General features: G+C 38.5%; 1 protein-coding gene, 1 long non-coding RNA gene and 1 other non-coding gene across 5 annotated transcripts; 2 read left to right on the top strand and 1 right to left on the bottom strand.

The window, feature by feature from the left end:
• Window positions 1-11,670: 11,670 nt before the first annotated feature.
• On the top strand, window positions 11,671-11,777 carry LOC148791049 (small nucleolar RNA R71). The gene has a single exon (XR_016078075.1). It is a non-coding gene; the product is annotated as a small nucleolar RNA R71 (small nucleolar RNA).
• A 16,991-nt stretch (window positions 11,778-28,768) lies between these two features.
• Window positions 28,769-46,054, bottom strand: LOC104588000 (polyamine-modulated factor 1-binding protein). 3 transcript variants are annotated; one of them, XM_010245786.3, is made up of 3 exons: window positions 45,899-46,054; window positions 42,213-43,098; window positions 28,769-29,175 (listed from the first exon to the last, which is right to left on the bottom strand). In XM_010245786.3, exons 2-3 carry the CDS (start codon window positions 43,076-43,078, stop codon window positions 28,998-29,000), a joined length of 1,044 nt encoding a protein of 347 aa, XP_010244088.1. In that variant the 5' UTR covers window positions 43,079-43,098; window positions 45,899-46,054; the 3' UTR covers window positions 28,769-28,997. The 3 variants fall into 3 exon arrangements, with proteins under 3 accessions (XP_010244088.1, XP_010244089.1, XP_010244090.1); XM_010245787.3 differs by having other exon boundaries at window positions 42,213-43,116; window positions 45,899-46,053; XM_010245788.3 differs by having other exon boundaries at window positions 42,213-43,140; window positions 45,899-46,046.
• A 510-nt stretch (window positions 46,055-46,564) lies between these two features.
• Window positions 46,565-70,699, top strand: LOC104588001 (uncharacterized). The gene is made up of 2 exons (XR_733697.3): window positions 46,565-47,072; window positions 47,719-70,699. It is a non-coding gene; the product is annotated as an uncharacterized LOC104588001 (long non-coding RNA).
• Window positions 70,700-72,089: the final 1,390 nt, after the last annotated feature.

Raw genomic sequence — 72,089 nt, 5'->3', positions numbered from 1 at the left:
TTGAAATAAGAATAATGGAATAACAAATTGGAAGAAAAATAGGAATTTTATTTCATTTAAATTTGAATGGTACAAATTAGTGAATTGCAAATACAATGATTGGATCATTGCATACTTGGATGAATGAAATATAAAAATGGAATAAATTAATAAAATATAAAAAAATACAATATGGTTACAAATTGAAAATAAAAAATTACATTGTTAAAAAAATAAAAAATATATCAAATAAATTAAATAAAATTTAAAAATTTTACAATAATTTGAAAAAATGAAAAATTCTACAAGTAGTCAAATTCATGAATCATCATTCATGACTTTCATCATCTGCTTTGGGTGAAATGTCCGGTGTTGTATCATGTCCTCCCTTGTCTTGTAATCTATCTTCTGCGTCTAACCAATCCTTGAAGCAGATGCACATCTCTATGCTCTCATCATTCATGTAGCTTCTTTTGTCATCTAGCACCCTGGTACCTGCACTAATACAAGACTCCGATTGAACTGTAGACACCGGAGGGGTTAGTAGATCACGTGCCATGGCAGCGAGAACTGGATAATTTTTCGAGTGTTCACTCCACCAGGCTAAAATATCAAAATTAAGCCACTAGATTTTAATCTACGTTCCATTTCCATTTATTCATCTCTGAGATTTCCCATAATGATCATACACTACCCGACAAGAGAGGACATCTCCCTCGGCTGCAAGGAACAGTGTTGCACTCTCTACTTATGGATCCTGGGAATTAAAACCTTTTGCAAATCATTTTGAAACCATAACATGTATATATATAAATATATTTTGCAAAACTAAATCTCAACAATTGAAATCGGCTGTCGGCAGTCTTGGTTTCCATCAGTGAGAGTGCATCCCCGATCATTACCTTTGTCCGACAAAGGGGCTGATCCTGTCACTATGATCACCCACTCAGATGAATTCTCAGACTATCCCAACATACCCAGGTTTTTACCCACGCTAAGGATCTCACTGATTGGTATATCAAAGACAGCCCAATCCGACACTTAGTGAAGTATCATAATCGAGTGTAGGGGTCGGGTGTAACTTTTCAGTTTTGCCCATCAATCTCCAAGGTCCAGGGCAATACTGAAAATTTGGTCCAGTTCAAAGATTCAATTAATCCTACACTGTTTGTGCCTAGGGTCTCACCCTGGCAGCTGAGACAAGCCACCCCAACCGTCTTGGTGGCCCCACACTGTCAGCCATGTCAGGATAGGTCTCCCCAGATCGACCCACTGGTTGTGAACATTCTAAACTAACACGAGTCTCATTAAGTGTCTAGTTTAAGGGTATTACACAGAAACATACCAAGGGAACATGAATCAAATATGTACTTTTATTCATTTACAATAAACTCATAAAGTACATCATTCTGATTGAAGCTAAGGGCATACAAAACTATCTAATAGAAACAAGGTAATTTTGAATCCTTTGTCATAGAAACCAATTTGTTGGTGACTTCTGCTTCCTGGTGTATTGACTCTGGGGCTTCAACTCATGCGTGTAACTCACTATAGGGGTTCAGGACAAGTAGAAGACTGAGTAACGGAGAGGAGATTCTTTACTTGGGGACTTCTGCAAGTGTTGTAGCTACAGCCATAGGGACTGGAGAATTGTATTTCAAAGAAAGATTAATTACATTAAAAGATTGTCTTTATGTACCCACTTTGAGATGAAATTTGATTTATGTTTCAAAATTGTGTGCAGGTGGATATTATGTTCTCTTTAGTAATATAATTACTATTAAAAGAAATAACAAATTCCTCGCATACGGAGAACTTGATAATGGTCTCTATGTTCTTCATCCTTCTCTAGAAACAAATATAACTGAAACTACGTCAGATGATATCCCCAAGAAAAGAACCCATGATACAGTCAATCTCACGTGTCTGTGGCATTACTGACTTGGCCATATTAGCATAGATCGTATCACAAGGTTGGTAAAGGATGATCCTTTGGATTTTCTAACTCTAGAAGATCTTCCAACCTGTGAACCTTGCCTTCAGGGTAAGATGACGAAACAACCATTTAATGGTAAGCTTGAAAGATTGACAGGCACACTTGACCTTATACATACTGATGTATGTGGTCCCATGAATGTTAGGACATGCAACCAACACGTTACTTCATAACATTTACCGATGATTACTCACGGTATGGTTACGTGTACCTAATGAGACACAAGTCTGAATCTTTTGAAAAGTTCAAAGAATTCAGACAAGTGGTCGAGAAACAGTTAGGGAGAGAAATTAAGACCCTTCGATCAGATCGAGGTGGCAAGTATCTCTCTGACGAATTCAAGGACTACTTAAATGTCAATGGGATAGTATCAAAACTAGCTCCTCCTGCTACACCATAGCTAAACGGTGTGTTAGAGAGGAGGAACCAGACTTTATTGGATATGATCCGATCACTTCTCGTACACTCAGAATTACCCACATCCTTTTGGTGTTACGCATTAGAAACTACGATATACGTGCTGAACAGGGTTCCAACCAAATCAGTTCCGAAGACTCCCTATGAGCTTTGGACTGGTAAGAAACCAACTGTAAGACATTTGAAGATTTGGGGTTGTCTGGCACACGTTAAAAGAATGAGTGCGGACAAATTGGAATCCAAGACCAGTCGTTGCCTTTTCATAGGCTATACTAAAGGCTTTGTGGGTTACTTATTCTATGACCTAGGAGAACAGAAGGTGTTCTGTAGTCGAAATGCCCATTTCTTGGAAGATGCCCATTTCTATGAGGAGAGCTCAGGAGTTGTGGGAGATGTCCCACAAGTTCCACTTAATGACCAACCTAGGGTTTCAAGCCTCCAATTCGTTTCGGCTATGACCAAGAAAGTTACTTGGTGGAAGCCACGACCAGTGAGGAGGATCCCGTGACTTATACGAAAGCTATGTTGGACATAGATTCCTTGAAATGGGTAGATGCCATGAGAACTGATATGAACTCAATGGAGTCTAATGGAGTCTAGACTCTAGTAGATCCACCCCTGGGGTAAAAGCAATTGGTTGCAAATGGATTTATAAGAGGAAGAAGGGCCCCGATAGTAAGGTTGAGACCTACAAGGCTCGTCTTGTGGAAAAATGGCACACTAAGAAAGAAAGAATCGATTATGAGGAAACCTTTTCACTATTGGCCATGCTTAAATCCATTAGGATAGCAGCGTACCATGATTATGAGATTTAGCAAATGGATGTCAAAACTGCATTCCTGAATGGAGATCTTAGTGAAGATATCTATATAGCAGCAACCACAAGGTTTCATAGCTGCGGGTCAAGAACACATGGTATGTAAACTAAATCGATCCATATATGGAATTAAGCAAGTTTCTAGGAGCTGAAACATCTGGTTTGACTTTACTGTCAAACAGTTTGACTTTGAGCAAAATCTGGATAAGCCCTATGTCTACAGGAAAACCAGTGGTGATAAGGTTATGTTCTTAGTTCTGTATGTAGATAACATTCTACTCATTGGGAATGATGTAGGAATGTTGACTACGGTGAAAGTGTGGCTTTCACAACAATTCTCCATGAAAGATCTTGGAGAAGCCTCCTGCATACTAGGTCTTCGGCTCTATAGTGATAGATCGAAGAGGATAATAGGATTATCCCAATCTGCTTACATTGACAAAATAGTCAAGAGATACAGCATGGAAAACTCTAAGAAAGGAAATGTTTCTTTCAGGCATGGAGTCACTCTCTCCAAGGGTAAGTCTCCCAAGACTCCCGAAGAGATTGAGGGCATGAAAGTCGTTCCCTATGCCTCAGCCGTAGGGAGCATCATGTATGCCATGTTGTGCACTCGTCCTGACATCTCTTAGGCAGTGAATGTGGTAAGCAGATTCCAATCAAACCCAAGGTAGGAGCATTGGACCGCTGTGAAAAACATACTAAAATACCTTCGAAGGACAAAAGAGTTTTGTCTGGTATTCGATGGTAGTTCACTACAAATCCAGGAGTATACTGATGTCAATTTCCAGTCAGATCCAGATGAAAGAAAGTCTACAACCCAAGTAGTAAGAATAACAGTCCACAACCCAAGCCGAACACATTGCCATAAGTGAAGCTGCCTAATGAATGAAGGTGTTCATTCTGGAATTTGGAATTCATCACATCACCCATTTAACTATTGTGTAACAACACTGGATCTACGGGAGATTGATGTTAAAACATAGTATCAACGGAGAATGTGGCAGACCCATTGACTAAGCCACTGACATAGAAAGTGTTTGATAAACACGTGGAAAGTCTGGGACTCCGGTTTGTACCCGATTGGACCTAAGTGCAAGTGGGAGCTGTTAGACAGTGTATGCCCTTAGCTCCAATCAGAATGATGTACATTATGACATTTAATGTAAATGAATAAAGTACATATTTGATTCATGTTATTATGGTGTGTTTCTGTGTAATACCCTTAAGACACATATGAGACTCGTATTATTTTAGAATTTTCACAGTCGTTGGATAGATCTTGGGAGATTTATCCTGCCAAGGCGGACACTGATGTGCCACCAAGTTAGTTGGGGTGGCTTGTCTCAGCTGCCAGGGTGAGACCTGAGGTACATTCAGAGTGGGTTTTCTTGAAACCCTGAACCAGACAAGAATTCCATTATTGCTCTAGACCTTGAGATAGATGGGCAAAATTGGAATGTTACACCTGACCCCTAGACTCGATTATGATACTGCACTTGGTGTAGGATTGGGATGTCTTTGATATGCCAATCAGTGAGATCCTTAGAGGGGTCAAAACCTAAGTATGTTGGGACAGTCCGAGAATTCTTCTGAGTGGGTGATCAGAGTGACAAGATCAGCCCCTTTGTCGAAGAAAGTGAATGATCGGGGATGCACTCTCTCTGATGGAAACCAAAACTGCCGGCAGTCGATTTCAACCGTTGAAATTTGTTTTGCAAAATATATTTATATAGAGATATACATATATATATTATGGTTTCAAAATGTTTGCAAAAGGTTTTAATTCCCGGGATCCATGTGAGTAGAGAGTGTAGCACTAATCATGCACCTACCCATAGTCCCTGGGTTTTTATAAGGTGGCTGGACCCAAGGACCATTTAGTGTAAATGTTGGGCCCATTAAGAGCCCATGGTGATGGACTCAGTGGTTCATTGTTTTCTATAGTGAATTCGGTCAGGCCTTATAACAGTGGTTGGGTTGAACCCATGTGGCTGATGTGTAGATCAATGTTTGGGTCCCACGCCATACAAGGATATCCAACTGGGCAGCAGTTTGGAGGGTAAGTGAGTAGATAGACTTAATAGGCCTAAAGCCCAATTTGAACTGGCTTAATGAGATTAATTAAAAATGGGCGGTTCTGGGATTTAGATCAGCGGATAGTATAAGGGATTATCCCTATCCACTTAGAGAGTCCAGATTCAAATAAAGATTTGGATCAGGAAACTCCTAATTAGATTAGGAGGGTTGATCTTTATCTGCAGAAAGGATAAGGGATTATCCTTATCTCTTAAAGAGTGTCTAGATCCAAATACAAGATTTGGATTAGGAAACTCCTAATGGGATTAGGAGAACCTCTCTTTAAGGCTATAAATAGGAGATCAGGGCGAACCCTCAGGACACAACAAAAATCATTTGAGTGACTGCTGATTCCCAGAGAGAGACAACACAATTAGACTACATTGTCTCCTTCTCTCCTGATCTTGCCACTATACCAGTTCGATCTCCACCTGTGGGAATGATCTAGAAGGGTTCTTGATATTACCTTTTGTTAAGGAAAGGTAATCTGAAGCCGTGCTCACTAGCCCTCTATCAGATTCTTGCTGAAGAATTCAGTTCTTGTTGAAGAACCTTCCTACTGATTTTGCTTCATCCTGCACCGTGTCATCTTCGGTGGAAGCAGTCTTTGGATCTTTCCTTGGGCGTGAACACCTTCATTGGAGGTTATTACTACTTCGTATTTGGTATATCCCTCCACTCCCTTTTTGGTTTCAGATATGGTCTGGTTTAGGTTCAAGATTGATCCTTGAAAATGCAGTTTTCTAAAATAGGGAATGCGATTCCCACATGAGAGGGAGAGAAATTTTTGAAATTTCGCCCAACCTTCCTGTAGGGTTTGGCCATCTATATGATGGATCTCTCATCCCTTCATTTACAAATGTTGAGGGGTATTTCTATAAACCATCCCCCCCCCCCTCACAAAAAAGTTGAAACTAGCCCTCTTTTGAGGCTAGGCTAGGCAGGCACAAACCACCCAAACCTGCATGTCAACTCAACACAACCCACACATTACACCTTTAGCCTAATTTCCTTAAATTTAGGAGAGTGGAATACCCAATTAATCTCCAATTTGTTTCAATAGGTAGAAGTTGAGAAGATTCACAGAACGCACATTTTCCATAGAGAGAGGGACAGAGTAATCTAGACTGGCTCTGCTAATAGATAATTTTTTGCAAAAAAAAAGTTGTACCAAATTGAGGAATTAAGAGATCTGAATATGCGAGATCCTCTAATTGGCCAAAGATTAAGGAAAATCTAGAAACTAAAAGTTCCCCCAAGGATTAAATTGTTTTTATATAGAGTTGTTAAGGGTTTTATCTTAGCCACCCTGGGTTTGTTTATTCAATGAAGTTACCTAGGATACAAGTTATTCTATACTTTTATTTGTCAAGAAGATACTGAATCTCCTTTTCACCTTCTGATGGGTTGCCCTTTAGCTAGCGCTATCTGTTTTTCTAGTGTCTAGTCTAGTATGTTTAGGAAGGCTTTGCAATTTTCCACTTTAGATCCTTTCCTTGATTTCTTGTTTCCTAGTGAACTAAGGGAATCTCTTTTGAACTATTAGTTTAGTTATCTATGGTCTAGTATTTTCTCTAGCAAGGAGGAAATGAGAAATTTTTTAATAGAAAAAACTAAGGATCTACACAAGTAGATGGGTAGCTCTTCCCCAAGAGTAAAAAACCAAATTTGTCTAAGGTCCTGCGAGATACAATCTAAACAAATAGGCCTACCAAAGAGAGTGTTATGAGCAAGCCAGTGTATCGCTTGATTTGCTTCATGAAATGCATGCTGGAAGATGACGTTTGTGCGTACATGACGATAAGATAAGGCACTCACTGATGATGCTAACCAATCTCCATGGAGTCTTCACTTTCCTTCTGAGACAATCTACCACAAGCTTTGAGTTGCCTTTTAATACGACTGGGAGTCCTTAAAATTTAGCACTAAGGTAATAGCTTCCCAAGTAGCCTACGTGGAGCGCCCGGTATGCGTCGTCAAACACCCGAGACACCAATTTAATAAATTATATTTTCCCAATCCTCAAAACAAAATAAAGAACGTAGTTTAGTGCGGAGGAAGGGGTCGAATCCTCACGAAAGCAAGGTTAAAAATTATTATTTTGTTTCGAACAAATAAGAAAATAAGAAAATAAAATTTATTAAAGCTGAAATTAAATATTCAAAATTGAAAAGACAAGAAATAAAATTCAGAACTTAAATAAAACTGAAATTAACAAGAAAATAATTAAAAATATGCTGAAATTCGGATCCAGTGGCGGTAGCTTTTCGGGAAGACAAACTACAAGTCATTCCTCGTTCGTTTAGCCCTCGAACCCCTCAAGACACCTTAGCCTTGAACTGGGCAAATTCAAATCTGCAAAAGACAAAGAAAAACAACAATTAAATCAAACCAAAATCAAAAATTGTAGAACTTAAATTGCTAGAAAAACTGAAAAATAAAAAGAAAGATAATAAAACAAAATAAAAATGGTGGACCAGCTCCAGTGGCGGCAATTGCAGGTTGGACAAACTGCTTGTAGGAAACCCTGTTGACAAGAACTGGGAGTCCTCCTTCCTGTAACCCTTGAACCCCTCAAGAAGCCTTGGCCTTGTTAGCTGGGCTCACTAACCCCTTCTCTAGGGCCGTTGGGGTCCTTTTATAGAGAAGAGTGGACAAAACTGGGATTAGAGAGAAAGAGAGGGACAACTAGTGGGTTTATGCAAAAAATGGGCGCCTAGGGTTTAGGAATGGAGGGTTAGGATTAAACTAGAGGGATCCTACTGGTAGAGTGAAAAGGAGAGGGCGCCTATAAGTATGGAGGGCTGGGATTTAAGCTCCTAAGATTGAATGGTGAGGATTAGGAGTTAGGTGGCGCCCCAGGGTTTGAATGCTAAAGAGATGGTGCCCTAGAATGGAGGGTGGAGATTGCAAGGTGAAGATCTAAGGGTATAAGAGGTTGTTAAGCCTTAGATAGTTGAGATTAGATGTTAGGGAGGAGTGAAAGATGAAGATTTAGTAGTTAGGGGCGACTAGGGTTTGTTAGAGGTGAAAAGAATGAGTGGGAGGCGCCCTAGGGTTTGCTAAGGAGAGGGGAGTATGCTAATACAATAGGAGGGACACCTTTCTGGGTTTAGCAGATATGAAGTGCCCTCCTGTGCTCAGTTTTTCATAGAAACACCCTCTCTCTCAATTGGAATTCTCACCAGCTTCCCAAAATCTACAGAAAACTTCGTAAATTTCCTACTTTTTACCCAGAATTTGCACAAGAACCCTTAGAGGTCACAACATTGAATTTAACCAGAAAAATGGTACAGATTAGTCAGTCTAAGGTCTAAAATACCCCTAAAATGATACCCTTAAGGCGTCAAAATACAGAGTTATCACACCCTCAACTTAACCATTTCTAGTCCCTTAGCAATGTAGCCTTAAAGTTGTACTGAGTAAAGAGATCATTCCCATTGCAAGGTCATCCCTGACAAAATTAACCAAGTATCCTGATTCTAGAATTCTCAAACTTTGTATAGATCAATATTTGGTTTAAGGGGTAAAATCGTCCTGCTTTGAACATTACAGAAACCTGCCTTAAAAATCTTATATACCCTTCCATTTGTAGACTGTCCCAATAAACTGAGATTGATTTTTAAAATCAAGCGGGTATTCTTCTTATCATTTCTAATAGTGGATTTCCACCCCTGAACTTGATATGCACAGACATTTTTATTGCTACCTTCCACCATTTGATGCGAATTTCGACACTTGACTTAGGTGAAGAGACCCGGTTATTAAGTCTTAGGTAGGTGTCTTTGCCATTCCCTTTCCTGTTTGACACGAATCGCAACACTTAACTTAAGAGAAGAGACCCGGTTACTAAGTCTAGGGTGTCCCTTGACCTTTTATTCCTTTTTTTTTGTAGGTAAAGTTCAGCACTATTCAGGGTAGTCCACTATCTCTATTAATTTGAAGAATTTTTTGTCTGATTTCTCAATCTTTCTCTTCTTATCTTTACAGGGGCAGACTTGGGAGTATTTTCAATTTCTAAAAGATTTCGACAACATTCAAACAAGACCAATTTAACTCCTGTCATTTGCTACCAATCTCTACAAAATTCAACATTCTTTTATCAGTTTCCTCAACTTTTTTGGTTCGGGAATCTCTTTTAATGAAAAAAAAATTAAATTTTTCAGTGAAATTTTAATTCTACATATTTAAAGGCTTAGCTTCTCAAATTTTTTTAAATTTTTCTCTCAAATTTTCAAAATTTTCTATCTTTCCTCACCCCCTAACTTAAATGCCATTGGGGACAATGGCATGACTAGAATGACGCAAAAGGCACTTGGGCCAAAGGGAACAATCAAGAGGTAAGGATTCAACAGGGGTTCAAGATTTGCCAACTGAATTCTGAAACTTATTCAAAAGAAAAGACAAATTCTAATAGGACAACTAAAATAAAACTTCATTGGGTTACCTCCCAACTAGCGCTAAGTTTAACATCTTCAGCCAGACGCATTCACTCATTTCTCACATCTACACTTTCAGAATCACTTTCTTCTTTACAAAGACAGGGCTCAAAATCAGGTAATCAAAGGGTAGACAGGGCATCTACAAGGTCGTCCACTACATCTACCTTGAACTCATCTTCCCCTAGGTTTGGATACTTAGTGGCACTAAATACATTTAATCGGACTTTCTGCTCCCCAAATGAAATGTCCATTTCTCCCGATTTACAGTTGATGTTTGCATTGGTAGTTGCTAGAAGCGGACGTCCTAAGATTATCAGGTTAAGGTTTAATGCCTCGGTTGGGGTCATGTCTAGGATGATAAAAACCACTGGGAAGTAACAATCCTCTACTCTGATAATGACGTACTCAATAACACCTCGAGGAGTCTTGGCTAACCAACCAGCGAGTTATAGAATTAGCGGGGTAGGTTTTAACTCGCCGATCCTGAACCTTTCATAAATTATAAAGGGGAGCAGATTTAAACTGGCCCCAAGATCCAATAGGGGCCGATCGAAAGTGATTCCAGAGATGACACAAATTATTAGAGGAGCACCAGGGTCTTTCATTTTCAGGGGAGTTGGTTTAGGAGAATCGCACTAACATTTGCCGAGAGCATCACTTTTTGTGGGGCCGATCATGGCTCCCTCTTTTGAGTACACAGCTCTTTCAAGAACTTGGTGTAGGCCGAGACATGTTGTATCGTGTTGAGGAAAGGGATGTTAATATGGACTTGCTTGAAAAACTCCCTGATCTCATTGTGAATCTCTTTCATCTTTCACAACGGCCCGGCTGTGAGTGCAGTTGGAAAGGGAACTACAATTCGGATCACTATAGGTTCTTCTTCTAAATTTTCCTTTCGTTTTTCTTCCCCCCCCAACTTATGGTCTTCTTGCTCATTTTCTTCTTCACTAATGTTTTCAAATTTCTTTTTCTCATACTGGTCCTCTAAAATCCTTCCACTCCTTAAGGTCATAATACCCATGGCATTTTCAAACTGATGGTTCTTAGGAGGTGGTTGAATCTGCTGTAGAGGAAAACCTAGTGGCTGATTTCTAGAATTCGCAACCGGTTGACTCGGTAGTTATCCTACTTCTCTCCTCACATTAGCTTCAGCTAGCTGTCTTATTTGGCTCTCTAATCTAACGATGAACTACTGCTGAGTTAGAATCAATTGTTGAAGCTGCATGAATTTGTCATCAACTATACTGGTTTGAGGAGGTTGTGGGTAAACCTGATAAGGTTAGACTGGTTGGTTTCTAGGGTAAGTCTACTGAAATTGGCTCTGCACTTGTGGCCTCTGAAATTGCTGGGCCACGGAGTTAGATGGATAGTACTGTTAGGACTGTGTGTTAGGTTGATGTGTCCTCCAAGAAAAGTTAGGGTGATTTCTCCACCCAGGGTTGTAAGTATTTGAAAATGGATCATTATTAGTCCTCGAGAAACTTTGGGCTGCCTGAACCTGTTCTTGGATAAACGACACAAACTGAGCCACTGTTGGACAATCAACAACTTGGTGGGCCGGACTGGCACAAATGGAATAAACTTTAGGATAAGGTGTAGATGGGCCCGATTGCTGGTTATAGGTGAAGAATTGATCAAGCTTTTGGGATAGAAGATCTACCTTGTCCAATTTTCTAGAGACTGCATTCAGGTCCATTCTTGCCTCGGGCTCTATACTGTTCCTGACTTCATAGAGTCCTGCCCTCTTTGAGGGTCCCACCGACCTCTCATAGGAATATAATGATGCATTGTTGATGGAATTTTCACTCAATGTTTCAAAAAGAGCATACGCTTCATCCTCACTTTTACTCATAAATGCCCCCCCACAGGATGCATCTACCATTTGCCTGTATTCATCAGTCAAACCTTCATAGAAGGCTTGGACAATTTGCCACTTGGCCAGGCCATGGTGTGGGCACTTTCTCAACAACTCTTTCAATCTCTCCCAAGACTCGTGAATTTGTTCACCTGTTGTTTGGGTGAATCCAGTGATGGCTCTTCTCATGGTGTTGGTTCGTCCTATAGGGTAGAACTTTCTAAGGAATTCTTGCTGCATTTCTGCCCAAGTTCTAATAGGTCTCCCTATAGTTCCCAACCAATGCTTGGCCTTGTCTTTCAATGAGAAGGGGAAAAGAGTTAATCTAAGGGCATCATATTAAAGTTTTGGATCCTTACAGTGGAACAGATTTCTAGAAACTCATCTATGTGATTGTATGGGTCGTCACTCGGGTTCCTGTAGAAAGAGGGGAGCATCTGGATTGTGCTTGATTTAATCTCATAGTGCAAGGCTTGGGTATCTGGCAACTATATTCAGGATGAAGGGTTATACTGGGTCAGAGTGAAATACTCCTTCATCTTTCTGGGTTGTTCTTCATCGATCTTGACCATTTGGTTGTGTTGTTGGTGATGGAGGTATCTCTCTATCTTAGGTATGGGTTCTACTATTTCTCCCCTCAGAGATCTCCTTCCCAATGTATAACTTAGAAGTCCATTTTTCTTCTTTTTTGAAATTTGAATTTTAAATTTTTTATTTTCTCTTCTTTTATTTGAAATTCGAAATTTAAATTCAAATTTAGATTTTGAAATTTAAATTCCTGAAATTTAAATTCAAATTTGAAATTTTAAAATTTAAAAAAATGTAAGCATTTCACATACAGCTTAAGGGCTGACCTAAGGTTTCCTAAACTCGTGGTCCAACCAATGTGAATCCTCTTAGGTTTAATTGGAATTACACCACTTCCTTTGGTTAGCTAGGTAAGAGGTGGGGATGTGGAAGGCTCCCCTTGCTCTCACAAGAACCTAATTAAGTAACCACAAAACCCGCTTAGGTTAGCCGGTTAACCTCTTTCCTCAAACACTAACCACCGGTTATGGAAAGTAATTATAAGCTTCCCTAAAATTCAGCACACTTTTGAACCAAATGTGTGGGGCCTCCTAAAGGATCTTGCTATCCAAATTTTAAATTAAGGTTTAGGGTGAACCGCACGTGAAAGGGTGGTGGTTTTTGGGCCTAGGGTGATGAAATCCCCACCTTATTTTATTTAAATTGGATTGCCCTTAAATGGATTAACGGAAAAACACAACAAACAAAATAAATGCAACTAATTACAATGCATGAACAGTTATCACTAATATGCAATTCAGGAATAAAATAATAAAACAAATTAATTCAGCAAAGAGAGCAATTAAAAAAACGAAAAACCCTAACACATTAACAACAAACAAGATGATTTCAGCAATTAAATAATCCTATATGATGCATGCTCTAGAACATATCAAACCCTAAATGTTGGAATGCAAATGCAAAAAAAAAATTAAAATATTAATTTTTTTTTAAATTTCAAATTTTGAAACTTAAATTTTAAAATTTAAATTCAAATTCAAATATTGATATTTAAACTCGAATTCAAATTTTTGAATAATTTCCTAATTAACAATTAATTACTCAATTAAATAACTAATTAGATTTAAAGACGAACAAAAAGAAAAAAATTCCTAAAAAAATATAGTTGAATCTATTAAGAAATAAAAATAAAAATAAATAACCAAATATTCAAAAACACTAATCTACCAAGATAAATTCGAAAATAAAAAGAAAAATCATGAATAAGTTGGGACGACCACACCTAAGTCGCTACCCAATATTTTTCTTTTTTTTTCTGTGCGCAATTCGTCAGCGTTTCGACACCCTGCCTTCAGATGCTACATCTTGTGAAAACAAAGAAGAATTATGAGAGTTTTATTTCCGAAGATCAGAAAACTAGTGAAATAAAAAAAAATAATGTAAACGGATCCAAAACAAAGAAAAAAATTTTTTCAATCCGTTGCGTTCCTCACAACGGCACCAAAAACATGGTGCGCCCGGGATGTGTCGTCAAACACCTGGGACACCAGTTTAATAATTTATATTTTTCCAATCCTCAAAACTATATAAAGAACGTAGTTTAGTGGTGAGGAAGTGGCTGAATCCTCAGGGAATCAAGGTTAAAAATTATTATTTTGTTCCGAACAAATAAGAAAAAGAAAACAGACTTGGGATTTGCAAAAAGTAAGAAAATAAAAATTATTAAAGCTGAAATTAAATATTCAAAATTGAAAAAGACAAGAAATTAAATTCAAAAATTAAATAAAATTGAAATTAACAAGAAAATAAACAAAAATATGCTGAAATTCGGATCTAGTGGCGGTAACTTTCTGGGAAGACAAACTACAAGTTGTTCCTCCTTCATTCAGCCCTCGAACCCCTCCAGACACCTTAGCCTTGAACTGGGCGAATTTAGATCTGCAAAAGACAAAGAAAAACAGAAATTAAATTAAACCAAAATCGAAAATTATAGAAATTAAATTGCTAGAAAAACTAAATAACAGAAAGAAAGAAAATAAAACAAAATAAAAATGGTGGATCAACTCCAGTGGCGGTAGTTGCAGGTTGGACGAACTACTTACAGGAACCCCTCCTGACAAGAACTGGGTGTCCTCCTTCCTGTAACCCTTGAACCCCTCAAGAAGCCTTGGCCTTGTGAACTAGGCTCACCAACCCCTTCTCTAGGGCCCTTGGGGTCCGTTTTAAAGAGAATGGTGGACAAAACTGGGATTAGAGAGAAAGAGAGGGGCGGCTAGTGGGTTTATGCAGTAAATGTGCACCTAGGGTTTAGGAGTGGAGGGTTAGGATTAAACTAGAGGGATCCTACAGCTAGAGTGAAAAGGAGAGGGTGCCTATAAGTATAGAGGGCTGAAATTTAAGCTCCTAGGATTGAATGGTGGGGATTAGGAGTTAGGTGGCACCGTAGGGTTAGAATGCTAAAGAGATGGCGCCCTATAATGGAGGGTGGAGATTGCAAGGTGGAGATCTAAGGGTATGAGAGGTTGCTAAGGCTTGGATGGTTGAGATTAGATGTTAGGGAGGAGTGGAAGGTGAAGAATTAGCAGTTAGGGGCAAATAGGGTTTGTTAGAGGTTAAAGGAATGAGTGGGAAGGCGCCCTAGTGTTTGCTAAGGAGAGGAGAGTATGCTAATATAGTAGGAGGGGCGCCTTTCTGCGTTTAGCAGATAGGAGGCGCCCTCCTGTGCTCAGTTTTTCACAGAAACACCCCCTCTCTCAACTAGAATTCTCACCAACTTTCCAAAATATGTAGAAAACTCTGTAAATTTCCCAATTTTTACCTAGAATTTGCATAGGGACACTCAGAGGTCACAACATTGAATTTAACTGGAAAAATGGTACATGTTAGTCAGTCTAAGGTCTAAAATACCCCTAAAATGATGCCCTTAAGGCCTTAAAATATAGAGTTATCAGGCTTCGGCAAGGTTAACAGAAGAGAAACCAATAATATAAGACCTGAGGTCTAAAACTGAACCCAGATTGTTCCTAGCAATACACCCAATTGAACACCAGCCTTCCGAATTACGTGACGCATTAATGGTCCTAGGTCTTGGGCTATACCACCAATAGCCTTCCAATCTTTTGTAATCTCCAAGGGGTCACTAAAATTACTGACCCTTAACTCTTCCCAATAAGTTAGAGCTCTATCCACAATAATCTGGGGCTGAAAAGATTTATTGTTAAAGCATTTATCATTTCTATTCTTCCAAACCGCATCAAGACCGCAAGTTTTTCTGTAAAAAATCGATCAGAGAAACCACTAACTCTTAGATATTTTGGACCACTAGTGGTTGGTCGAGAGATCACCACCACTAGGTATAGGGAGAAAAGATCTTACTAACTGCCATATACTCTCAGTCATAGAGCATTTAAGAAACAAGTGGTCTGAGTTCTCTTCCTCACCACAAAGCCATAGCTGGGATTTAAGTTAATACACTGAGCTCTAAGCTTAAATTTTGTAGGGAGTTTGCCATTAAAGAGAAGGAAGAGGAACACCTTAATTTTTTGAGGGATTTTGTGACTTCAAAAGTTTTTGTGAGAGTCAGAATAATATCCCACATCCCTATTAATAAGGCACTTGATGTAGACGCATATGGAAGGCTTAGGATGGCAACATGTGGCATTGTCCGGCTGGCATCCTGGTCGTCCATTGCTAACACACTCCAGGCAGGTTTAAGTATAAATTAGTGGCGTCACTCCCTAGTTAATCTATCTTGCTTCTACTGCTCTAAGCTTTCCAGCTCTCTAGTGACCTCATCTGAGCTATCTCTCTCAGGCCTCGCCCGCCCCCTTTGTTACGCACTTGCTAACTTGACCATCGGAGTTTCCGCCCTTGGGATAACACCCGGGGCCTCTAACGTGCTTCCTCCTCTAAAGGTTGGACTTAAAGGCCCTTGGCTTCATCAGCCCTCGAATAAGGAAGTGAAATTACATTGTTTCCCTCGACTCATCCTTGGCAACAACAATTGGCACTGTGTATGGGAATGACTACTAAGACTTCACCTAAGTGAACACTTACTCAAAAAACTACTAAGCTTCCAACACTATGGCTGATAACCAAGACAACAATCAGAACGCTCAGAACCTAGTCACCATGGACCAATTCAGGATGGTCCTCAACCGGCTCAACAACATCACTCAGAGACTAGATGAGGTGGGGCACATGGCAAGAGGCCGCCCATAGGGTAGCCACCCCGTTGGGAGCCTAGGGCAACACACTAGACACTCTTCCCAAGCTCCATTGATCCAGCACCGCGTCGGACCTAAAAGAGCCAACCCCCCCTCCCCGCATCTAGTAGCAGCCAATGCGCCAATCAGCCACCGAAGACTTCCTCTCTCCCTAGTCGAGGGGGTGACCTAGTCAAATCCTACGATAACCGCAAGGACCACGACCTTTACTATCAAGTGGAGAGCCCTTGGGACGTTGGCGCGAGTTCTGGCAACTACAGTCCTCCTCCAAGGGCTGGAGGCCGATGTCATGCCTCTCTCTCTCATGTCTCAGACCTCCGTGAACTCCTCAAAGACCAAGGGGTTCAAAGGAACCAGGATGTGCCCATGTTAGAATACTCTGGGAACCAGTTTGACCTGTTCCACATCCAAGAGGTCTAGGATGAGGCCCAAGCCCCCATTGACAAAAGAATTGGCGACTTCCAGGCGTAGATCAACACCATGCAAGACAAACTTTGGCAAGTGAAGGAGGGCCGAGGTGATGCCTCCACCAATCAGAACCCCTCATCCAATAGAATGGACGCCTTCACCAACTCCATCACCTTAGAGGCCCCACATTGGATATGTATGATGGAACCACTGACCCTGACGACCACCTGGAAAGCTTCCGAGCACTCATGCTCCTATACGAATATTCTGACACCTTGACATGCTAAGATTTCTAGGCAACCTTCAAGGGGGCAACATGTCGATGGTTCTCAGGGCTCCCACCTCACTCCATCAGCTCATGGGAGCAATTCGCCAACCTTTTCCTCTCCCACTTCATTAGTAGCCGACGGTGCCAGAAGACCATCGTCTCTCTCATGTCCATCTGACAAAAGCGTGGTGAGAGTCTATGGTCTTACATCGACTGCTTCAAGAAAAAAGAGCTCGAGGTCTGAGACTTCGACCCCTTGGTTTTGATGCATGCAATAATCAACGGCCTCTTGTCCGGGCCCTTCAAGTGATTCGTCGCCATGGCACCACCCAAGACCAAGGCAGAATATTTGAAGAAGGCACTGAAGTATATCGCTGCCGAGGAGGCCTCAGCCGGCGAGCGCCAGGAAGGTAAGGCCAACCCAGCCGAGGGGGTTCAGAAAAGAAGAGGAAGAATGGAGATGGTCATGGCAACAACAACAACAACAACAACAACAAAGATGGCAACAAGAAGCCATCGGCCTTGACCTACAAAAAATACATGGCACTTAACTCCACTCGAATGCAAATCCTCATGCAAGTAGGGAAAGAGGAGTACATGAAATGGCTAGAGAAGATGAAGAGGAACCCCAAGAGGGGTAATCCAAAAATATACTACAAGTACCACCGCGGCACCGACCATGATATCGAGGACTGCTACAACTTGAAAAATGAGATCAAGTCCCTCATCTGTCGCGGTCACTTGATAGAATCTGTGGGAGGTGACGGCGCCTCATCCTCATAGCAGCAACAGCACAACAACAACAACCTGGCCAGTGTCATCGATGTCATAGTGGGGGACATGGCCTCGGGTGGTGCCTCGGCCTCGGCCCAAAAGGCCTACGCCAAGCAACTCAACATCCAAGGGCCGGCTCCCAAGAAGCCAAAGAAATATGAGGTCATCTCCTTCTCAGACAATGACCTGAAGGGGGTCTCAGTGCCCCATGATGATGCATTGGTGGTGACGATGACCATCACCAACTTCATGGTCAAGAGGATTCTCATCGACAGTGGATCATCGGTCGATATCCTCTTCCATGATACTTTTGAAAAGATGATGCTAACCCCAGAGCGGTTGTAGCCGGCCGACATGCCACTTGTTGACTTCTCCGGGAACATTATCAAACTGAAGGGAAGAACCACCCTACCAATCACGGTAGGAGAAGAGCCTCGGCAGGTGACGAGGATGACTAAGCTCCTGGTGGTGAAGATCGGCTCCCCCTACAATGCCATCATCGAGATGCCGACCCTTCACGCACTAAAAGTGGCCATCTCCTCTTACCACCTCGCCATGATGTTTCCAACCTTGCACGGTGTCGGAGTCGTTCGATGGAACCAACAAGCAACCAGACAATGCTATGTGGCGGCACTCAAAGGCAAGAATAAAGAAACCTTACCATTGGAGGGGCTCGACCTCAAGGACAAACCAGCGAGCCGAGGCCAACTAGCCGAGGACCATGTCTCGGTTCTCCTAGATGAGAACAAGCTTGAAAAGGCGGTACGCATCAAGTCCAACCTTTCTCCAAACATCCTTTCTGAACTGGTAAGCTTCCTTAAAACAAATGTCAACATCTTTGCTTGGTCTGCCACTGACATGCCCAGAATTGACCATTCAATCATTACTCATAGGTTGAACGTGGACCCAAGTTGTAGGCTAGTTCGGTAAAAAAAGTGAAACTTTGCACCGGAGCATTGGAAAGCCACCGGAGTGGAGGTTGACAAGCTACTTGATATCGGCTTCATCCGAGAGGTACACTATCCTAACTGTTTGTCCAATGTGGACATGGTTAAGAAGGCTAACGGTAAATTGTAGATCTGTATTGATTTCACAAAGCTAAACCGAGCATGCCCCAAAGAAAGCTTTCCTTGGACAAGGATCAACCACCTCGTCGATGCCACCACAAGGTACGAGCTACTAAGTTTCATGGATGCACCCCAAGGATGAGGAGAAGAGCTCGTTCATCACTAAGCATGGCACCTACTGTTACAAGGTCATGTCCTTTAGCTTGAAGAATGCCATCGCTATCTACCAGTGGCTTGTGAACAAAGTCTTCAAAAGCTAAATGGTAAGAAATGTTGAAGCCTATGTGGATGATATGGTGGTGAAAAGACTGAAGGCCGACCAGCACACCTCGGACCTAGCCGAGACCTTCGCCGCTTTGCACAGGTACAACATGAAGCTTAATCCCAGCAAGTGTTTCTTTGGCATCACCTCGAGCAAATTCTTGGGCTTCATCGTCACACAACGGGATATTGAAGCCAACCCAGAGAAGATTCAGGCCATACTAAACATGGTACCACCCCGGTCTATCAAGGAAACGTAGAGGCTCACCGGCAATGGCTACCCTTAACCGATTCATATTAAAATCGGTCGACTGCTGCCTACCATTCTTCTGAGCCATCAAGAAACTGAAAGACTTCTAGTGGATCAAAGAATGCCAACAAGCCTTTGATGAGCTGGAGTCTTACCTCGCCTCTCCCCCTTTGCTCACTCGGCCGCTTCCAAGAGACACACTGTTCTTGTACCTCTCGGTCAGGGACGAGGCTGTCAGTTCTATTCTGGTGAGAGAAGGAGCGTAGAGACCCATCTACTATGTCAGCAAGGTCCTCTTTGGCGCTGAGACTAGATACCCCAAAGTGGAGAAGTTGGCCTTCACCTTGGTGGTCTCAGCCAGGAAACTCAGACCCTACTTTTAGGCCCACAACATCACAGTCTTAACCAACCAACCCCTCAAATCCATCCTCTCCAAACCTAAGACCTCGGGTCAGCTGACCAAATGGTCTATTGAGTTGTCTAGTTTTGACCTATAATACCAGCCAAGGTCCGCAATCAAAGCGCAAGCCTTGGCTTATTTCTTGGTGAAGTCCACCTTCAACCAAGCTCTCAGCCAGGCTCTTGTAGATGATGATGGACCTTGTCCGACTTGGAAATTGTTCATGGATGGATCTTCTAATGCTAAAAGAAGTGGAGCAGGCCTCATATTCCTTACCCCAAATGACAATGAGGTGGAGTATGCATTGAAATTTGACTTCTTGACCTCCAACAGCGGAGCTGAGTACGAGGCCCTACTTGTCGGATTGCAACTTGCTAAAGACCTCAGCGCCTGACACATTGAAGTCTATAGTGATTCTCAATTGGTGGTAAACCAAGTGAACGGTGAGTATGAGGCCAGAGAACCCAACATGGCCAAGTACTTAGCCAAGGTGCAAGAGCTTTCCCGCCACTTTCAACGCTTTGCCTTGCTGCAAGTTCCACGGGCTGAGAACATGAGGGCTAATGTCCTATCCAAATTGGCAAGCACATTGAGTCCAGCCCTTGGCCACACTATTCGTGTTGAAAAGATAGCACAACCCAGCATTGAAGAAGTTCAGGCACTCCCCATGCAAGCCGACCCCTGTTGGATGGATCCAATCCTCACCTACTTACTACATGATCAACTCTCCTCGGACAGAAACGAAGAAAGACGAGTTCAATGATAGGCAGCCTACTATGCTTTGCTTGAAGGGAAATTGTACAAAAGATCTTTTACCTTACCTACCTTCGATGCCTTCATTGGGAGGAGGGTGAGTACGTGTTCCAAGAGATCCATGAAGGCATCTGCGGCAACCACCTTGGAGTCAGAGCCTTGGCCCAGAAAGCACTAAGGCAAGGGTATTTTTTGTCAACCATACAGAAGGATGTAGCCAAGCTAATGCAAAAGTGTGACAGATTCTAGAGACACTCCAACATCTCCCATCGGCCAGCCACAAACCTCTCAGCCCTCATCAGTCCATGGCCCTTCGCCAAATGGGGAATGGATCTGCTCGGCCCCTTCCCTCAAGCCACTGGGAATAGAAAATACCTCGCCGTTGCAATTTATTACTTCACTAAGTGGGTCAAAGCCAATTCATTGGCCACCATCATGACCAAGATGATTCAGAATTTCTTTTGGAAGAACATCATTTGCTGCTTTGGCATCTCCCACATGCTCGCCACTGACAACGACAAGCTATTTGATGATGTCAGGTTCAGAGAATGGTGTGCCAACCTTGGAATCAAGCAGCAATACACCTCAGTGGGCTACCCCCAAACTAACAGCCTGCCGAGGTTACCAACAAAACAATATTGGATGGGCTGAAGACAAGACTTGATAGAGCCAAAGGCCTCTGGGCCGACGAGCTATACAATGGTCATGTGGGTCTATCAGATGACACCTCGGGCCGCCACGAGTGTGAGACCCCATTCAACTTAACTTATGGCACTGAGGCTGTCATCCTAGTAGAGATCGGCCAGCTGACACTTTGAACCGAGGTGCACAATGAAGCCGAGAATAATGAAGAATTGATAAACAACTTGGATCTATTGAAAGGCATCCAAGAGTAGGCTCAACCCAGGGTTGCGGCCTATCAGCATAGGGTAGCCCTCTACTACAACTCTCGGGTGAAAGAGCAACATTACAAGGAAGGTGAACTCATCTTCAAAAAAGTCATGGTGCTCGAGCCTTGTGTTGGCAAGCTTGGCCCCAACTGTGAAGATCCCTATAGAATCATGCAAGTTGTCGGCCCCAGCACCTTTTGGCTAGAATATTTGAATGGAAAACCAGTTCCTCATACTTGGAACTCTGAGAATCTCCGAATGTACTACCAATGAGTTGTGAATTTTAAAGGCTTATTAATGAAAAGTGCAAAGGCCATGCCCCCCTTGGCTTCAACTTTAGTGTGTACGTTCTAACCACGCTCAACTATCAAGACCCCTCCATCGTGCGACCAATCGAAGCACACAACCTTCACCAAGGTTATATGCTTGGATTGGATGATGACCAAGGCACATGGCTCTTAGTGTGCCATACACCTACTTTCCCTTCTACCTAAGGCAAGAAACTACAGGGACCTCAGCTATGGCATCGGCCAAAGACTTCGGCCCACCATGAACAAACACACTAAAATGAACTAAGTACATCGCTAAAACATGAAGAATTCAATGACCTCGTCCAGGCACATCCCCGCGGCCTTGAACCCTCGGCAGCACAGCTCGGCCTCGACCTAGCTACCTTCACGGGGATAGAGAACAGGTTGAGAGGGCTAAGGCATTCGCCTCCCTTTCCTTCCTGCTAGTGAAGGGGCCTCGAGCCCTCGGCGACGTAGCTCGGCCTCGGCCTAGGAAATTTGATGGGCTGGGGAACAAACTAGGAGAGCTAAGGCATTTGCCACCCTTTCTTTCCCACTAAGGAAAGGGGTCTCGAGCCCTCGACGGCATAGCTCGGCCTCGTCTGGACTCCCTTAACTTGATTTCCTAAGCGAACATCTAAGTAACAAGCCACTATCTTTTTCGCTACTTATGACCTCTCGGATTGGGGCATCAGCCCCTAGCAATAAAAAAACAAAACAAAACAGCATAAATAAAGCACAAGTTACGCAGAAAGTGTATTTCATTGATGTCATTTGAATAACTTTACAAAAAGTGGCCTCAAATGGGGGAGGCCGAACCCCTTACAAAAATTTTGAAGAAAGAGAAGAAAGAGCAACTCAAGGCGACCCTTCAAACTTAGGCATTCCCTTTGGTCGTTTCAACTAGCGGGGGCTGCTCTTTAACAGACTGACCCTCAAGCAAGCTGCACCTCGTCAGTTGGCACAGGCCCCACAGTCTCTGGCTTAGGCAGGAGCCCCAGTTGGCTGATGTCAAACTCAGGCATCAGGGCACGTACTTGGGCCTTGGTGTCTTCAATGCCCTCCAGATATGTAGAAGCCCAATAGGCAGTCAGTGCCTTCTGGTAGTCCGCAGTCTCCTTCCAGGCCTCTACGTCCTCCTCTACCCGCTTCTCGACAGCTTCACACTGCCTCTCGGTCGAGAGTCTCTTCTCCTCGGATGCCTTCAACATCTCCTCAACAAACTCCAGTTCATCCTTCAAAGTCCTCACCAGATCCTTATCAGTCGTGATCTCGACCTCTAGGACCTTTTGTATGTCGCGTTCCTCCTGCATGGCTGAGATGATCGCCTCTCGGCCACTCTCTGGTTCGGAAACCCAGACCTCAAGTTGCTCCCTCTTCTCCTCGGAGGTCTTCAACTAAGATAGAAGGACCTCCACTTTGTCGCATAGGCTAACGGCATAACAAGACACCTACAACAGAAACATGGCTGTCAGCGAAAGGAAAGCAAGAACAAGGAAATTTTCTAAGTGACAGAGCAAGTACTACTTACCTCGGCCATGCGATCCATAAGGGTGTCTTGGACACCCTACACACCCTTCTAGGTCATGGCGTGCCTATCAACCGGTGGCACCATTCCACTAAGTAGGGCCAGACCGACCCATGGGGTGCTCAAGAAGTCCGCATCCTTGATGTTCCACTAGGGGTGGAAGGTGCATGCGTCATAAGCGGCATATCGTCCCTTAGCTTGGACGAGTCACGGGGCCCTGAGTGGCGGGACCCCCCAATAGCCCCCTCAACATGCTTGCATCACCGCCCTCGACAAGGTGGTCCTTCGTCACCAGCCTCTTGCCCCTCGGAGGCTGAAGGGCCTCAGCTGGTCTCTTGGTGGTTGGCTCCTTTCGTCATTCCGCTTCGGCTGGTCTCCTCCCCTTCTTAGCCTTAGCACAAGTTGGCACCTACGGTCGAGGAGTCTTCTCGGCTAGCACCCCTCCTCTCAGCGCCTATTTCTTCGACAGGCCCTCACCCGAGGTCTTCTTCAGTGACTTAGCCGCCTCCAGCAACAACTCCTTGGCGTTCGGTCGCATCTCTATGAAAACATCAATATAAGAATTGAAGATCTAAAAGCCAATGCGTTAAGGCGACAACAGGAGCTCCCCTACCGAGTCAGGCGGGGCTGAGGCCAGCCCACACCAAGGCTTCCTCCAATACCAAGGGCTTGGCTTTGATGGTCCTAGTCAATCATATGCAGGTCATCACCTCGGCCTCCTCGTCCTTGTACCAAGGTGTTATCCTCTCGGCCACAAGGTCCGACTTTCCCCAACTTCTCTGTTTTGGTATTGTTAGGAAAATAAATAAAGTCTTCAGTGTTAATATCTCTAATTTTGATGAGACTGCTAATAGTTTTTCTTCTCGGTTGGTTAATTTGGAGTCTGTTTTAGCGCAAGGTTAATAAACTTATCTCGTGTGATGGAAGTGATTTGAACGACACCTTAGTTTTCTTTGGTTGTTGTGTTTGTGGATGGCAAATCTTTTATTGTGGCTGCAAGAGAAAGCGTAAGAAAGAATGGAAGCCCTTTGGAAGTGGAGCTGGGGGCTATATTAAGATTGTTAATTTTGGTTGTTGAGCAGGGATGAAAGAATTTAAGGGTATGTTTGGTTTATAATCAGAATTAGAATCGAAACTGGATTCGAAATCAGAATGGTCTTTCCATAATCTATTTGGTTCAGACAGGAATCAGAATAAGAATTAGAATCAGTTAGAATGGGATTTCATTTTTCAAGGGAGGGAGAGGGAATGCCCGTTCCATCAAGAATGGGAATGGCCGGGATTCCAATTCCAACCAACCAAACAGTTGTAATCAAAATAGCCCATTCTGATCCCCATTCGAGACCTCCATTCCCATAAACCAAACAGACCCTAATTATGGTTTTAGATTCGAAAGTGGATATCAATGCCTGTTCAGGAGTGGATCAAAATATCGGGAGAAATTAGATGATATTTTGAACTTGTCTAAGTTTTTTTATTTTTCTTTTATAAAAAAAAAAGCAACTATTATTGCTGACTGTACTGTTGTTCAGAGGGTAATATTTTTGTGTTGGAGATAGATGTACTGATAACCACCGTGTTGGTTGAAACAGTTGAGCAGTAATATTTTTGGGTGATTAATGGCTTATGTTCAGATTTCCAAAAAAAAATTGTCTAGCCTTTCGCGTATTAACCACTAACCTATCGATGATTGATCTCTACTTCTCTAGCTTTCCAAGGGAAAAAACAAAAAGAAAGCAGATATTTGATATCTAAAAGAGCCTTTGTAGACTTGTAGTTGAGTTCACATCCACTGAGGCTAAAAGTTTCCACCAACAAGGTAAGTGGCCCAAGTGGGGCACATGAAAACTTGCTCTCAAGTGTCATGTCTGCATCAACCCATCATATTTGATGTGCCCCAATGAAGTGAAACCTTAGGTTCTTGAATTTCTTCCAACACTACCATTACTGTCAGACACCAGGACTAATGGTGTTATAACGGGCCAAATCTAGGTCTTTTCACAAGGACTCTGAACTGGACTCAACTCAAGAAGGGCTCTTGCCTCTGGCAGGTGTTCCTCAACCGTAGCGAATGTTGTAGTTTCTCACCTGCTCTGTCTCGGCTCCAGCTGAGTCACTCAATACAACTTCTTGGGTTCTAAGTTCTAACCCATGTAGGGCCACATGCCCAGAAGCTCATCTTATATTTCTCTTCTCATAGTAAATTGTAAGCCTGACTTTTAAAGATATACTGCAGAGGGTGTTAAAAGTAAAAATATGCACTGGACTACTGTGCTTTTTGTTTTGAGAAGCAAAAATAAAAAAGCAATATAATCTATTTGTTTACAAAGAATATGGCAAAAATTTTTTTTTTCATACTTGAAGTCTCATGGTTGGATTCTGGAAGTTCTTACAATGTATATTCAAGGTCATCTATGTAAGACATGGATTGGCAACCCATGACATGACTCATCATGATCAATTAATTTCATGCAGAAAGAAGCTACACCCATTCAGAGATTTACAGACACCAAATGCTACTTGATTTGCCCAGAATGCATCATATCATCTGATTAGTACTCCTACAGCATGTTGCCTGTCTACCAAAGGAACCAATCCCCCCTTCTAAGCCCAGCAGCTTAGCTCAGACTCAGACCCGATTGATTTTGAATTGATTGGTATAAATGTATCATTGTGCAAAGAAAAGCTTTATCTGGGTAGGCCCCTTCATTTGTTTGAAATAATTCAGTCTTGGTTATCTCAGCCACGTGAAGAAATGACGAGGCAAATCTAAAATATCAAAGGAGACCCTTGGGATTGGCCAGCATTTGGTGCCCAAATCTACGTCAGGTTTTGTACCTCCTATATATTTAGTGGATTCTTCTTGGAATAACATCAGTTGTTTGATTTGAAGTTCCATGTTTCTTCACTTCGAAGGAGACTCAGAACTCAGAAAAGATGGTTTCTTTTTGACCGTACCCCATCTTAAAAATTTCATTTACCTTCCCACATGTTTCTTTCTTTCTTCTTATTTACTTACTCTGGGTTGGTGTTGTCAGACTCACATCCAACGAAATATCAAATATGGGGAACCTCACTGCTTCACTGATTTGTTAACATAAACGTTAAAAACCGGGACCCCAGAAAGATCGTTGGGTTACTTGTTCCACAGTGTCATCCGATCCAGATCTGACACCACTGTTTTGAGTACAAGCTTCGTTCAGTTGAAGGGTTAATAATTAATAAACAAGAGGTACAAAGGTCTGTTTATACCAGTTTGAAGTTTGAACACTGTCCAATGAATCCAACCCAAGCTTTTGGATAGATTGGACTCTATGATCCCAGAGTCAAGATTGGCGCCCCACATTCACATCTCACGGTGCATTGGGAACCATATTTGTCATGGGGAGATGTTTGCAATACACGGTTGGGATGTGCTGTGGGGCGCCTACGGTGCAAATTTGCTATATGATCCTAACCCCTTCTCTCTCTCACACACTATATAAGTATATGTATCTCTCATGTATAAATAATACATAAGTGCCTCTAAAACCAACCAACCCAATCTGTTAAGTGAATTCACATTTTTGCCTCACAGAGTCCGTCTCACAGGCCGGCATCCCACATGCACGTCTCTTCTCTGTACTTGTCATTGGGTGATGTTTCCAATACATCGGCGCGAATGTGATCTATTTAGCCAATTAAGTCTCGTAATTGATGCCCTTCTGTCTGGAATCAACCTACTCAGCGGGTAACTTCATGCCTGGCCAACCAAAGTGTCGTATGCGAAGTTGTAAGTACAACTTCTGCAATCAGACTTGGCACTGTGTTGAGAAGACAATTATGAATAACAACAAAAGAGTAGTACATGCAAGAAGGGCATGGGTTTTGGAGGTTGATGAGCTGGTACCATCTCAGCTAATGGCCTCGATCGTTGGCGTTGAGCTTCCTTCAATAAATTTCTTTCCTTTCAGCTTCAGCTTCAGGTAATCTCTGACAATGGTAAGTGGTGAATCTCAATATTCCATGCATCAAAAGCGTCTAATGGGGTCTGAATCTGAAACCTCTGGTGTCATCTCTTGATTTAGCACTTCTTCTTGAATGTTGTAGTCGGCATCAAGGAGAGAGAACTACTCCCTCACAAAATCACAACAATGCTTGTACTTCCTAGACTAGAAATCGGAAGCCTAGCACAATACAGGTAACAATTGGAGTAGCCCCCATTTTTCCTCAGTGAAGTTGAACACCCATATATTAGTGAACCAGGACGTTGCTAAAGGGAAGACACCTCATAAATCTTATTATTATGATGACATTGACACTCATTGTAAAATTCACATCAATAGTGTCATCAGCAAGAGAGGTTGAATGGTTGTAGACCCCATGTATTTTATAACTGGTGTGGAATGTTATAATTGGTTCTGCAGCCTGCAAATAGCTAATACTGTAAACAGGTGAGACCTTTTAGTGTATGCTTCCAATTTTAATATTAATGCTCAATTTGAAAGGATTACGAGTACAAATATGTACAGTGTAAATACATACAGAATACGACACAAGATCTCCTGCCCACGAAAACTCTGCCCACATCTACTCATAACACACTATCTCCGTGAATTGGGAACATTTCCCCCTGCATAATACTATGCACAAGGATGAGATATTCTCCATGTGTGGATGCGATGTTATGTGAGTAAACATGGGCAGAGTTATGGGCAGGAGATCCGGACTCACAAAATACAAGGTTTTGCACTCTATATATTTATATTTGTACTCCTTCCAAATGGAGCCTAAAGATAAAATTTTTGAATCATTTTTTAGTTCTAGCCTCTAAGAAACCAATAAGGCTAATAGAGCACTTAATGCCATCTTATAAAGCCTCGTATAAACTGAGGTTGTAGGTGGTTTGATTTTCCTCAGAATGATGGATCATAATCCTCATCCATCAACATGTGGCAATTCAGGACACCTCAGCATGAGATGCCAATCAACTGGTTCGTAAGGTCTCCTGCTGGTCGTAACAAAGACTTGAGATCAAATCCTGCCTGCACCTGGGTTGGGGAATGGGCTTCGGGCTACTCCTGTTGTGTAGCCCGTCAAAGAAATTAAATAAAAAAAGAATAACCTCTTCGAAAATAAAGTAATAAACCCTTTCGGCCTTCGCATATCTCGAAGTCATGAGGACCATGGTGAAACCCAACGCATCATCATGAGTTGGTGCATCCAGTCCATAGAATAGCAACAAGCTGGAGATGAATAATCTTCAGTCGCCCTCCCTCTGCAGTGCATTTATGCAGTAAACAGTTGAAGGCTGAGGATGACTTACCATGGGATGAGAAATGAGAATGTCTTGTAAAAGAGAAAATCTATGATACCGGAAAGACATGATACAGGAAGAGCTGATTGGTCATGAATACCACCTGATTGGTCAACTCTTTTATGATACCAGTTGATTGGCAGTAAGTTTTTCCAGTATTATAGTCGAACCCCTCGTCAAAAACTCAAAATACAAGCAAAAAGATGGACAAAAGATTTTATGTTTGTTGAATACACTACACGCATGCAGCAATGCCTGGAATTTTGTAACTTCAGATCAAGAGACAAGAGTACATTAGAGAATAACACAATGGAACTGAACTTTTACAAATATTACAATTTTTCTCTTAATGATGAGCCTAAACATGGGTTGCAATCTAAAAGATTTCTCACTCTCACTCTGGTGGATTTGCAAATGGTGTTTTGTGAAACACCCCCCCAAGCCAAAGATCAACGGTAGGTAAAGGAATTAGGCTAGGAACTAGACGAAGCATTCAGTGCCATTACCTTGCACTGTTCATTCATGGCCAACAGTTGGGCCTCTTTCTTGTCAAGAAGAGCACTTAGCCTAACATTCTCCTCCATCAATTTTTGGACTTCGGCCTCTTTCCGCATCTTTTCACCCTCCAAGTGATTTGTCTTGGCAACCAGCCTGCTTTCACAAGAAAACCATGTAGCCAGGAAAACATGTTTTAAAAGGAGGACGCAAGGTACTAAAGTTTTCACCATACCAAGGAAAATGATAAGAAATTGAAGTTCCTGCAAGTACCAGCAACTTATATTTTCTTTTAATGGTAGAATGGTTATAGTTGAAAAGTTCCAGAATAATCAAACATTGGCCAAAGCAAACTCTTTAAGTCTCTAATTAGACTACAAATACCAAAATCTTCCTAAAGTGCATTAAATGAATCTGGGGGAAGTTGGATACCATCAACTCTCCCAAAAAGAAACTTATTGGAGACATGTATAGAGTGAAGTGGCTCGAAGAGGTATTTCCTATGATATAGTTTTTATGCTACTTTTATCTTTAGATTAAAGTTCAGTTCTATTAACAGTATTCTAAAGGCAAGTTGACTGATACTGATAAAAAAAGGCAAGTTGGCTGATAATCCAGATGAAATCAAAGAAGCAAGCTAGTATATTCAAGATGGTACACGACTCATGCAACCAAATTATGAGTGTGCAAATTGAGGAAGTTGCCACTACTTAATCCTCTCAAGGTGTATATCTTGTTGGACATCCCTGATTATAGGACTTTGGGCTTTTATTCCTCTGGACACAAAAGTTATTATTCTTTATTCTCCAACCCCAATGCCCATGTATTTGCCAAAAAACAAACTTTGTTTTCATTGTTCTGCCATGGTATGCTTCCTTTTGTGGCATGTAGCGCTTGGAAAGATCAACATGTATATTCAAAATAAAAGAAAGGATTGGCCATCTTGCTTTCTCATATCCCCCAACTCCCCTAGTTTGAATAATGTCCTTAAATAGCTGGTAACCAGCCTCACATCTACAGAAGAAACAAGAACTATGCCATTTCAATAGTAAATTTCAGTTGGTTTGGGCTCCCAAGCAAAGCTCTACTAGAATTTCTCTTACTGTTCTTCACTAGAATCTCATTGAAATCCCACAGTCAACACTCTACCACCACTATCAGATAAGGGCTTCCCATACAGGTTGACAGACAGATCATGTTACTTTTGGTGGCAGTTATCATGGTAACCCAGGTTTAGCTGGCATAGGAATAGCAATATTGTCAATGCAATGAGGCACCAAGTAGTTGCTACAGCCTTCCTAGGTGATGTGGCAACAACCTGGTGCCTAGGTGCTGACTGGTAAACCACAAAATAACGATGCAATCTTACTGTACAAGTACGTGTATATGCATGCATATATACATGGGGACCGTACATTTCCACCTTTTTAATGAAATACATCACACTTGAGCTTATCAAGAAAAATGCATATATGAATATTTTTATATCCAATCTGATGCATAAGTTAAATATAGAATGTTAGTATACAATTAAAGGTATGATAATAGAACATTCAACATACCGTCTCTATTTTGCAAACATAAAGAAAAGTTGGATACGCTGATACAAGAAGCGACAGTATTTGTATTCCATAGAGTTGTTTATGGCAACTCCATACATAAACAAGGTTACCATAACAGATGACACTAAAGCTAAGGTGTTGTGATAACCTTGTTGACTTCATATGCTCTCACCCAACCACATGTTATCAAAGATGCTAGGCCTAAAAGTAATTGGCCTGCATAACAATCTGACGACATTGTAATTCTATTTTAAAAGCTAAACATAAACGAATAAAACTTTAAATCAGCTAACTGGAGTTGCAGATGACACACCAAATCCAAGGTGTAAATTCCCCTCAGAAGGGCTAGGATAGCAAGAAGATTACAAACTTCTTTAATTTTGGTTCTTGGACACTTGGCTAACACTATAATGTGGACCAAGAGGACTGGTTCTGGCTTTGGAGATGGGCATACTGTTTGAGTGAGATTAGAGAAATACCCCATTGATGGGTCCAATAATCACATTAATTGTAATTTTTGGGGCACCATACAATTTTCTGTCTGAACTCAAACAATCAATTTATTTTGTTGTGGAAGAATGTCAACCTATGACAATACAGAGAATTTCCCTTACCCATAAGAAGGATGATATACACTATGCATCACCTGCTCAGATGGAACACAGCTGTCCAGCAATCCAAAATGCACTTAAAAGTTTCATGGACTTTGGAACAAAAACATGGATGAAACATCTATTTTGGTTGGAGAACTAGTGTTACCTAACTCATGTGACATGGGTGCTAAAGTGTCAAGAAGTATCTGACGTGTCTACCTCTAGAAATTACTAATATTGGTGACATGACTGCAAAATTATTTAAAAATATATTGATAAGTATATCATATTATTTTGTTTGACTATTAACTACTACCTATTTCTGATAGTTATCGTCATCGTCATAACACTATAATTAAGGATGCATGTACAGAGGTGGCCCAGGAACATTATGAGTCAAATTTTCACTTTTATTAGCTAAGGTTAAGATGACACTGGTCACGTCCAAGCCCAAGCCCTAGAAACACATTATAATGCCCACTTAGGAGAGGGTACTTTGGGCCCAACATAGAAAAAGGGGTATGACTACAAAAATTTTTAAGTAGTAATTAAAGTTTATAAGGAATACCTTAGGTACAGTTTTTTTTAATCAGTAAAAATGTATCTTATTAAATTCAGATTATAAGCAGTTTATACAACTTGGTGATGGGACTGTTGATCCCCTATAATCATTCTATTCTACCCCTCATTACAGTGCAGCCCAAAATAATTGTTGTCTCAATGCCCCCTGTTTTGCTAATCCATCAGCTAGCCCATTTGCACTTCTTCGGACCCATTTAAATTCAGCATCAACCTCCTTTGCAATCTTCTCCACTTCCCTAATCACATGTTTAAACGTCCATGGGGTATGGCTGCTATTTTTTGCCCATGCTATTACTACTTTTGAGTCCCCTTCCACTTCAACATGTCTGCATCCTAGTTGTTTGGCTAGCTTTAACCCTTGTAGTAATGCCAATAGTTCAGCCTTCAGCGAGTTTCCATTGCCAATCGGTCCTGAGAACATTCCCAATATCCTCCTGTCAGAGTTTCTTAATATCCTCCGGTTCCTGAGATGCCTGGATTTCCAAAGGAGCACCCATCAAAATTCAGCTTTACTTTATTGCTTTTTGGTGGTTTCCACTCTAACCTTACTTTATCTCTTACTCTGGAAGATTGTGCTACTTCGGACCATGTTCTTAGAATGCCTACGACTGAGAAGACTTGAAAGCTATCCAAGGATTTTACCCAATGGGCTACTTTCACCTTGATACTATCAATCACTTCCTCTATTGTTCTACTTTTTTCCAAGAAAATTCTGTTGTTCCTCTCTTCCCATGTTACCCAGCAAATTGCTTCCTTTGTTGCTTTCCACATTACCATCCCTCTTTTCCTTCGTTGTCTCAAGAAATCATTGTTGAAGAGTCCTGCCACATCTTGAGGGGGAACCCACCTGCAGCCAAAGAGAGTACAAAAGAATTCCCAAATTCGATGCACAAAAGAATAGGATATCATTAAATGAGAAAGGGTCTCACCACTTTCCTTACACAAAGAACACACATGAGGAGAAAGGCAAATATATGGCCTCCTTTTCTGCAGCATATCACAAGTGTTTACCTTACCAAGGAATATTTCCTAACAAAAAGCATGGATCTTTGGGGGAATAGGCTTGCTCCAAATTTCTTTCACAGGGAACATCCCACCTAGAAGGTTAGGGGAGGCAAGTACTTTGAAGGAAGAGGAGCAAGAAAAGAGGCCATCTGGGAGGCAAGTACCTTAGGTACAATTCAACATGCTTGCTGAGAAACGGTTTTATAAAGCACCTTGAAGAATTTTCATGCAAGGAAAAAGACTACAAAAAAAATAGAGTTCCGATACACGAAAAATGTATAATTAGATGGTTTCGAATTTTTTCATCCGTATTGACCTCGTATCAGACCGTTTCGGGTATGTATCGGCCTCGTATCGGACTGTTTCAGGTATGTATCGGCCCATACAACCCGAAACGGTCCGATACGCACTATGTATCAGTCGAATTTAATTTCCCTCTCCTTTTTAAATTTAAATTTAATTTATCTCCTCTATCTCATTAATATCAATTTTAATTAAGCCTTAAAGTTTGAGATGTCACTAAATGCTAATATTATTTAATTAAATGCTCATTTGAGTTACCTTTAATTACGGCAATTAATATGTCTTTAAATGTTATTTAAGTCAAATAACTTGTTAAAAAGCACAGACCGAATGTAACAAGTTTTGAACCCAAGTCATTTTCTTACAGCAATAATTAATTAACCATTATGCCAACCTCAATTGCTTATTAAAGCAACATGTTTTTTTATTGGTGGATGTGTTTCCCAACAAATGCTAAAATTTGATTTGATTATTAATATTTATATAATAATAAGATGAATACAAATTATATTTATTTATTAAAAATTAAGGTATATACTAATTTGTATATATAATAAATATGTTGGGACCCAAACACTCCCCCCGAACCCAACTATGGGAGTGGAGCAGACCACGGCCCATCAGCAGTTCACAAGGAGACAGAAAGGACACGCGACAAAGCCCCAGAGTTAGTTACACTCAGAGTTGGTTACTCTGCAGCCAGAGGATATTCCCTCCATGATATCTTCCAGGGTTAGTTACCCTGCAATCAGAGGATATTCCCTCTATGATTACACCTGTAGGCCAGCTATATAAGGCCATAATCATATAATAAAAGGTGTGAATGAATATCCCTTCATTTTTCTCTCTCTGAGTCCATCCTCTTCCTACCTTCTCTTCTCTTCTTCCCCTTCATCTTCTGTTTCAGAAGGTTAAGCCACCCTCGAAGGGGCTTCCGAGGTGAGCGGTAACTCATCAAATTGGTATCAGAGCCAGGCTATCCAGATCGCAGGCCAGCTATGCCGCATTCCTCTACCATGGATGATAGAGCCGACCAGCTTGAGATTGGGTTCCACCAGGTGCTGAACGAACTCAGGGAACTCAAAGTGGTCGTCTCCAGCATCGCCTCTCAGCAACAATCCAGCGAGACTAGTCACCCAGCAAGGGCGGAAGCCTCTGCTTCCAGCAGCCAAAGAACTGGGTATTACCCCACCGGAAAAGTCACTAAGATCAACTTTCCCAACTATTCCGGTGAAGATCCCATTCCTTGGATCTTCAGAGCAGAAAGACTTTTCGAGTACCACGAAACCCCTGCACACCAACGCGTCTCCATCGCTTCCATTCACCTAGAAGGAGACGCGATTCTATGGCTCCAGTGGTATCGTCAAAACCATCCTCAAGTAACTTGGGCGGAGTTCACTGAAGCTCTGTGCATCCATTTTGGGACGACGTCGTTCGTGGATTACGACGAACTCCTCACTCGGTTAAAGCAGACTGGGACGGTAGCAAACTACCAGCTCAAGTTCAAGAGAATGGCGACCAGGGTACATGGATGGCCGGAGAAGGCCTTAGTGGGGTGTTTTGTGGGAGGCCTCAAAGAGGATATCTGCCTGGAGGTGAGGGCTCTCCGTCCGGTGACAGTCATGACTGCGGTGGGTTTGGCTCGCCAGCAAGAAGAGAAAATCAACAACCTGCGCAGAGCCAGCAAGCTGTCCTACCCAAATGTGAGGGTTACCCAACGGGCCGATCGGCAACCCATGAAACAAGTTGGGATTCTCAGAAGCCCATTTTGCCCAGGCCCACTATGCCCTTCAAATGCCTCTCATGGGCTGAGATGCAGACCCGATGCGAGAAGGGCCTCTGTTACAACTGTGATGACAAGTTTGGGTCGGGCCATAAGTGTCGGGTCCAACGAGTGTTTCTCCTTCAGACAGAGGAAGAGCCGGAAGGGACAGAACCAGAGCACATAGAAGACTGTGAACTGATATTAGACGAACCAGAACCTGTCGGAGCCAAGATCTCCTTACACGCTCTCATGGGCCTCAACCCTCTTCAGTCCATGCGAGTAGAAGGAAGATTGGTTGGTCGGTCTGTGATGATCTTGATTGATAGTGGCTCTACCCTGAATTTCATCACTTGTCGTTTGGCAAAGCAACTGGGTATGACTATACAACCCACTCCTCTCTTTTCGATCCATGTGGCTAATGGGAGTCAGATGTTATGTGATGGTGTATGTAAGAAGGAAAAGATCCTCATACAGGGCCATAATTTCGTAGTAGATCTCCACCCATTGGAATTCTCGAGGGCTGATATTATTTTGGGAATTCATTGGTTACGTGGCCTAGGTCCTGCACTTTATGATTGGGCCAAAATGACAATGGATTTTTACCAAGATGGTCAGACTTGTCATTTACAAGGGGTGCAGCCCCCTAGTCCCCAAGGTGATACTTTAGCTTCCATGATACGGGCCTCCAAGGATGCTGGACAGCCCTTATTTATGCACTTAGGCATTTGGCACACAGTCCCAGATTTAAACAATCAGGGCTGTGACCAACCCACGGAAGCCCAACACGAGGCCTTACGATCGATACTCGATCAGTTTGGTGACATATTCAAGGAACTGAACCAATTACCTCCACCCCGGGCCCATGACCATCAGATACCCCTCTTACCAGATTCCAAACCGGCCAATGTGAGGCCATATAGATATCCTTATTTCCAGAAGTTGGAAATTGAGAAGGCAGTAAGAGAGCTATTGGACAAAGGGCATATACAGACCAGCACCAGCCCTTTTTCATCCCCTGTACTCCTAGTGAAGAAGGATGGTAGTTGGCGTTTTTGCATAGATTACTGGGCCCCGAATCAAATTACAGTGAAGGACAAGTTTCCGATACCCCTCATTGATGAACTGTTGGACGAGTTAGGGGAAGCACAAGTGTTCTCCAAACTAGACCTGCGGTCTGGGTATCATCAGATCCAGGTTCACCAGGCTGACATCCACAAGACAGCCTTTAGAACCCACGACGGCCATTATGAGTTTCTGGTTATGCCGTTTGGACTCACCAACACCCCCTCCACCTTTCAGACCCTCATGAATGACATCTTCAGGCCATTCCTAAGGCGATTTATTCTGGTGTTTTTTGATGACATTCTGGTTTACAGCAGGGATTGGGACACCCATATGGAACATTTGAAACTTACCCTCACAACTCTAAGGGAGCACCAGTTACATGCCAAAATGACAAAGTGTTCCTTTGGACAAAGACAAATTCAGTACTTAGGCCATGTGGTTGCAGCAGGGCGGGTCATGGCAGACCCAGAAAAGATATATGCCATCCAAAAGTGGCCCAAGCCCACTACTGTAAAGGCTCTCAGGGGTTTTCTTGGGCTTACCGGTTATTATAGGCGCTTCATTAAGGGGTATGGGCTTATGGCTGCCCCTCTAACGCGTCTGTTAAAGAAGGATTCTTTCGGTTGGGCTGATGATGCCCAACGGGCCTTTGAAGACTTGAAGATAGCAGTTTCTAGTCCTCTAGTCCTCACTCTTTCGGACTTCTCTCAGCCTTTTGAAATAGAGTGTGATGCATCGGGTGTAGGGGTAGGGGTCGTCCTGATGCAGAAAGGGCAGCCCATTGCTTATTTCAGCAAGGCTCTCTCAGCAGCTCACCAAAATCAGTCCACTTATGTCAAGGAAATGATGGTTGTGGTAATGGCAGTACAGAAATGGCGTACATACTTATTGGGATGCCAATTTATTATAAGGACAAACCAACGAAGTTTGAAGTACATAGCAGAACAAAGGGTGCACACCCCGGAGCAGCAAAAATGGCTTAGTAAACTAATGGGATTGACTACCACATAGAGTATAAGCCTGGGCCCGCAAACCGAGTAGCTGATGCCTTATCACAGTAGAAGAGCTAGCCCAACTGACCTGCTCTCAGCCCAGTTTTCCCTTGTTTGAAGCTATACAGCAAGAAGCCAGGTCTGATCTGCAGCTACAGGACATTAGGGATAAGTGGAGACGTGACCCTTCCCAAGTTGCAGGTTACCAAATTGTAGTGGAGACGTGACCCTTCCCAGGTTGCAGGTTACCAAATTGTAGGACCTGATCTTTTCTTTAGGGGCAGGTTTGTGGTTGCTCCAAATTCCACCCACAAAACTGAACTGCTAAGGTTGTTTCATGATTCCGCGTTGGGAGGACATTTAGGGGTGCTACAGACCCTAAAGAGGCTCAGCAGCCACTACCATGTAGGAATGCGCAAGGATGTGTTGCACTATGTATCCGAATGCCAAACCTGCCAACAGCAGAAATACTCCTCATAGTCTCCCGCGGGCCTTCTACAACCCCTCAAGATTCTAGAGCAAGTGTGGGAAGACCTCTCCATGGACTTCATCACGGGACTTCCCCGTTCTGCAGGGAAGGAGGTTATCATGGTAGTGGTTGACCGTCTCACCAAGTACAGCCTTTTCTCTGCATTGCCTCACCCTTACACCGCAGCAATGATGGCTGACATCTTCATACGGGACGTCACAAAACTGCATGGAACACCAAGATCCATTGTCTCGGACCGTGACCCTACCTTCCTGAGTTCATTCTGGAAGGAATACTTCCGATTGCAAGGAACCCAACTGCACTCGTCCACAAGTTATCACCCGCAGACTGATGGACAGACTGAAGTTCTTAATCAATGCTTAGAAGCCTACCTTAGATGCTTCATAGGGGAGAAGCCTAGATAGTGGGCCCACTGGCTCCCATGGGCAGAATACTAGTACAACTCGACTTATCAGTCGGCTGCAGGAATGACACCCTTCAAGGCTCTATATGGCAGAAAACCCCCTCCCATATTACCTTATGAATATGGGTCATCCAAGGTGGCAAAAGTAGAGACCCGCCTACTAGCAAGAGACGAGATCCTTAGACTGCTTAAGACCAACTTGACAAAAGCCCAACAACGAATGAAGGTCCTCTATGACTCTCACCACCGCCCATTAGAGTTTCAGGTGGGTGATTTTGTCTACCTTAAGCTCCAACCTCACCGCCAGGTCTCAGTGGTAAGACAGGCTTGGCACAAGCTAGCTCCCAGGTATTATGGGCCCTATAAGGTGCTAGAGAGAGTGGGCCTTGTTGCTTACAGATTGGACCTCCCTACTACCTCAAAGTTTCATCTGGTGTTTCACATCTCACTTCTCAAGAAAGTTGTGGGAAATCATACTCCTATCTCATCCAACTTACCCCAGTTCACTGAGGAAGGGGACATTTACACGGAGCCTATCAGAATTGTGGATTTCCGTTGGGTTCGACGAGGTAGGCAGGTTGTGCCAGAAGCCAAGGTAGAATGGGTCAGGCTACCTCCAGAAGACGCCACTTGGGAACCTTATCTAAGGTTGAACGAGAGGTTTCCAAACCTAGACCTTGAGGGCAAGGTCAATGCTAAGGAGGGAGGAATTGTTGGGACCCAAACACTCCCCCCCGAACCCAACTATGGGAGTGGAGCAGACCACGACCCATCAGCAGTTCACAAGGAGACAGAAAGGACACACGACAGAGCCCCAAAGTTAGTTACACTCAGAGTTGGTTACTCTGCAGCCAGAGGATATTCCCTCCATGATATCTTCCAGAGTTAGTTACCCTGCAATCAGAGGATATTCCCTCTATGATTACACCTATAGGCCAGCTATATAAGGCCATAATCATATAATAAAAGGTGTGAATGAATATCCCTTCGTTTTTCTCTCTCTGAGTCCATCCTCTTCCTACCTTCCCTTCTCTTCTTCCCCTTCATCTTCTGTTACAGGAGGTTAAGCCACCCTCGAAGGGGCTTCTGAGGTGAGCGGTAACTCATCAAAATATTATCTAAATCTATATATAATAAATATTAACTAATAAATGACTTAAAAAACATTAACTAATAAATATTAGTATATATACACACACATTCATTTTAGTTCTATTATTTTTTCAACGATTACTAATTATATCCCAATACTTTATATAAATCATTAAAGAATGGTTTTCATGTTTAAATAAATTAGTTATAATCACATACAACTCATTTTTGTTGTTATTCATATTTTTAAAGATTTTTTTTTGGATTTTCTAATGTATCCATGTGTATCTTGATTTTCCGTCCGTATCTATGCGTTTCCAAAGCGTATCTCGATACGTCTCTTAAAATTACCTTTCCGATACACCTTGCGTTTCCAATACTTTGAACCTTGATAGACTGATAAAAAAAAATTATATGGCAAGAGAGATCGAATATAAAGGCATTATTCCAGTCCTATAATCTCAATGACAATACTGAGCTCCTGCATATTATTTAATTTTTAATGCCTTCATTCTCTCTCTCCAATGCATGTTCTTTGTTCATATACTGGTTGACATTGCTGCCACAGTAACAATGTTGAAGACAGTAAAGCATATGACAATGAGGAAGACACTGAAGTATAGATCAATTTAATTGCATGAAGAATGAATATAATGGAAGAAGCAGAAATTCAGGTTACTGTACAGATGAAATTGTTGGACATGATAGGGTGGATGGAATGAAGATGACTGTTCTTTGTTTGTTTGCAGAAAGCATCAACCATCACTCTAGATTCCAATTATATTGAAGGAAATAAGCCAAATAATTAAATTAAGGAAATTAAAGGCTGTGAACCCTTGCATTGGCAGGACTTGTGACACTAACATGTTGGTATCAACTGTTAATGTTTAGAAAATCTAAAGGACAAGGTCCACATGACAAGTATTAGTGACTCTGGACAGCTTGGCACTAGAATTGGATCTACTGGCAGCCTGGTGGCAGAAAATATGATAAGCAACCAGTGGAAAAGGATGCTAAGAACAGCAAAAGCCTAGAATATACACAACAATGGAGTTAACTAGGTCATTTCCCAGAACCAACCTCTAAACCCTTGTCACAGTAGAAGAAATGACAGATAAAAATATTTTGTCACTCACTACTTCACTAGTTCTTTGGTACCATTGTGTTCTACCTGAAACATTTTGGGTCGATCAACACAAAATTGTAAGAGATGTATTGTCACATCAAATATGGGATTCACTTAGCCAGGATGATTAGACTCCACATGCCCCCCAAAAACAAATCTGCTGTATGCAACCTTTTGAAATCTTTGTGAACCCTAACACTTCTTGATCAGAAGAAGAGCTCTGAAAGACCCAGGTGTTTCTCTCATACCAGATGCACCAAAAAACTGCCATAGGGATTAAACACCACACAACCTTCCCCCTTTTGCTTAAGCCAATAACCTGCTGTATGATACTGATCAAAAAACAAATCTGCTGTATGACAACCTTCCGAAATCTTTGTGAACTGCCAGGAGCACAGCCTCCCTTTAATACTCCCCAACACTTCTTGATCAGAAGAAGATCAGCTCCGAAAGACCCAGGTGTTTCTCTCATACCAGATGCACCAAGAAACTGCCATAGCCCATAGGGATTAAACACCACTAGCTAAAAATTCAATATTCTCCAAGTTACTAGAATCCACTGTATAGTAATTTTTAAGAAGGTAAATTATATTTATAAATATATATACCATGTACACCGGTGCCCTGTACATGGGAATATATAAATCTAAAACAGAAAGGAGAAAAATCAGCAATAGAACAAATATCCTTATAAAAAATCTGTCGTGCAATACTGATCAAAATACAAATCTGCTGTATGATAACCTTCTGAAATCTTTGTGAACTGCCATCCAATAGCACAGCCTCCCTTTAATACTCCCTAACACTTATTGAAAAGAAGAAGATGAGCTCTCAAAGACCTAGGTGTTTCTCTCATACCAGATGCACCAAGAAACTGCCATAGGGATTAAACACCACACTAACTTCCCCCTTTTTCTTGAGCCAATAAGCTGCCAACTTAGCTAGAAGCTGGTTACTAATCCACTATATAGTATTTATAGTTTTTTCAATTTTCTAGAATAGTCTTCTGCTGCTTACTTTTTTTTTTTTTTTTGATATCTTTTTAAGGGCTACACAACAGGGGATAGTCCATCCCCCAACTCAGGTGCAGGTAGGATTCGACCCCAAGTCTCCGCTACGACCAGCAGGAAACCTTACCAACCAGCTGGTTGGCACCTTGCAATCTTCTGCTGCTTAGATTACTTACATAGCTTAACCATAGTTTAATGCTTCCTACCCCTATGGGAATGAAACCTGATATGGCATTTACTATTAATTTATAACCATGAATACAGTCAATTAATTTGGTTAGAGAACCAAAAAGTGTATTAGTGTATGACACGGGATAATAGTGTGATGTTTCTGGGTCTTAGATGTTTAATACCTTACCTTTCAAAAAAAAAGATATTTAATCTTGGTGAACCGGAATTACTAGTCTACAGTTTTTGGTATAAATTATGTGCATTACTACATTAGAAGCAGTAGGACAGTCTCACAGGATATTTAGATCCATGCTGAGAAATTTATATTTTTGCCACTTTATTGTTCCAATGAGGTTTTCATCATTCTAGTTTTCTCATTCTTTGCTGGGTTTGTTTTTTTCTTTTCCTGTAAGGTAGATTTTAAACTAATACCAAGTATAATGCAATTGCTAGGTGCTAACCTATCAAAATCACAGTTTTCCAACATAACAATGGAAACCATACCTGAAGCAATACATCATGCATGTTAGTCCTAAAAAATTTGAAAATTAAAAAAAAAAAAAAAAGCTCTGGTTTACATGAAAATAAGCACCATAAAATATAGAAGACCACTTAATAGAAACATGAAAAGAATGCAATCACAAAATAAGGAGTTTCATCATCATAACTAGAGCCTTACTGAAACTATTTGAAGTTGACTATTTTGGAGGGCTTAACTTTGGTTCAGCTGCTTTGAAGACTCAAATGGAAGAGGCTTTCACAGAGAGCCATCTAAATACAGCTATGATGACCAAATTTGGCTCTCTCAGGTATTTTACCAAACATTGCTTATGGGCTTTCAAGGTGGGCCCCACCTCAAAAGGCCAAAAGTTGCAGAGTGAAAGCCCTCCCTTACATACATGTAAACACTAGATATATAAATAATTAAAAAAAACTAAAACCTACAGCGCATACAATAGCAAGAAATCCATCAAGCTCAAAAGGAATATTGTATGGAGGAAAAAATTAGTAAAGGCAAATCAAGACAGACGCACCTCTCAAAAAGCCTCTCAATTGTTTGAAATTGCTTCTCCGATGAAAGAAGTGTTTCTCTTACACTGATAAGACTACTGACATAAGATTTTAAGGATTCAAAGTCCTGCTTCACACGACAAAGCTCCTGCTCATTTTCTGCAGCTCGTTGCCTTTGTCTAGATGTTTCTTGCACCATATCTTCCACCTTCTGTCTCATCTCATTCAAAATGCAGTTTGTACCCAGTGCAAATCTTTCCATCTCTTCAACTTTTGCTGACATGCTTTCAATCTGAAGTGCCTTCTTTTTAATCTCTTCCTGACCTAAAGTCACCTTTTCCTTCTCAATAGCTGTTTCAGTTTCTGCCATAATAACCCTTTTAACCAGGGCTTCCATGACATCTGTTACCATGCGAACACACTTAAGTATTTCACCAATATAAGTTCCATCATGTTCATCAAATGATCCTTGTTTGTTGCCAATTCTCATCCATGTTTCTTCATCTGTGCAGCTAAAGGAAGAAAGATCAACATCCCTTGACCAATCACATAATGGCGTGCCATTTTTGTCAACAAGCCCCACCCCCTCTTGATGTCTTATCCCACATGAAGTATGGGCTAAATGCGGAACTGCCATTATTCTAGCCTTTGATTTCAAGTATGTAAGCAATGTTGCAGTAGTTTTTACCCTTCTCCAAAGAACTTCTAATTCTTTCTTTGCATCTTCTCCAGAGTCTTGGATAGAAGCCTTTACCTCCACAAGTTTTGCTTGCAATGCATCCACCTGAGATTGATGTCGCTCCATCTCCTGTTTCCAGATGATGCTTGTTTCACTAAGCTGAGACTTCAGGGTTGAGAAGTCAACATCTTCCTCCATTTTCACTGACATGGCCTCTTAATTGCAATGAACTGTATTTGAGATGAAACCTTCAATCCAAGAACCAGGGCATGCTAATAATCACGATAGACATACAAATAAATGTACATGGTATGAAATGAAGTAAGAAGGAAATATTTTTTTTATATATTAAAATAAAACAAAACACCCTGCTTAATCTTGTTCTATCTTCTAATTAATGCAAGCTGTGAAAAGCCCATTTAAACTAATATTGTGAACAAGTTGTGCTTGGCAGTACCAATCAAGATTAATGCAGCAATGCATTTAAAAGAAAACAATAATTTGAACCGGTGAATATGTCATTACAGTTACAAGTTATGTGTATAACTATGGAAAATTTTATCAGAACTACAAAGGCAGAACTAATAAAGAATGTGCAGAATTTTTGGCTCTTAAGGCATAGCTGTATAGCATCAAATTCTCTTCCTTTCTTTCTAAGAAATATCAGGTCTGATATGTTCTATCTATCTTTGCATGCATACATGTACGTATGGACATTCGTAATTTTGTATAGAAGACAAATGTGTGTGTGTGTATGTGCTTGGGTGTGTACAAAGTTTGATTCTTTATCTATAATAATAACTTTTTATCAGTATCCATAATAATAACTTTTATTAAGTGAAAAAGGAAGGACTTATAACTAGGGATAGTTCATTTTCCCCCAATACAGCTGATCCCTAGGGATCCCTCATCTTGGCAAACAGGAAAGGATCAGCCTGCCATTCTCCCTTATTTTCCTACTTTAAGACCAACCGTCAACACTACTAATGCACTAATTAGGAATAAGAAATTACTTGGCTTAGGACTATGACTTTGACCTGATAGTACAGTAATGTAATTAAGAAAACTAATCCTTATATGTATTTAGGGTAATAGCTCCAAATGTATATCAGAAAAACCACTAATGACAAATAATCAGAAAATAGCTAGTAAAGAATTGCAAAAATACCCCTATGACTATCAAACTGACAATATCTCCACATCCAAATATGAAATTGTCACAATATACAGGTGATGCATCAATACAACAAAATCAAAACATGGGCAAATTTTGTCACTGATCCAATAGTCTGATTTCTTAAAATGATGAGCAGGCCCCACTGGTCCATTACTTTATTTTCTTATTTGGATTCTTCTTCCTCTGGCTGATCTTTTTTATTTATTTATTTGACAGGCCATCGATCAGTTGTCAACAGTCAGTCACCAGAATGCTAAAGACAGTATTCAATCTCAGGCCTGGGCCTCTGGTGTTTGAATATCCACCCTCAATACTCTGCCAATTATTTACCTGGAATCATCTTTATCAACAAGTTACTTAACAACATGCACTTATCCATTTTGTGAAACCATCAAAACTTGGATAAGTTTTGTTCATCTAAAGAAACTAGGAATACTTTCTGGAGACTAAACATGATTTAGAACTCAAAATCCCTCCCAAGGGCATTGGTTCTGCAAATAAGTTTGGTAGGGTTAGAAATTAGGTTCATATTTGTTAAAGGAGAGACAGTAAACAACTCCAATAAAAGGAAAAGGAACAGCCTATGGGCTTAATGCAGCAGGGAACAATCATGCAATTAATAAAATATGGTCCATCTGTGATACAAAGATCACTACATAAGACTAAAGAATAAACTCAATGCAAGATGTGAATGAAAGGAATGAAAATTTAAAGACATGATTAAGTTAAACTTGCACAATGAATTTAATTTGTTTACGACAAAAACATGCAAGTGCCCTCATTTTTACTATCATTGAAATACTTGTTTGGTTACCCATTGAAAGGCCAATATCATAAGAACCAAGTGAAATTTAGGGGAATTATGACAAGAAATGCAGCCCACATATAAATCTACAATTGTAGTCTTTAGTTTTCGATTCTTCTTGAATTTTCAAACTAAAACTTGTTAAATTTGGTTTGGCAGAAATTGGTCTTAAGCTATTCATTTAAGAGAAATTTGAAACTTGTAATATATAAATCTGTACCACAAATGTGTATTATGTTAAAGAGCCACTAGAAATCCTGAAACTAGGGCAAGAAATTTGTATAAGGCTTCCAGTTTTGCTATAATGTAAACAACTACCAATTTCAATAGACATTCTAAAATTGTATTTTTCTTTTGTGCAGCTTGATTCCATATAGCCTAGAAATGCAGTTCTTCTAGTTCTTTTTGGTGGTGCAACCGTGCAAGTATAACTCCATCCAAGGTCAAGAAGATCTGCAACTACAGCTCTTGTACCCTAATTCCATAACTCTTTTACTATGTTTTTAATCACAACTATCAACTCTAATTGATAGAGCGTCTTAGATATTGAATGGTTAGATATTGGCTAATGAAGTTTACAAGAGTCAACTGAACTAAGTAAACATCCAACAAAACGATGGAAGTCATTTTGAGTTTCAACATTAACTACAGCTTTTGTTTAAACAGATATTCGACGATTAATGATAGATGGCCATCTTTACCCAAAAAAAACAGAGAAAACAACCCAAATTGATGATCTTGGAAATACATGTATAAATCCAAAGTCTTAAAGCTCCAAAGAAAAACTACTCCGCTTGGACGAACTATGGATAAACAAAAGAAAAGCTAAACCCGGTAAATCAAATGAAAAATTACTTATTGCTCGAGAAAATTCAAACTCCAAGAGAAACTCGATCAGAATACAAACCAAGAAACAGTAAATAATACGGAAACATAGACTACCGAACAAAATCAAACTGAATATATGGACACAAAATTATTTTAAAAATAAAAGACTTTCATGAATAATTTGCAAAATATATATAGGATTCGGATTAAGAGATTAAACCTTCAAATTTGAGGGACTGGAGGAAACCTTTGAAGGGTTTTAATTCCAGATGTGAGAGCCTGAGAGGTTTCTTCCAACCCGTTTTCTGATGGGAAGAAAATGGAGAGGGAACTGGGAACAGGGAAGGTGGGTTTTTTGTCTTTTTAGCTTTTTTTATTTTATCTTTTTTTCACTTCTAATCCATTAATTTAACCGTCCGATCTGGTTGTCTCTGATGACATACCCGTGCGTGTATTTCAGTATCGAGTGATCGTTGTTTCCATTGGTCTATTATACACGCAAGAGAAAAAAAAAAAGTTTACCAGCATCAATAATAGAAATTCGTGAACATAGAGGTGCAAATGGATCGGATCCGGTTCGAATTTTAACGGTTTCGGATATTTCATTGGATTTTCGGATCGAATTGAATGAATTTGAATCGTAGGATCCGATTAAAAATAGGATCTCGTTTGGATCACCCCTATCCGATGTGAATTTCATGCATATATATAATTTTTATATTATTTATTTTTTATAAAAAAGACATGTATATATATGATGAATATATATGTATATATGTATTTTTTGTAATTCTTTTATGTATTATTGCATTTTTGTTTTTCTTTATATAGACTCTTACGTTTTTTCCCTTTTTAATAATTTGTTAAATTTTATAGAATTAAATTGAATCGCATCATATTTAGATTCAAATTGACCTTTATGAGATTCAATCAAATCTTTGGATCGGATTCAAGATTTATATTATTGACCTTTATGACCTTTATTTAGCGGTTAGATAGAATCTAAACAGAGCACGACTTTCGAGGCCAAGGCTTATTGTGAAGGGAGAACGAACGTGGATTTTGAGTCTCTTCGAGAGAGAGCTCAGCCTTTCGAGTCTCTTCGCAAACTACTTTCGAGTTTCCCTGCTATTGCGAAGGCAGAATGGGAGAACGAACGAGTTTCCCTGTCGTTTCTGGCGACCTTCGAGGAAGAAGGTCTCTTTTGCCCTCCAAGATCCATGTGTTTGCCCTCTTTGTTTCGCCCTCCATGGCTCTATTTTGGAATCCGAAGGAAAGCCTACCTTCCACAAAAGGGACCTTCCATGAAAGAGGAAATCCGATGACTCTGGCCCTGTTTTCGAATCCAAAGGAAAGCCTACCTTGCATGGGAGAACGATGACCCTGGCCAACATGTAATACATGCTGCCTCGTAGATCTGATAGCCCGTCACTTGCAAACATGATAACCTACTGTCACTTGTATGCTCAACTGGGATTAATCTAATAGCCCATCACTTGCATGCTCGACTGGATTAATTTGTCTCTTCGTATTTCAGTTAGTGTTTGATTGCCTAGGTGAATAGCCATAATAATTTCTATCCATAATAATTTCTTCTCCTTGGCAGATGGTATTTGCCTTTTGATCATTTTCTATATATATTCCTTCTTATATGAACTTCATACTATTCTTGTTCTATTTTCTTCTGTTTTCATTCTTGTGGTTTGGGTTGTTGCCTGGGTTCTTCTAGTATTGCCGTTTGGGTTCTTCTGGTGTTTGTATGTCCATGATTTATTTTTTCTCATCTCACCTACAAATGCTTTGTTTTTCCCATCTCATTTTTTATGTTTTTATGTCTGTGATTTATTTACTTCAAACCAAGTTTTTTTCTGTACTGATATTGAACTCTAATATTTCCGATGTGTTGACTTGTCCTTTTGGTGCCAAGTCTCATTGAAGATCACATTGCATCAAGTTAGTTTACTAGTCCAAATTGTATCACTTGTTATTGATATTGAACTCTAATATTTCTAATGTGTTGATTTGTCTTTTTTGTGCCAGGTCTCATTGAAGATCACATTGCATCAAGTTAGTTAACTAGTCAAAATTGTATCACTTGTTATTGATATGCTTTAATAAAATTTCTTCTTTACTTATCAAAATAAAAAGTAGACTAAGGCTGCATTTGGCTTTGTGGAAAATAAGGCCTTTTCTCCTTTTACAGGCAGAAAAAATGATACATGCCATTTCTTTAAACTTTGATACATGCCAGCTTATCTCAAGTATGTCTTTGCATTTAAGACTTATATTATATGGATAGGATGTGTTTCTGTGTTGGGTTTTGGAATTATGCTTTGTAGTGACATTTTAGTAATGGTGGACACAGACCTGCTTATCATGTTCTTGTTATTTTGCCCTGGAAGCAAACTATTAGTGGCTCTTGATAAAGTGGAATAGTGAAACAGACTTTTGTATTCAACTCCATGTAGTTGAGATATGCTTTGTGTGTCACCTTGAATTATGTAGGACTAATCAAACAGTGAATTAAACAAATAGTTAATGTGTCATTGATGAACTCTCCTTAAATCTCAACATGGTTTATAAGGTTTCGTATCTTTGAATAACACCTATTTCCTAGATGTGTCAGTCTTTCAGTCTTTGGGATGGTTTTGATTTTACCTTTACAAGTTTCTTGGTTCTTTTTTAATACTAGAAACTATTTTCCTTTGAAAATTTCAAAACCATTCATCCAATGCCTTCTTTTTTTTTTTTTTTTGTAAAGTTGCATATTCTGACATATGAAAGTCTGAAGCTTATGTTTTTTTTTTCTTGTTCTATTTATAAAATGGACTATATAAGCCCATATGAAAGGAACAAAATCAAACCTGACCAGCAAGCCATGGCCGAACCAACCTCACCAATGCATGGACAGCAAAGTGGCCCTTTGCTGAATTAAATTTCCTGATATGATAGCTGAAAAGGCAGTATGGAAAGAAATCAAATTTCCTGGATTAATCAGAAGAAAAAGAAGTAGAGCGTGCTCTTTTCATAGTTAAGCTACTATGTACCCTAGATGATATCCAAACAAAATAGCTCCTAAACAAGCAACACCAACATAGGCAAAAATTGATCTAGAAGATTTTCCTTGAAGCTTGGTGGGGATACCATCCTCAATACCTTCATCTGTCAACAAGTGTCGACCCAAGATGTTACATGCTACTTGTACGAAAATAGTCAATGAGGAAGCAAAAATACATGTCCCTGGCTTAAACATGTAAGCTTCTTTTAAAGCAAAAATGACAAACCCCATTGTTAGATTTGAAACCTCTTTTAAATATAAGAACCATCTATTCAATAAGAGACAAAGACATACTAAGCAGCAGTGCTGGACTGAGTTGACTAGAATTTTTTGAAAGTCTTCGAAAAAACTGACTTGTGCAACATTATGGGTATTATCTTACTCTAACACCAGTCATCAAAACATTCAGATAAACCAAATTTTTTCTCTTTCTTGTTGAGAGAGGAGTCGTTCCATTTCAATGAAGATTTCTTATCATTTTCCTTTTTGCTGTCATTAGATTCAATGTGGGAACCAGAAGAAACTAGTAGCTGAAGTTCCCCTACAGCCTGACTAATCACTGCTCTTAGAACAATTGAATTTGACAACCAAAATGTCAACTTGCATTCAGAAGAAATCTTAGTCAGTTAGAGCATCCGACGAAATAAATTCAATTAATGGTGCACCCTTAGAAGACAGTTCCACATTTATAAAGTGGAAGATTTGTCTTTCAGGAAATTTAGGCAGACCAGATTCCCAAAGTATCACATCCATTAGATCATCTAACCATCCAATCAGTCTAAATGTTGTCAGGATAATTTGTCATTTATTATAATATTTACCGATCTGGTCTGGAGACATTAGCTATGATACCTGGAGAAGTTTGTATGTCTAGTGTACCAGTGTTGGAACAATAAATATCTGATACAATACTGAATATTGGATTGGAAGCTACCCATTGGAGCTACTTTGAGGTTACTTTAAATGGCTTCATTTATCACCCAATCCTTTCTAGTTCTCCACTCATCCATCCAGGTATGTAAGAAATAAAACCCATAAGATCTTGTAGATTAGTGTAAAAATACAAGGAAAAGTTTTCTGCCTAACAACCTACATGAGGAACACAACATCCTATTAAGTTAATATGAACAGTTAGTGTAATACAAACTTGGAAACCCCTAAGATCTTGTAGCCAATCAGTGCACATCCATTTTTTACACATCATTAAACTCTTTCACCATTTAGTACTTTTGGTTCATTTTGCTATTCACTAGATGATTAATGCATCCAATTGGTATGATCTTATGCCTATGTCTCATTTTGTTTCTCCTTAAGACTAGAACTACTGCAAAATTCTTGATCCAATCTATTTGTATGAGAAATCCTATCTAGAAAATATAAGCAAGTGTCTTCTTGTTGGAACTTCTATTTTCTTGTCATTGGAGTGATGCCTACAAAACAAAATTGAGGACTCAACATAGTTTACACTTCACCAACCAGCTGAGCAGAACCATACATAATTTTCATGTTCATTATACTTCTCCTGGAATATAAAATTTGAATCACATGATTTAAATAATATGTTTTCACATCTGGTAATAATCTCAAGCCTTTCTGAACTATCTCTGAAAGTCTGTAACATAACAAGTAAATGAGTCAACTTCCCTAAAACTCAAGCTGGAAGCTCAAAGTAATCTAATTGATTAGCCAAAGTATGTATACTCCTGAAATGGAAAGCAAAGGCCCTTGGTTCTTGAATATTCAGTTGCCTATTACGCATTGACAGGTCAGAAGTTATCCATTCCTAGAAGCATTAATGCATGTTGGTAGATGTTACCATTTGGCTCCTCCTCTATCTCTCTGTTGTTTTGTCTATGCAACCCCACGAAGCACCCAAGAGCCCAGGTAGCAAGGTGGAGCAACATGCTCTTAGTATTTTTCACCTTTTGAAATCTCTTGTCATCCATACATCTACCCACCCACCACCATCCATCCATCTATATCTATCTCCTGTTCATATTATTGTGAGGATGTGTGAAAAATGTCCACAGATAATCTTAACAGTAACAACAAATTCCCGGTACAATTTTTTTGGATCAAGTATATTTTATCAAAGATTCCTGCTACAATTTGCCAAAAAAGGTGTAACTGGTGACCTCCTTTATTCTGAAGTTTACAACAATTACCTAAAATTAATCATAGGAGAGCCTATTCAGGTCCAATCTTAGGCTGGGCTTGGGGTAAGCCGGGCTAGCTATCTTGGCCTGTGAACTAGGGTTATCTGGGTCATATCCTTTTTATAGGAACAAAATAATTTTTGAAAGGATGTGATACTAAATGATGATGACACTATGATATATGAACAACATAAGCCTGCTTACCTTCTATGAATATGTTTCAGAATGATATATGAACCCCATGGGATTCATATTGACATCATGTAGCTCAAGCCTGCTTACCTTCTATGATATATGAACCCCATTTACATTTGTAAACGTTGTAGGGACTAGCATACTAACACTCCATAGTCCCAACACATACATTATGCTGTGCATATGAAGGTCTTGCAGATATTGACATCTGAAATTCTGAAACTTATGTTTTCTTTTTTCCTTTTGTTCTATTTGTAAAATGGACTATATTAAGCCCATATGAAAGGAACAAAAATCAAGCCTGACCAGAAAACCAGGGCCGAATCAACCTCACCAGAGCCTATCCAGGTGACAATAAATGTTTAGGAAGTGCAGAACAGGATTCAAGTAGCCAACCCCATATGGTTTGGATAAGATTTAAATGATGATTATTATTATTGATGAAATAAAGTTTGATTTAGATTCTGGTAATTGCTAGGAGTATCTCTTTGCCACTTACCACAAACACAAGAGTTATTCTCCTTGTTTTGATTTCTTACTCGTTCTTTGGTGGACAGCAAGCTGACCCTTGCTCTTTCCATCCATATTCTTACATCTTTAACCACATAAAGTCCCTCCTTCACCCCATAAAACCCACCACTGGATCTTAAATTAGTATGGACCCCTACCCTCTCCTACATCAATTTTTTATATGCATCATAATTTACGAATTTTGCAACAAATATTTAACAAGCATGTAAAAAAAAAAAAGCACCTTGTAACACAGTATTCTCAGCAATACCAAGATCCTTAGATAAGCATTCAAGTGCCCCATTTACAACATTGCCAAAAAGGAAGAGAACTTTATTTAGCCTCATATTGATGCCTATTAGGTCATGAGAAAGCAAATCGTAAAACCACAACCCTGAAATGGACCTTATATACTTTGGATGAATTTTAAAAGGAAGGGTGTGTCACTTGCACCTTTTTTGTGAACAACTCAAAGGTGTGGTACTCCTAGAAATGGGCCTCTGATATTGTATATCTTGTGAAACAACTCAAGAGAATGGGCCAAATGAACACAACTATGGGCAAATAAATGCATTGCCTTTTTCCCCATCCCATTTCTTTTTGCCTTTTTATATTCCTTACATATTACACTAAAAGATGTTGCTCCAGAACTAATAAATCTGGGGCATCTCATTTTTATGTTTGTATGTATAAGATTTATTTACAGCAACCATATGGACATCGTAGAACAAACAGTGTACCAAATACATTTCAAAAACACTCATGAAACGTTTGGTTAAAAAGATGAGATTGCCAAACCCACAATGGAAATTAGAGAGGGATAACCGTGGGTATTGTGCTACCTTTATCTTTGAGGAGTATGTGGACGGTTGAGATTTTTTAAGAATTTCCAAGCATTCTAAAAAAGGGTCAAAGAAAAAGATGAAAAAATACAATGGAGTAAATAAAGAAAGTCTTCTAGATACATATAGAGGGTGTCAACTTTATTGAATGCCAATACTTTGAAAGGAAATCAGATAACCTTAAAAAGGAAGTTGCTCAATTGGAAGGAGAGGTATTGCAGTGTATGCCAATGGATGTATATGTTGCCATCTCGGCTCTATAAGTTTAAGTTGTTTACTTTTTGCTATTAAGCAGTTTGCAAGACTATTTGCCATAGCTACTTGATGGATGTGTATGTATATAGTTTATTGGTGTTTTTTGCAAATACAAACAGGAGATAACAAATGTACTAATGCTTTTTAAGTTATATGTTTTTTTATCTTCATCTTCGTGTTTTGAAGACTATTGATTTATGTTTTTCCCTTGTAATTTCTTTCTTGATTAACATTTTCTTTCAACTACAATAACAACAAAGGCAAAACATGCATTTGTTAAGTCACGATACATGTGACTACTTTCACCATAGTCAAATTGCATATTTATACCTTCTTTAATATTATTATTTTGGAGAACTTGAATGATTACAAGTGTATCATTCATATATTAATTGTCTGCACTATTAATTGTCAAATAACAGTGTTCCTTATTGAATTAAATATTATGATTTCATGCACTATATGAACTATTAAACCCGGGGTACCTCATTTTTATGTTTGCATGCCTGTAATTTATTTACAACAGTCATATGCACATTGCAAAACAAATTGTGTACCAAATACATTTCAAAAAACTCATGAAACATTTGGTTAAAAAGATGAGATTGTCACACCCATAATGGAAACTTGAGAGGGATAATCGTGGGTATTTTGCTATCCTTATCTTTGAAAAATATGGGAACGGTTGGGATTTTTTATGATTTCCAAGCATTCTAAAAAAGGGCCAAAGATAAAACTTAAAAAAAAAAGTAATGGAGCAAATTAAGAAATTCTTCCAGATACATATAGATGATGTCAAATTTATTAAATGCCAATACTTTGAATGAAAATTAGATAACCTTGAAAAGGAAGTTACCCGATTGGAAGGAGAGGTCGTGACACTACAAGAGAAAATTGCTAAACTTCCTTTACGTGAATATGTCAATTACCTTGAAAAACAATTCAAGATTTTAAGGCAGCAAGCCATGGCCTTACTATCAGATGCAGAGTTAAAAATGTTCTAATGCAATTTTCAAGATAGGCTTTAATTAGTCGTCACAGTTAGTTCTTTTGTTACTTTGGGATTATAAGTCATGTTTTTTTTTTTTTTTGTTATAAAGCACTTTGTGATTCTTTAGCTATTAAGATTACAACTTCCAACAAGTTTTGAAATATTTTCTTGAAAAGTATTTTGCAGTGTATGCCAATGGATGTATATGTTGCCATTTTGGCTCTATAAGTTTAAGTTGTTTATTTTTTTTGCTATTAAGTGGTTTGTGAAAGCATTTAGTTTACCTACTTGATAGATGTTTATGTATATAGTTTATTGGTGTTTTTTGCAAAGACAATCAAGAGACAACAAATGTACAAATACTTTTTAGGTTGTATGTTTCTTTATCTCCATCTTCGTGTTTTGAAAATTATTGATTTATGTTTTTCTCTTGTAATTTCTTTGTTGATTAATATTTTCTATCCGCTACAACAAGAACAACAAAGGCAGAAGTTGCATTTCTTAAGTCAAGGTACATGTGACTACTTTCAACATAGTCGGATTGCATATTTATACCATCTTTAGTATTAATATTTTAGATAACTTGAATGATTACAAGTGTATCATTCATATATTAATTGTCAAATAGTAGTAATCCATAATGAATTGGATATTATGCTTTTATGCAAAGTACAAACTACAAAACTCGGGGTATCTCATTTTTATGTTTGTATGTCTGTGATTTATTTATATCAACCATATGGACATTACAGAACAAACTGTGTACCAAATACATTTCAAAAAACTCATGAAATGCTAGATTAAAAAGATGATATTGCCACACCCACAATGAAAACTTAAGAGGGATAACCATGGGTATTGTGGTACCCTTATCTTTGAGAAGTATGTGGACGGTTGGGATTTTTTAGGAATTTCCAAACATTTTAGAAAAGGGGCCAAAGAAAAACTTTAATAAAAGCAGTGGGGCTGATTAAGAAAGTCATCTAGATGCATATAGATGATGCCAACTTTATTAAATGCTAGTACTTTGAATGAAAATCAGATAACCTTGAAAAGGAAGTTACTCAATTGGAAGGAGAGGTCGTGACACTACAAGAGAAAATTGCTAAATCTCCTTCACGTAAATATGACAATTATCTTGAAGAGAACTCATGATTTTAAGGCAACAAGCAATAACCTTCCCATTAAATGCAGAGTAAAAAATGTTCTAATGCAATTTTCAGAATAGGCTTTAATTAGTTGTCATAGTTAACTCTTTTGTTACATTGGGATTTTAAAGTCTTGTTTTTTACTCTTTTTGTTACAAAGCACTTTGTGACACCTTGACTATTAATATTACAAATTCCAACAAGTTTTAGAATATATATTTTTGAAGGGTATCTTGCAGTGTATGCCAATGGATGTATATGTTGCCATTCCGGCTCTATAAGTTTAAGTTGTTTACTTTTTTGCTATTAAGCGGTTTATGAAAGTATTTGCTTTACTTACTTGATAGATGTTTATGTACATAATTTATTGGGGTTTTTTGAAAAGACAATCAAGAGACAACAAATGTACAAATACTTTTTAGGTTGTATGTTTCTTTATCTCCATTTTCGTGTTTTGAAAATTATTGATTTATGTTTTTCTCTTGTAATTTCTTTGTTGATTAACATTTTCTATCCACTACAACAACAACAAAGATAGAAGTTGCATTTATTAAGTCAAGGTACATGTGACTACTTTCAACATGGTCGTATTGCATATTTATACCATCTTTAGTATTATTATTTTGGATAACATGAATGATTACAAGTGTATTAGCAATACATTAATTGTCAAATAGTAGTGATCCTTATTGAATAGGATATTATGCTTCCATGCATTGTATGAACTATTCAACTCGGAGTATCTTATTTTTATTTTTGTATGTCTGTGATTTATTTACAACAACTATATGCACATTGCAGAACAAAAAGTGTACCAAATACATTTCAAAAAATTCATGAAACATTTGGTTAAAAAGATGAGATTGCCACACTCACAATTGAAACTCGAGAGGAATAATCATGGGTATTATGCAACCCTTATCTTTGAGGAGTATGGGGACGACTAGGATTTTTTTAGGAATTTCCAAGCATTTTAGAAAAAGGGCCAAAGAAAAAGCTTCAAGAAAAGCAATGAAAAAGATTAAGAAAGTCTCCAGATACATATATATGATGTCAACTTTATTGAATGCCAATACTTTGAATAAATATCAGATAACCTTGAAAAAGAAGTTTCTCGATTGGAAGGAGAGGTTGTGACACTATAGGAGATAATTGCTAAACTTGCTTCACGTAAATATGTCAATTACCTTTAAGAACAACTCAGGATTTTAAGGCAGTAAGCCATGTCTTAATGCAAATCTTCAAGATAGGCTTTAATTATTTGTCACAGTTAGCTCTTTTGTTACTTTGGAATTATAAAGTCATGTTATTTACTTCTTTTTTTTGTTATAAAGTACTTTGTAATGCCTTGGCTATTAAGATTACAAATTCCAACAAATTTTTGAATATTTTTTTGGAGGATATCTTTCAGTGGATGTATATGTTGTTACTTCGGCTCTATAAGTTTAAGTTGTTTACTTTTTTTCTATTTAACGGTTTGTAAAACTATTTTCCTTAACTACTTGATGGATGTGTATGCATATAGTTTATTGGTGTTTTTTTGCAAAAACAATCAGGAGACAACAAATTTACAAATGCTTTAAAGGTTGTATGTTTTTTTATCTCCATATTCATGTTTTGTAACTACTGATTTATATTTTTCTATTATAGTTTCTTTGTTGATTAATATTTTCTTTCCACTACAACAACAAAACAAAAGCCGAACTTGCATTTGTTAAGTCAAAGTACATGTGACTACTTTCACTATAGTCGAATTGCATATTTATACCATCTTTAGTATTATTATTTTGGATAATTTGAATGATTACAAGTGTATCATCCATATATAAATTATCTACGCTATTAATTGTCAAATAGCAGTGTTCTTTATTGAATTAGATATTATGATTCCATGCACTGTATGAAATACTAAACTCGGAGTATCTCATTTTATGTTTGTATATCTGTAATTTATTTACATGAACCATATGGACATTGCAGAACAAATAATGTACCAAATCTATTTAGAAAAACTCATTTTATGTTTGTGCTACCCTTATCTTTAAACAGTATGGAGATTATTGGGATTTTTTACGAATTTCCAAGCATTCTAGAAAAGGGTTAAAGAAGAAGTTTTAAGAAAAGTTGTGGAACAGATTAAGAAAGTCTTCTAGATTATGTTAAGTTTATTGAATGACAATACTTTGAATGAAAATCAGATAACCTTGAAAAGGAAGTTGCTCGATTGGATGGAGATGTCGTGACACTACAAGAGAAAATTGTTAAACTTCCTTCACATGAATATGTGGTGTAATCTGGAGCGTGTCGTTAGCCACTTTGGATCACCAATCTTAATATTTATAAATTTCTCTAATTCTCAAACAACTATAAATGTAGTTAATGGGTGAGAACGGGTCGTATCCACAGGGAAGCGAGGGAAAAATTAATATACACTCAAATTCGGACAAGAGAATACAAGAGAGAAGTACAAAAATATAAAAATTAATTAATTAAAATGAGAAAAATATAGAATTCGAACAGTACTGAAAGTTAAAAGTGCAAAAACATTAATAAATATAAAAATAAATAAACAAAAGAAATGAAATAAAAATATGTAATTCGATCAAAGGTAGCATTCTCCGGATCTCTCCTTTGACTCTCGAACTTCTCGATCTAGGCCTTCTGTCTTACCTGGCCGAATTGCAGATTTGTAGAAAATAAAACGAAAATCAAACGGAATGAAAATAAATTGCAGAAAGTAAATAACGAAACTGGAATTGAAAGAACAGAAATTAAAACTAAAATAAAGTAAAAGTGGTTGGGATTCGATTCCAAAGGTGGCAGTAGTGGTGTTGGTGAATTGCAAGTAGGAACCCCTCATCTTGCCTAGGCGTTCTCCTCTTCCTCTACCCTTGAACTTCTCAAGATCAGCCTTCCGTCTTACTTGGGGGCAAAATCCAACCCTTTCTCAGGAGCCCTGGGATCTTTTTTATAGAGAATGGTAGATACAACTTGAATTTGAGAGAAAGAGGGGGGTGGCAGTTGGGTTTTAGGAAAGATATGGGCACCCTAAGGTTTCTAATGGAGGGTTAGGATGGTTTTAGGATGATCCTAAGGCTAAGAAGAAAAAGAGAAGGCACCCAATATTATGTAAGGCTGAGATTTAATGGTTGAAGGCTGAATGGTGAAGATTAGAAGTTAGGTGGGTCCTTGGTTTAGAATGCTAAAAAGAGAGTGCCCTAGAATGGATGGTGGAGATTAGAAAAGATGGAAGGTGAGGATTTAGTAGTTAGGCATGGGGAGCATGTTAATACAGTAGGAGGGGCGCCAAATTGGGTTTAGCAATTAGGAGGCGCCCTCATGCTTTCAGTTTTTCACAAAAACACCCCCTCTCTCAATTGGACTTCACACCAACTTCCCAAAATTTGCATTTCAGCCATGAAAACTTCCCAATTTTGCCCAGAATTTGCATAGAGACCCTTAGAGGCCACAACATTGCACTTACTGGGAAAAGGGCACATCTTGACTATTCTAAGGCCGAAAATACCCCTGAATTGATGCCCTTAAGGCATCAAAATGTCGAGATTCCATTTGACGCGAATCTCGACACTTGACTTAGGTGAAGAGACCCAGTTACTAAGTCTAGGGTGTCCATTGTCCATTGACCTTTTATTCTTTTTTTTTTTTGCAACATTGTTCGTGGCAGTCCACTGTTTCCAACAATTTGAAGAATTTTTGTCTAATTTCTCCATCTTTCTCTTCTTATCTTGGTAGGGGCAATCTTGGAAGTATATTCCAATTTGTAAACGGTTTCGACAATATTCAAATAAGACCAATTTTTGATTCCTATCACTTGCTACCAATTTCTACAAAATTCAATATTCATTTATCAATTTCCTCAACTTTTTCTATTTAGGAGTCTCTTTTAATGGAAAAATTTTTAAAAATTTTCAATAAAATTTTAATTCTACATTTCTAAAGGCTTAGCTTTTCTCTCTTTTTTTTTTCAATTTCTCTCTCTCTCTCTCTTTCCTTACCCCCAACTTAAGTGGCATTGTCCCTAATGGCATGACTAGAATGATGTAGAAAGGATTTAGGCCAAAGGAAACAATGAATAGGGTTTTCCTGAGGGGTTCAAGGGATGCCACCTGGTCTCGAATCAAGAAAAGAAACAACAATTCTAACACTACAGACAAAAATCAATTGAAAACTACGTTGGGTTGCCTCCCAACCAGCACTAAGTTTAACGTCTTCAACCGAACACATTCACGCACTATTCTCATCTATACTCCCTGACTCACTTTCATCTTCCGACAAACAAGGTTCAGATTGGACTAACCACAAGGTGGGTAGGGCATCTAAAAGATCATCTACTATATCCACCTTGCACTCATCTTCCCCTAGGTTTGGATACTTAGAGGCACTAAAAATGTTTAACCGGACTTTCTGCTCTCCTAATGAAATGTCCATTTCTCCTGATTTACAGTTGATATTTGTATCAGCCATTGCTAGAAATGGACATCTTAAGATTATCGGGATATGGTTCAGTTCCTCGGTTAGGGTCATGTTTAGAATGATGAAATCCACTGGGAAGTGACAACCCTCTAGCCTGACAATGACGTCCTCAATAACACTTCAAAGGGTCTTGATTGACCAATTAGCGAGTTGTAGAATTACCGGGGTAGGTTCTAACTCGCCAATCCTGAACTTGTCATGAATGGACAGAAGCATATGTATACTAACCCCTAGATCCAATAAGGCCCGATTGAAGGTGATTCCAGAGATGACACAACTTATGAGATGAGCATCAGGATCTTTCAATTTTTGGGGAAGTTGGTTTAGGAGAGCTACAGTAACATCTGTCGAGAGCATCATTTTTTGTGAGGCCCATCGTGGCTCCATCATTTGAGTACACAACTCTTTTAAGAACTTGGCATAGGCCGGGATATGTTGGATCGTGTTGAGGAGAGAGAAGTTAATATGGACTTCTTTGCTCTCCCCATTGTCTCTTTCTTCTTTGGCACCGGCCCGACTGTGAGTGCAGTTGGAAAGGGAACTACAGGTTGGTTTACTATAGGCTCATCTTCTAAAGTTTCCTTTCCTTCTTCTCCTCCCCAACTTAGGGTCTTCTTGCTCTTTTTCACTAACTCCTTTTTTTCACACGGGTCCTCTAAAATCCTCCCACTCCTTAAGGTTGTAATAGCCTTGGTATTTTCAGGCTGACGGTCCTTAGGAGGTGGTTGAATTTGTTGTGGAGGAAAACCAGGTGGCTGATTTCTAGGATTCATAACCGGTTGACTTGGTAATTGCCCTACTTCTCTCCTCTTCTTGGCTTCGGCTAGCTGTTCTATCGATGGACTGTTGCTGATTTAGGATCAACTGCTGAAGTTGCATGAATTGATCGTCTATTGTATGGGTCTGAGGAGGTTGGGGATAAGCCTGATATGGTTGGACCAGTTGGTTCCTAGGGTACACCTACTGGAATGAACTATGTACTTGTGGCCTTTAAAATTGTTGGGCCATGGATTTAGATGTGTGGTATTGCAGGGACTGTGTATAGGTTTGACATGGTTGAGTCGGTTGAGTCCTAGGGTAATCATTGTACTCACAGTGGGTCTGGAATTCAGACCATTGAGAGTGCACATCTGGCAGGGGTTTTCTTGGACTTGGACCCTATAGGTGAAGTTGGGCTGATTTTCCCACCCAAAATTATATGGACTAAAGAATGGGTTAGCATTGGGTTGAAAAAATCTGTTGGCCGCATGTACTTGGTTTGGATTGACTGGTTGACATGGGCCTGCTACAGGGCACTAGCTAACATGATGGGTCGGGCTTGCACAGATGGAACATGATAGATAGGATGACAATGTTGGGTATGGGCCACTTTGTTGATGATATGCGAGGACTTGGTCAATTCTATGGGCCATCCCATTAATCTTGTCCAATTGACGAGACACATGGTTCCATTCTATCTGTAGCTCAGGTTGGAAGTAGTTTCTCATTCCATAAACTCCGGCCATTGAATTCATTTTGTCTTTGTTTTAACCCCCTTTTTTCTTCTTTTTTTTTAATTTTGAATTTTAATTTCAAATTTAGGTTTTGAAGTTTAAATTTTGCAATTTAAACTCAATTTTGATTTTTCTTTATTTTTTTTAATTATTTTTTGGGTTTTTTTAATTTAAAATTTAAAATTTTGAAATTTAAATTCAAATTTAGATTTTGAAATTTAAATTCCTGAAATTTAAATTCAAATTTGATTTTTTTTACTTTTGATTTTCTCTCTTTTTTTTTGAAATTTAAATTCAAATTCAGGTTTTTAAATTTAAATTCCTAAAATTTAAATTCAAATTTGAATTTTTAAATTAAAAAATATGCAAGCAAATCAACCACATGACTTAGGGCTGACCTAGGGTTTCCTAAACTAGTGGTTCAACCAATGTGAATCCTTTTAGGTTCACTTGGAATTACACCACTTCCTTTGGTTAGCCAGGTAAGAGGTGGGGATGTGAAAGGCTCCCCTTGCTCTCGCAAGGACCTAATTAAATAACCACAAAACCCGCTTAGGCATAGTCGTTTAACCTCTTTCCTTAGACACCAACTACTGGTTATGGAAAGTAATTATAAGGTTTCCTAAAATTCAGCACACCTTTGAACCAAATGTGAAGCTTCCCTAAAGGATCTTGCTATCCAAATTTTAAATTAGGGTTAGGGTGAACCGCACGTGAAGGGTGGTGATTTTTGGGCCAAGGAAGGGTGATGAAATCCCCACCTTATCTTATTTAAGTTGGATTGCCCTTAAATGGATTAACGAAACAAAAACAATCAAACAAAATGAATGCAACTAATTACAATGCATGAACAATTATTTCTAAAATGCAATTCAACAATATAATATAAAAGAATAAAACAAACTAAGCACAAGAAGCAATTAAAATAAAAAGAAACCTAGCACATTCACAACTAACAAAATAATTTCAGCAATTAAATAAATCAATATAATCCATGCTCTAGAATATCAAACCCTAAATGATGGAATGCAAATGCAAAAATTTTAACTTTTATTTTTATTTTATTTTTTAATTTGTTTTGAAAATCAAAATTTTAAATTTAAATTTTGAAATTTTAAATTCAAATTCAAACTCAAATTCAAAAATTTTAACAATTTCCTATTTACGACTAATTATTCAATTAAATAACTAAAAAAAGTATCAAATAAGGGAACGAGTAATTATAACAAACAGAAAATAAATGAATTAATTATGCTAAAAAGATTAACAACTACCAAAATAAATTCTAACAAGAAAATTGCTATTCTAAAAATTAAACCAAAAATAAAATAAACAAAAGAAAATTATGTGGCTATAAATAAAATAAAAAAAAATAAATGATTTTTTTTGAAATAAAAGAAAAACACAAACCTAATAAGATAGAAATTCGAACAAGAAATTAAAATAAAGAAAGAAAAATAAGTCTAGAAACAAAACCGAAGAAAAAAAAATAATACTAAAAAATTAAATTGGATGTAGGAAAAAAATAATTAAAATTTCAAAAATCACTATTCAATTGAAAAAAAAAAGAGTTCAAAAATAAAAGTAAGAAAAAAACAAAAGTAAAATGGAACGACTACACCTGAAACGCAATCCAATTTCTCTTCTCTTCTCTTCTCTTCTCTTCTGTCCCGCAGTCCCGCAATGCTCTAGTACCCCACCTTTCGTTGTTCCGTCCTGTAGAATCAAAGAGAAACAAGAATTAAATAGAGATAACGGATCAAGTAATAAAATGAAAAAGAAAAAATAATGAAACGGATCCGGAAAAATTAAATAAAAATTTTTTCTCCGTTGCTTCCCATGCAACGGCGCCAAAAACATGGTGTGATCTGGAGTGTTTCGTTAGCCACTTCGGATTACTAGTTTTAATATTTATAATTTTTTTTGATTCTCAAACAACTATAAACATAGTTAATGGGTGAGAATGGGTCGTATGCACAGGGAAGCAAGGGAAAAATTAATATACATTCAAATCCAGACAAGAGAACACAAGTGGGAAGTGTAGAAATATAAAAATTAATTAATTAAACTGAGAAAAATATAGAATTCAAACAATACTAAAAGTTAAAAGTGCAGAAACATAAATAAATACAAAAATACATAAACAAAAGAAACAAAATAAAAATCTGTAATCCGATCAGAGGTAGTAGTTTTCGGATCTCTCCTTTGACCCTCGAACTTCTCGAGCTAGGCCTTCCGTCTTACCTGGCCGAATTGCAGATCTGCAGAAAATAAAATGAAGATCAAACGGAATGAAAATAAATTGCAGAAAATAAATAATGAAACTGGAATTTAAAGAATAGAAATTAAAACTAAAATAAAGTAAAAGTGGTTCGGATTTGATTCTAGAGATAATAGTAGTGGTGTTGGCGAACTGCAATTAGGAACCCCTCCTCTTGCCTGGGTGTCCTCTTCTTCATCTACCCTTGAACTTCTCAAAGTCAACCTTCCGTCTTACCTGGGGCAGAATCCAACCCTTTCTTAGGAGCCCTTGGGTCTTTTTTTATAGAGAAGGGTGGATACAACTAGGATTAGAGAGAAAGAGGGGAGTGGCAATTGGGTTTTAGCAAAGATATGGGCGCCTTAGGGTTTCTAATGGAGGGTTAGGATGGTTCTAGGATGATCCTAAGGCTGAGAAGAAAAGGAGAAGGCACCCAATATTATGTAAGGTTGAGATTTAATGGTTGAAAGCTGAATGGTGAAGATTAGAAGTTAGGTGGCTCCTGAGGTTAAAATGCTAAAAAGAGAGTGCCCTAGAATGGATGGTGGAGATGAGAAGGGATGGAAGGTGTGGATTTAGCAGTTAGGGGTGGTTAGGGTTTGTTAAGAGTGAAAAGAATGGGTTAAAAGGCGCCTTAGGGTTTGCTAAGGCGTGGGGAGCATGCTAATACAGTAGGAGGGGCGCCAAACTGGGTTTAGCAGTTAGGAGGCGCCCTCATGCTTTCAGTTTTTCATAAAAACACCCTCTCTCAGCTGGACTTCACACCAACTTCCCAAAATCTGCATTTCAGCTATGAAAACTTCACAGTTTTCCCCTGAATTTGCATAGAGACTCTTAGAGGCCACACACATTGCGTTTATTGGGAAAAATGCACATCTTGACTATTCTAAGGCCGAAAATACTCCTGAATTGATGCCCTTAAGGCATCAAAATTTAGAGTTATCAATATGTCAATTACCTTAAAGTACAACTCAGGATTTTAAGGTAGTAAGCCATGGACTTCCCATCAGATATAGAGTAAAAAATGTCTTAATGCAGTTCTTTGAGATAGGTTTTAATTAGTCGTCATATTTAACTCTTTTGTTACTTTGGGATTATAAAGTCATGTTGTTTACATTTTTTTTTGTTATAAAGCACTTTGTGACACATTGAATATTAAGATTACAAATTATAATAAATTTTAGAATATCTTTCTGAATATTATCTTGTAGTATATGCCAATGAATGTACATATTACCATTTCGTCTCTATAAGTTTAAGTTATTTTTACTTTTTTTCTATTAAGCTGTCTGTGAAATTATTTGTCGTAGCTACTTGATGGATGTGTATGTATATAGTTTATTGGTGTTTGTAGCAAAAACAACCAAGAGACAACAAATGTACAAATGTTTTTTAGGTTGTATGTTTTTTTTAATCTCCATTTTCGTGTTTTGGAAACTATTGATTTATGTTTTTCTAGTATCTTTGCTGATTAACATTTTCTTTCCACTACAACAACAAAACAAAGACAAAATTTGCATTTATTAAGAAGATACATGTGACTACTTTCACCCTAGTCGGATTGTATATTTATACCATCTTTAGTATTATTATTTTGGATATTTGAATGATTACAAGTGTATCATCTATATGTTAATTGTTTGCGCTATTAATCGTCAAATAACAGTGTTCCTTGTTGAATTGGTTATTATAATTCCATGCACTGAATGAACTATTAAACCCGAGGTATCTCATTTTTTATGTTTACATATCTGTGATTTATTTAGAACAATTATATGGACATTGTAGAACAATTGTGTATCAAACCCATTTCATAAAACTCATGAAACGTTTGGTTAAAAAGATTTGATTGCCACACCCACAATGGAAACTTGAGAGGGATAACCATGGGTATTGTGCTACCCTTATCTTTGAGGAGTATGGGGACGGTTGGGATTTTTTAGGAATTTCCTAGCATTCTATAAAAAGGGACAGAAAAAACTTCAAGAAAAGTAGTGGAGAAATTTAAGAAATTCTTCTAGATACATATAGATGACGTCAACTTTATTGAATGTCAATAATTTGAATGTAAATCAGATAACCTTGAAAAGGAATTACTCGATTGGAATGAGAGGTCTTGATACTATAGGAGAAAATTGCTAAACTTCCTTCACGTGAATATGTCAATTACCTTTAAGAACAATTCAGGATTTTAAGGCAGTAAGCCATGGCCTTCCTATCTAATGCAGAGTGAAAAATGTCCTAATGCAATTCTTCAAGAGGTCACAGTTAGCTCTTTTGTTACTTTGGGATTATAAAGTCATGTTGTTTACTTTTTTTTATTACAAAGTACTTTGTGACGCCTTGGCTATTAAGATTACAAATTCCAACAAGTTTTAATATATTTTTCTAAAAGTTATCTTGTTGTGTATGCCAATGGATGTATATGTTACCATTTAGGCTTTATAAGTTTAAGTTGTTTACTTTTTTGCTATTAAACGGTTTATGAAACTATTTGCCTTAGTTACTTGATGGATGTATATATTTATATTTTATTGGTGTTTTCTGCAAAGACAACAGGAGAGATTAAATGTACAAATGCTTTTTAGGTTGTATGTTTTTTTTATCTCTTCCTTTGTATTTTGAAAATTATTGATTTATGTTTTTCCCTAATAGTTTCTTTGCTGATTAACATTTATTTTTCACAACAACAACAATAATAAAGGCAGAACTTGCATTTGTTATGTCAAGGTACATGTGACTATTTTCAGCATAGTTGGATTGCATATTTATACCATCTTTAATATTATTATTTTGGATAAGTTGAATGATTACAAGTGTATCATCCATATTAATTGTCTGTGCTATTAATTGTCAAATAACAATGTTCCTTATTAAATTAGATATTGTGATTCCATGCAATGTATGAACTATTAAACCCGGGGTATCTCATTTTATTTTTGCATGTCTGTGATTTATTTACAACAACCATATGAAAGATGATTTTGCCACACCCACAATGGAAACTTGAGAGGGATAACCGTGGGTATTGTGCTACTCTTATCTTTTAGGAGTATGGGGATGGTTGGGATTTTTTAGGATTTTCCCAAGCATTCTATAAAAAGGTCCAAAGAAAAAAATTAAAGAAAAACAATGAAGCAAATTAAGAAATTCTTTCAAATACATATAGATGATGTCAACTTTGTTGAATACCAATACTTTGAATGAAAATCAGATAACCTTGATAAGGAAGTTGATCGATTGGAAAAAGAGGTCGTGACACTACAGGATAAAATTGCTAAATTTCCTTCACATGAATATTTTAATTACCTTGAAGTACAACACAAGATTTTAAGGCAGTGAGCCATGGCATTTCCATCAAATGCAGAGTCAAAAATGTCCTAATGCAATTCTTCGAGATAGGCTTTAATTAGTCGTCACAGTTAGATCTTTTGTTACTTTGGGATTATAAAATCATGTTGTTTACTTTTTTTGTTACAAAGCACTTTGTGACACCTTAGCTATTAAGATTACAAGTTCCAACAAGTTTTAGAATATCTTTTTGACGGGGTAGCTTGCCATTTATGCCAATGGATGTATATGTTGCCATTTCGACTATATAAGTTTAAGTTGTTACTTTTTTGCTATTAAGCTGTTTGTGAAACTATTTGCCTTATCTACTTGATGGATGTGTATGTATATATAGTTTATTAGTGTTTTTTTTGCAAATACAACAAGGAGACAACAAATGTACTAATGCTTTTTATGTTTTATGTTTTTTTTTATCTGAAACTATTGATTTATGTGTTTCCCTTGTAGTTTTCTTTGCTAATTAACATTTTTTCCACTAGAACAACAACAACAAAGGTAGAATTTGCATTTGTTAAGTCAAGGTACATGTGACTACTTTCACCATAATTGGATTGCATATTTATACCATCTTTAGTATTATTATTTTGGATAATTTGAATATTTACACCATCCATATATTAATTGTAAGCATTATTAATTGTCAAATAGCAGTGTTCCTTATTGAATTGGATATTATGATTCCATGCACTGTATGAATTTTAAACTATTTTTTTGGGTAATTCTAACTTTGTTTTTAATGTCTATGCTGTTTATTTCATATGAGTAGAATGTCTATGTTTTGATTTTATTATATGATAATTTATGTATTCTGCTAGATATTGATAATAGCTCCCCTGTCGATGAAAAGGAAACAAAAGGAAGGAAAGGAAAAGTAAATTCTTCCACTTTCATCCTCTCCACTATTGATTCTTTCAGCACTTTCCTTGAAGATTAGATGGTAATGTTGTTGGGAGTAGGGGGAGTTTTTAGAGACAATGATGATAATGCTATTTCTTTTTCTTAGGATCAACAAGTGTTGAGGATTCTATCAAGGCTACATTCATGGATGTTGTTCAAGATGGATAGATTGCAAAAGAGTTGAAATCTCTAAGGTGGTGGTGAGATGTACGGGTGCCAATTGGGCTGGATTTGGTCCAATCCGATCTGGTCTAATGCGAGTTCATTATAATTGGACCAGGTCCAATTCAATTCAATGTCCGGACTGTCCAATCTATTCAAATTCATTTTGATTTAGATTGGTTTCTACCCAAACCCAGTCCATTAACACATATTCTTATCTTATATCAATGGACCAAATATTGGCTTAACCCAACCCAATCCAATATACATTTGTTACCAATGGACCAGGTCCAATCCAATCTAATAAATATTTTGAATCGGACTGGTCCTATCCAATAAGTCTTGTTGGTCCATCCAATCCATCCAAATTGATTTTGGATTGGACAGGGTCCAATCCAAAACCGGTCAATTGACACCCTTAGTGGGATGGTTGAGGAACCCATAAACCATAGTATGGGCTATAGCAATGTAATTAAGATATTCAAATGGTTAACAAGAAACATGGCATTAAGGATACAATGGCAAAGCCTATAGAAGTTTTCCTAACTGCTAAGAGGAAATTGAAGTACTTGAATGATAAGGAACCTTGAATCTTGTACTTTAGCATATACATAATGCATGAAAGAAGATTAACAAAAGAGAACCTGATTGTGGAACTAAATCGATCCAAAATTTAGTAGTAGGTTGATTTTCTTGGACACATTAAAGGTGATATGGGAGCAGGTTGATAAGCTATATGGTAGTGTTTCTTCTCTCCTAAAAGATCTCTTTTTGGGGCCTCTTGTCAACCAAATCCTCAAGGAACATCATGTTTATATGTTGGTTGTATCTAGGTGTAAGATCCTAGATGGTTGGTGTAACATTTGTACCTGATGGTAGGCGAGCCATAATATTTGGGACTGCAACTTTGGTGTGCTAAGTTCCTTCTGAAGCCCAAATCCCAAGGGGAAGTCATTATCTAACTTGTTTTTATTTGAGAGAAAGTGTAATTGATTGTATTAAGAATAAAAAAAGGAAAGTAAATGATATAATGTACAAGAAAATCCCAACACAGAGATTACAAAGTTAAGTGTCTGTCACTAAATAAAACTTCCCTCTGAGCACTTGACTTGCTAAGTTGTCTTCTAAAGAGTTTAGTTCCCTAGGAATCCAACTGAATTTAAACAACTAGGGAATCCAAAAGGTCTCTTGCCTCAGTCAGATAGTGAGCTAATCTTCAAGATCCACTCTCCTTCTCCCTTAATCATTTTATACTTTTAACAGAATCCCCTTTGATGGCTGGAGCAATTTGACCAACTTTGATGGTTTGAACTGATTAACCTGGCAATAGCATAATTGTCAGTCATCATTATGGAACAATCACCAATTACCAATGGTGAAAAAGCCTAAGTGATTAAACAATATTACCCTATTCCATAAGAAAATGAAAAGGTATGGTCACTTGCAATTCCCGAAAATCTTTCAATATAAAATCAAGGTAGTTATAGAAGTCAAGTTCCTTTGCCACTTAAAAGATGAAACAAAACATTGTTTCCTTTTTAATAAGAACAAAAATGAACATAATAAAAAAAAAATGTAAAATTAAGTATAGCAGCAATAGAAATTTACAACTCATAGATAATAGGATAAGTAATGGTGCATGTTGCTTGCTAATGTAATTTATGTTTTTTCCAGTTATTGTATGATCTTGCTGTAGGTACTACATTCTCCATAATTTGTGCATAGTTGTGCTGATCTTCAAAGCAGGTTAGATACAATTTCCACCTTATTCATACCATTTGTTCATGGACATGTTGTTTGTTTATAGCTCTATATCTAAAAGTATAACATACTTATTTGCATTTATGATCAATCTTTGCTTCTTATGTTTTTACTTCTATAAGTTTCTTTTTCTTGATGTTTTGTTAACATGTAGTTCATTGGTTAGCATATAATATTGCTTATAATGTGTAATGTATTTTAGTAGATCCATCAATTTTCTTTACAAACTTCCTCTTCATGTCCAACTCACTTTGTTTGTTTTTTCCTTTTTCCTTCAACATAATGGCTGATTTTCCAACACAACTTGTTTGCTTCGTTCCTTATTTGTTGATATTTACTGTGTGGGGTCCTGTAGCACAATCCTGGTTACAAATACCATGTACGTTCTCACCATTTGGACATCTACCTTGTATTCCTTCACTCATACCTACCCCTTGCTACCACCAATATCATAATGCAAGTGAATATACATCAAACCATCAAACAATTCCATTGAATTTGAATCTCCCTAGCTCTTCCTCTACTAATGTCATCAGTATTAACAATATGGACATCTGATCAATTTTCTTAACTAGACAACTCATGGATATCCGGCTTAGTCATGTTTCAAATTGTGCACATATGATTAGCCCATATAGTGAAACATCAAGCATGTCTGTAATTACTAGCAAAACCCCTTTCTCTCATAATTTCTATAGTTTGCCTACTCATGTAGTGTCCATCACACCTTTCATCAATGAATTTGATGAGGGAAAGTTCTGGTCATATTGGCTTACTTCTACCGAACGACATGTAACTTCCACTTGCTCTCCAAATTATAGATTTGGCTTCTATCCATCGGTTACAATTATTTGTTGGAGTGTTCAAAGAATCATGAAACAAGCATTTCAAAGTGCATTCAAGAATTTAGTTGAATTGCACAATCCAATGATCTTTATATTGCTTGAAACTTGGCTCAACGATAAACAAGCAATTGAAGCCTTCTTAACCTTGCAATACAATAGATCCTACATGATAGATCCAACTAAATATTCTGGAGGAGTCTTGGTTCTTTGGAAGAAGGAAGAGGTTGAAGTTGAAATTCTTTCTACCCGTACACGAAGTGTTAGAGCAATGTTCCATCTCCATAAAAAAATGTCAGCTCATCAACTTGCATCAATCTATGACAGTGCTAATAGTGAAGCCTTTCAAAGATGGTATCAAATCCAAGTGTCAACACAATTAAGTTTGAAGTTGGTTACCCCCTTAGAAAATCAAGCCATTCATTCTCACACACCAAATGGCTTAGATGGAACAAATCCAATTATTCTAAATTTATTTAGTCATCTAGATATTTAAGCATGTCTATGCATGTGATTTTTTCTAACCTCTCTCTTTCTGTCCTTCTGTCTTTCTCTTTGTAAGCAAATGGATGATTCCTAAATAGAAGCATTATTGTCCCTTTTAATTAAAATGATATAGTCAATATTGATCATGTCTCATTCCTGTATTATTCAAGTTTCCTAATTATGATGTTTGACATTGATAGCAACTTTTCAATGGATATAAGTACATCTTCTCAGCAATCACAACAAACATTTTTGACAATGCTCCCTCATATGTACTATCTAATTCTACACCACCTACAAATTTTCTCGAAAAGGATTCAAGTAGTATGTTTACACAAAGTAAGTGGTTGAAATATAATTATGTTATATACTTATTATTAAACAAAATATGTTAAATAGTACTAAAATACTTTTCATAATACAAATTGGAAATCCTAGAGTTGAAAATTACCAAGTATTAGAAGACAATAAAGGCGTGAAATCTTAAGCAAGTGAAGGGCAGATGTGAATGTTGGGATTTCGAGTAAGCCCTCATTATATAGAAGCCTTATAAGCACTTAAGAAATTATGTCTGTTTTATAACTAAGTGTTATATGATTTTTACTATAGGAAATGTCACCAGGTGTCACACTACCTGACAAAGGTTGAGATTTGATGTCCGATTAGATTTTGGCCCACCTAATAGTGTTTGTCCAAAATGCCTTGCAAAGATGTGGATTCAAGAAAGATCACCGTCAAGTTCAATATCAAATCCCATCTTTTATATTTGTTGTCAAGGTGGAAAAGTGAAACTGCCATTGTTGCCAGAAACACCGAAACTATTTCAAGATCTTTTTGAAGGGAAATATGACAGTCGAATGTCAAAATTCAATGAACAAATACGTCTCTACAATTCTATATTTTCATTCACTTCTATGGTTGGAAAAATTGATTACAGTGTATTAGATGGACGAGGACCATATTGCTTAAAGATTTCAGGTTCAAATTATCATAGAATCGGTTCTCTAATTCCTGAACCTGACAACACATCAAAGTTTGCCCAACTATATATTTATGATACTGAACATGAGATCAACAATAGAATATCAGCAATCCAAAGTGGGCATACAAATGAAAATTTGGATCCATCAATTGTATGGAGTCTACGATCAATGTTAGATGAACTCTAGAGATAATAATAATGCTGCATCTATTGGTCGTCGATTTGTCTTACCTTCATCATTTACTGGAGGGCCTTGTTATATGTTCAAAGCTATCAAGATGCAATGGATATTTGTAGGACAATCAGTCATCCAGATTTATTTATAACATTTACAACAAATCCACAATGGCCAGAAGTCATTGCAGCATTATCAGAAAGGCCTTGGTTAAAGCTATCCGATAGATCAGATATTATCTCTAGAGTATTTAAACTAAACTTTAAGGAACTGATGGATGATGTGAAGGTAAAGGGATTTTCAAAAAAGTGATTGCAGGTACATTCATTTTTCATTTATTAGATTTGCACGTT

Source organism: Nelumbo nucifera, chromosome 6 (assembly GCF_055504915.1).
Source record: "Nelumbo nucifera cultivar China Antique chromosome 6, China Antique-T2T, whole genome shotgun sequence".
Taxonomy (NCBI): Eukaryota; Viridiplantae; Streptophyta; class Magnoliopsida; order Proteales; family Nelumbonaceae; genus Nelumbo; species Nelumbo nucifera.
The sequence above is the reverse complement of the archived record's forward strand: the minus strand, read 5'-3'. Positions and strand labels throughout refer to the sequence as shown.

Coding starts and splice junctions, on each gene's coding strand:
- LOC104588000 (XM_010245786.3), bottom strand. CDS start 43,078: ATGTCAGTGAAAATGGAGGAAGATGTTGACTTCTCAACCCTGAAGTCT. Junction 29,176..42,212: donor ATTGAGAGGCTTTTTGAGAG/GTGCGTCTGTCT, acceptor TTGTGAAAGCAG/GCTGGTTGCCAAGACAAATC.